A 72,089-nucleotide genomic window follows, 5' to 3' on the forward strand; every position below is an offset into this window, starting at 1 on the left:
TTGTGAAATGATTGACTTATTGATGTCTTTGGTCTGTTACTCCTTTCTTCCTCCCAATAGTCTAACTGTTGCAGGTCATCTGAAAGCTGCAGGTGGTGCCTTCAGGAGAAGTGCAGAAATGCCTTGCTCTTCTGTCCTCTGATGATAAGCACTGGGGAGCTAGACAGGTGCAGTCCCATTCCTAACTTTCCCTCATATATCGTATATGTTATTACTTTCAATGTCCATAATGTCATAGACCTAGCCAAACATTGCACATAATTTTCCGTCATGGGAAGAAGGGGATAGTGGTAAGGACTTCTATTAAATTAAATAAAGCCTTTTAATGACCTGTTTTCTTTGGCATGTGATGATGCAGTTAGCAAGGCTCCTGTGCAATAGCTGTCCTCTAAAGGCACATCTTGGTTCATCTGTGTGAAATGTAATTAGCAGGTGTCATCAGTAATCACAAAGTGAAGTGGCTCTCATTTATGTTAAACTTATGTACTCCAAAAGCAGGAAACATATTCTGTCTGCAACCTAGACCTTTACAAAGACATCCTCCAGTGCCTATTTCCTGACAATGATAAAACATTGTAAGTTGTTTATATGGATTTTGCCTTTTTTTGGTTTTTTTCCTTGCAATCTGAGAACAGCAAGAAGATGTCTGTAGAGAGAAACAAAAGCCCAACATGAGAAAAATTGCCAGAATTCCCATGAGAATGGTGGATAGCATAGATAATTAATGTTGGTTTAGGCTTTGGGGAAGTCAGACTTCCCAGTGGATATGAGGCAGTTTTTCAGCCAGTTAAAGCTCTTTTGGAAAAAGCTGTCATGGAAACTAGCATAATGGAGGAAGCAGGAGAAAAAAAAAATAGGTCTTGGTCGCTAGAAATGGGGTTTCACTGCAGTCCTTTTGAGTATAATAAGTCGCCTCTGAGGAGCTGCAGGGATCCACATCTCTGAGTAACTGGCAGGAATAGAATTTGCAGAGTAGATGATGCTGCAGTGTCTGAGAAGCAAGCCTGGACCAATGTGAAAAAAAAACCTACCTAAACTTGTGGAAGTTTTGCTTAAGCTTTGATGAAAACCTGATGTTTAGGAAAGCTCAGAATTGTCTATTATTGAGCAGAAAAATTGTGGGCCTTTGAGTTCATAGAATACAAAACTGCCTTAAAAACCTTTAAAAATACATGCATTTACTTCTTGCATGTCAATGAAGAAATAGCCAAAGAGCTTTGCCTGTCATCTTCTGGCTTTGAAGTGCAATGTCATTCTAAATAGAACATGTTTCCATTCATTAGCTAATTAAAATAAAAATTGAATAGGAGGTTGAGAAATTAATAAAAACAGGAATCAAATTGTAACAGTGGTTGCACAGGAAAAAGTTCAGAAGCAAATGTTTCTCATTCTCTAATTGTATTAGTTTTATCTGACCTATTTCTCAGCAAATACTTTACTTTTGAACAGTTTTGCTGCAGGAGATTGCTAAACTGCAAGAGGTATTTCTTAAATAAAACCCTGTTAAATGCACATTAATATAAGCCAGCCACCGGGAGCTGAAAGAGTAGGTTCATTTCTCTTTTTGTTATGATGTGTCAGACATACCTCAATACTTTTAAATCATATTCTAACCTGACAGGATAAGTAAACAGTATCAGAATTAGACCTATAAAGTCTAAACAAAAGCTCAACATTTCCAGCAGCTGGAGTACAACGGCCTCTGCTGCTTTTCCTTTTCTGTCACAGTTACTGCTATAATTTGCTGGCAAGGACCAAGGTAAGTACATTGCAGCCAACATCCTCCCTGTAGGCATTAAGCAGTGTACCTGAATGATGCACATCGCTTCAGCCAGCTTAAGGCCTTGAGCCTCAAAATATATTTTTTTTCCCTCTGTGTTTGGTCACTTGCAGGGAAGCGCGACGTGCACAGAGCTGCAGCAGCCGGCTGGCTCCTCCGCAGCTGGGGCCACGCAAGCACAGCTGTGCAAAGCGGCACATATCAACAATTAGGCAAGGGGATCACGGGGTTTTTACAGCCTTCATCCCCTCAGCTGCACAGCTGTCAGGGAATAATGAAATGCCTTCCTACCCAAGGGAGAGGCACCTGATCGAGCAGGTGAGTTGGTTTGGTAACAGGTTGCCACCAGGTTCACCTCCCTGGCACCAGAACCTGTAGGAAAGCTGTAAGCGTTTGAACCCTCCCTGATAGCTTGTTAGGCATGAGCCGGGGCGTGAGCTCCAGCTGCTGCTGAGACCAAAGCCACCTGCAAAACCCTCACTGGGATGGAGAAGAAACAAGGGAGAGGCTAAGTTGTTCTCATGACCTTTCCAACCCAAAGGCTAAGCCAGAGATGGTGTGTGTGGGGGTAAATATCTTCATAGCTCCCAATCTGTATGTGAACTGAAGGTATTTATTTTATTTTTTTTTTAAATATTATTGACAAGCTTTGAATAGTTCTTCTGCTTTTGAAACCTTCTACACCTAGGCTACCAGCTCAGCAGCTTCATCAACAATTGATTTAAATTAATAGAGAGAAGGATGCACATTATTGAATGGATATTCACTGCAAATATTCCATACTAGAATCTCATCAAATCATCAGATGTAGAGCTAGAAGGTCCTGTCCCAGAGGTCAGGCTCTCAGGAGAGGTCTGGAGGAAGGGGTCCTCCTGGTCACCTTGGTGAGGTACTCTGGCTGTGGAGGCAGAACTAATGGATGCGGAGCACAGCCAAGCTGACTGCAAACAGTTGCAGCAGTGGCAAAAATGTAAAATATACTTGAAAATGTCAGCTGCCATGTAATCACTGATGGCTATTTTCTAAACATATGTATTCTGGTCAGTTGGATGATTTGATTTGTACAACTGTATTTCAGCAAATAACAAAAGGAACCATCAGTTCAGAAAAGTATTTTTTTCATATTAATAGTTATCTGTGAAATTATTAATAGTGATAATGATAACAGTAGTAGTAAGGTGTGAAATACACTTGTGATTGTTAATATTGTATTCCAGCACAGCCAACCATTATAAATGGCAATTGTTAATAATGGGTAAAAAAACCATAAAACTTTGGAGAAGTAGGAAGCCTAAAGCAATGCATAGGTGGTTAGTGGGAGAGCTGTTATGCATGTACATTTTTCTCTAAATATATAGTTTTGAAAAACATTTGCTTATATCTTGGATTTTGTTATGCTTCACACCGGTCCCACTTAGCATTAGACACATGCTTCACATAAAGTATAGGGGTAGTCCTGCTGCAGGAGAGAGACTTTGTTCAACTGAAGGCGACACATACTTGAAAATATTTTTTCTAATTGTAGAAATGTCCAAGTATTTTCAGACATGAGTCGTTTTTTTAAATTAAATTACATGTTGCCACTTCCACTTAATGGTATACAACTATCATTGTAAATTGTTAGGAGAAGGAAGCAAATAATGATGAATTTTAAAACCTCAAAGGTACAAGGTGAAATTCTAGATGCAGGGAGGTGAATGCAAGGTTCTTCACCAGGTGGAACCAGATCTCTAACCCCTTCTGGTCTCTTTATCATGAAATGCAATCCACTGTCTGATAGAAAAAGCTTTGGATACCAGAGCTTTATTATGGTATTGCTTGTAAAGCAGGCTTATTTATTTATTTATTTAATCATTGTCTATGTTTATCAGAAACAATTGGGAATATTCTGATATGTAACCTTCCTTATAATATACTGTAGGCTTAAGAACAGAAACCTATAATTGTTCTTTTTTGCACTTATACTTTTTGCTTGTGAATTTTTTACATTATATGCTATACAGCACTCGATGGTTTTTCTGACAATGCATGCTGTCCTGCCTCTGGCATTACAAAATCAAAGAAGAATAAATTTATTCCTGTTTATTTTAGTAACAAAAAATTTTCCACTATGAGCTCTACATCTTTTACTTTTGAAGGTGATGTATGAAGCAGAAAAACAGTTTGACTTTCAGATACTCAACAGAGGTTATGCTGGCAGTAAACAAAATCCCTTTTTAAACCTCTGCAGGAAGGAAGCTTAATGCAGAATTCACTAAGGGAAGCAGAACCTGGAATATAGCTTGTTATCACAAATATCTTAAGGAAAGTAGATGAAAGATGATATGGAAATTTGGAATTGTAAATTGTTGTTTCTATGTGTTTTGCTATTCTACTGTTTGCAGTATGCATATAACTGTTCTGTAAACATTTACTCACCTGTTAAAAATGCAGTAATTAAAATGTTGCCAGTTTCAAAGAAGCATATGGTAGTTGTGTAGTTTTGTTTCTGCAAACTAAATATATTATAATTGTACATATTATTTGCCTGTATTGGTTTTTAAAACATATAAGCTTAATCTAGTATACTATTCAACAGGTTCTTATTTCTGAATTAAGAGGAAGAAAAAAAAATATTTCAACAAAAAAAGGACAGCAAGTAGCTGAAAAAATACCCATAAAAATGCTTCATAACTAAAAAATAAAACTGAGAGAAAGGCATAGTAACAATATTTGTAATAGGCAATAGGCATGGTAGTATATCCCTCAATGTGTGAATTGATTGAATAATTATGAGATAAATGCTCAATGAAGTATATAATGAAAATTGTATTTGTACTTGTAAAAATATTTGCTGTAGGCAAATAATTTCTTTTAGAAATCTTTCCAAAAATTACTGTGATGTAGTACAAGGTCACCCATGTGAGTATTTCTAGTGTAAGGGTTACATCTTCAAAAAGATGTGCTAGGTGTGGCTGTTATGAAATGTGAATCTTCCCCCATTACTACATTTTCAGAATACCTGAATATTTAATTTTTTTTACCTATATGTCACATTACAGTTTTTGAGCATTCATACTGATAAAGAATGAGACTTCTTGTTTTAACTGTGTACTATCATGCGTGCAGAGGTTTCCCATACAAAGCAGGCGGATTAAAGGATACAGTGTTATTGACTTAGAAACTGGATAACAGAAATGGTTCCCCCTTTTTCCCTGACTCGTATCTTCAACCTGACTTTCACAGACCCCCTGTATGATGTCAGACATATAAATATTTGTATGTGGACCAGAAGCACTGGGCTACTTTTGATCTTCTGTTCTCTGCTTCATTCCATGGGAAATATTTGATATTTACTATTTTAATATTTCTACATGTGTCAATGAGTGAATTTGCCTTTTCAAAAAGGAAATCTGGTGGCAGGGTCATGAGCTTATCCAGGATATGTGAACAAGAAACCGATTTCCTTCTAACACCTCCTTCGGGTGTAAGTGGTGAAAGAACCCAAAATCCAAGTCAAGCATTTAGAGAAAAGGCAAAACAACACAGGAGTTTCTAAAGCACAAAAGACTTTGATGTGAGGGATGTGTGTGATTAGTTTTTAAAAGCTGTACAGTAACACAAGTTTGTCTGACTTGATTGTTTATTTTTTTTTCATTGAGGCTGGTCATGCTCTTCGTGACAGGGAGCTCAGCCCTTATGACACCAGAATAGGACAGGTATAAAATTTCCTGGAGGCCGATACTCTGTTAGAGCTGTGTCTTTGCACAACAGCAGGAGGTGATTCACAGAGTTGTGCTCCTGAAGGACTTTCTTTCAATGTCACAAAAATATCGGTGTGGGCATAAGAAGTACTGCGGAAGGTGATATGAAACGAAAGAAAGGAAAAGACAAACCTGCTGAAGTCCAAAAAAACCTCCAAACAACACTGAATAATGGGAATGGAGATTACACAGTGTTCTTGAGGCCTGAGCATCCCCTGACTAGCCAAATGCCTATCCTGAGCAGTAAATAAATTTTCTAACAAAGCTGTTTGGAGGTTTCATAAGTGTGGTTTAAGTTCCTGAGTAGAAAAAAAAAGAAATAAATGCTTTCAAAATCTTTTGAAGAAAAATAAGTGGAAAACCCCCTCATTCATAATGAATCATCCAATAACTCAGCAATTAGGTCATCTACCTGGGACAGGTGAGGCTGGTTCAGACCAAAGATTTGGACTGCAGGTCCCCATACATGTCACAAGTACAGACTCTCATTCAATATTTCCACTGGACCCAGGAAATATTTTACACTGTTAGCTTTATTGCATGATCTTTTTAAAAATTTTACATAAATGCATTTTTAAGGGCTCTTTGTTTAGTCTTAATCAGCTGTAATTTTGACCTGAAGCAACTCCATTACCCTGTGCAGCATGAGTGCATGAAAAAATTGGTTTCTTTTTACCATTTTTCAGCTAAGCCTGTCTTCAAAGTGTCCTCATATCCAGGCAGAAGATATGTTTCATCTAATAAGCCCTTCTTTGACATCTCTGATCCTTTTTCTTCCTCTCCCCAAATTAGGATTCCTCTGCCAACACAGGCTGCTATGATTCTGGCTGGCCTTTTGCATTACATCCATTCTACCTGGCTGAGCAGAGCAAAGAGCAAGTTGCTCTTGAACTCACTACATCATTCTTATATACCCTTCTTATCAGCTTAATATTGCAATAATTGTTCTTTTTCCCTGTTTGTACCATGCCATTTCTCTGACTGCAGGACAATCCCCTTATTTGTCATTCCGTTTCACTGAAAATGTTACTGTTACAATATGAGTTATCTCTACTTTATAGCGTCTATCATTCAGAATGAAGTTCAGTATCTGAACTTTGCAGCCTCCAGCACGTTATCAGCTGCCATCCAGGTAGGTCAATCATTTATAACACGTTTAACTCCAATCCTTTATTTTCCTTCATAAGTTGCAAGGTCACCTTAAACCCTAGACGAGGCCCAAAGAGTGGTGGAAAGATGAATGAGCAAAGAAGCAGTGCATTCACTGTTGTTATAGGCTGGTTGTTTCCAAGCATAATGTTATCCAAAGTACCAATAATGTATAATAAAAAGACAGAGAAATTCAGCAAAATCCTGCACTGGTTAGTCAGACCCTTCTTTGCCAGGACTTTCACCTGTGGTCCCAGAAAATGCCATTGCAGCTGAGTACCATTTTGCCCTGGTCCCACCCAGACCCACAGCTAAGAAAGCAGCGCTCCACAGCTCTTCAGCCTCCTGCCTGCATTTCGGGGTAAAGCCAACAGGTTTATTATTTCTAATCTAATGACAAAGCCAAATGTTAATCTGTTATCACTGTAGTGAGGAAGTCATCACAAGTATGCTGCTTTTTGTTTGGGTTTCAGGGACCCACTATTAAGAAAAGCTGTGTTGATCAGTCAGGTATGTATATTTGTGACATTTTCAGATACAGCTCTCCTTTCTGTACTGGAGTTTGTGGGGGTTTTTGAGCACTTGTACCTGTTCTGGAAAGATGAGAGTTGTGAACCGGCAAATTTTCCATGAAACTATTTTCTCAAAACTATTGAGAGTAGGTTAATCTACAAAGGACAGAAGATCTTAACAAAGCATGGTATCTCAGCAGCACAATAGGGGATGAAATTCATTGTGACAGCTGCAAGGTAAGGCACACTGGAAGGAACAATTGATACATTGATGGGATCTAAATTAACTGTAAGTACTCAGGGAAAAGCGTCCCGGCTGTCACTGTGAACAGCTTGGTGAAAATCTCTGTCCAGTGTTCAGTAATGATTAAAACCCAAACAAGACGTTACAATGTGCTAAGGAGAGAATAGAGAATACTTCTGAAAACGCTGTAAGGCCATTCTGTAAATCAGTGTGTGAGCTCACCTTGAACCATGTGCTCAGTTTTATCACCCCATCTTGAAAAGAATGTATCAGAAATAAAGAATAGGAGCTCTGAAAGTCTGTCTGTTCAGGAGATTGTTGGGTCAAATTCATTCTTTGATTTATACCCTGTGCTGTCCCTTTGAAATCAAATGGTTCTCCAGGTTATAAATCACTATGCAGCATGACCTATTTAATTTAGTGAAGGGTTGCATGAGAACACTTATGATGAAAATACACAAACCAGTGAATAACAGACTGTAGACAGAGATGCTTTTATTTTCCTTGCTGAGCAACCTTTGCTCTGAAATTATCAGCAACACATAAAAGCGAATACAAGCATATAATTTTTACATATAAGTAGGCACCTGATACTTGTTCCATATGACATATATCATCCTTCCCCAGCTTTTCCCACTTAGAAAATTATTTGGGGGTGCAAAAGTAGAAGAGGAAGAGGATTTAAAGTTCCTAAGACAAGGTAAGGATTGAGAAACAGTATGACAAATTGGTTCTGGAAAAATATGCCTGAAAATGAAGGGCAACTCAGAATGGGGCACAGGGAACTGCAGAACAAGGGTATCGACATCATTGATACAGAAGGCAAAGGTGAGGTCAGGGAGCAATGCAAAAAAAAAAACAACCGAAAAAAAAAAACCCAAACAACCCAGGAGCTGATAAACAAGATAACATAGACTGGAGCACAATTTTGAGAAAGTTGATGAAGTCTTAGGCAGCATTATGGGCTAAACCAGGAAAAAGCTACCAGTTGTACCTGTACCCATGTTGTGGTAGCAACAAAACACCTGGTCACTGAACATATCGGTCAGTGTCTTTGATTGGGTTTTCAACAGCCTCTGCAGCTTGCATTTACACTAATTGGTAGCTAGTGCAAGATAGAATATTTAGGCACTAATTAGAAGTCTTTGTGTGCTCCTGTGTTTGAGGTGTCTGAACTGAGTCAGAAGCTCTTGCTCTAGCAAGGCAGAGTGAGCTGGTTATTAGTAATGAAAGCTGATCACAGAGGGAGATACTCAGGCTGTGAATCTAATTCATAACAGGCAGGAGAGCATGATTTCAGCAGGGCAGCAAAGGAACATTTCATTCTCTTGTTATGCGCCTTGGCAGGGGAGAAAGCCCAAATGGAGCATGTCACAGAGATTCTGAATCTCTGTGCTGGATTACATGAGTTACCAGAGGCGTGGGGGGCTGGAGGAAAGAAAAAAAAAAAAAAAGGCTCATTTCTCCTGGTAGTGGTTAATAGATGCCATGACCCATTTATAATGATAGTTCATGTTTCTGTCTCCACTGAACCAAGGCAGAAAGGGACAAGCCATGGTACAAGCTTTGTGATCCTTTGCCATCCCTTTTCTTTCCTGGGAGATCAGAACCTGAGGGATCCCCCCTCACAGGGGCTGTTCTGATTGCCTGTCAATGGGTGCATGCAAGATAAAGAAGTGTTTCCTATCTATGTTAAAGGATAAACCTCAATGGGTGTGATTAAATAGAATTTAATAAGGCTGTACGGTGTGGAGGGTTTTTTTTGCTTTTGGTTTTTTTTTTTTGTTGTTTTCTCTTTGGTTTACTGCTGGGCTAAATTGTTGGATTTAAAGAGCAAATAATTCTGTTTTGGGATTGGAATAAAGATAATGTATTTCCTCCTGCTTTCCCACTAGGTCTTGGCTCAACTATTTATTACAGTGACAGGTATATTCATCAACTGTGTGTGCGAAAAAATTTCATCCTGTGGGCTGTGCATGACAGTTGGTTATGGTCACTAGAGTCACACGAGCATGTGGCTCATGGTTTGGATGATATACCCCCTGTAACTGCAGCATGCCTGAACAATTCCCAGCAACTTTGGTTTGCTCAGCCGTCTTCAGGGAGCAGAAGGCAGTAGAATGGAAGCCGGCTTCCAGAATTTAATTAGGGATGTAGGAAAAAGTTTCCTTTTCTGTTGCAGGACTGTGATATTATGTCTGTGTAAATGGACTCAGTTGTCAAGTGAGGATTTGCATAGACATTATAGACATTAATGATGCAATCCCCTGAGAACTGCATCAGTTCAACAGTGTGTGCTCAAAAGGTGAAATAGCCCTTGTGGCGTTCTTAAACAGTGTCCCTTACCAAAAACAATCACATAAGTGCATCTACTGTGTATGCAGAAAGCTATAGTTAGATATCGCTTGATAACTCTTGGCAAATGGACAATTACGAACATTTCTCATGGTAATTGGTATCTTCCTCAGTAAGGTCACAGAAGGTTTTGCAAGCTGTCTGTTAATTGTGCATCTCAGCTCTTCTTACATAGTGTGAAGCACATTTTACATATACTTTCTCAATGTTTATGAAATGTTTTAACTTTTCAACAGTAGTTTTGGGAAGTCAACCAGAGAAGTTTTGTATGACAATAATAATTGCTCCGGTTCCTAAAACCAGGAGCGAGTCTGACAAAATATTAATAACATTAAAACCTCTAAAGCACTTCTGTTTTGCCTCTCCCCTTCTCCTTTCTTTGGAATATTTACAAAGAAAGTGTGACACCTTTGCATAAAGAAAGGATTTTCTTAAGCAGTATTCTACTGTCTTCAACATAAATGTAATTAGGGTAAGTACAAAAATTATTCATCAATGTTATTACAGTGAACAGAGCATTCAGACTGACAACTGAGCTCTTGTAGTGAAGCATCTAGATAACAAGCTGTAGCAGGTGCAGACAATAAACCCAGTTGGGTACACTGCACACTATTTAAAATTCTTTATAGAACTGCTTTGTGAGTAAGATTTCAGGACAAGCAAGCAAAAGGTGAAAAATCTCTGTTATAAAAGTTTCAACACAATTTCTAGAGAGGGCAAGCATAAAAGTTTACAGTTCCCATTATGGCTTTCTCTGAACCAGACAAACCCTTGAGATTACGGTAAGGCAGGCATGCCAGGGTTATAAATATATTTATAGGAAGCACTGGTGCAGTGAGTAAATGGGCTGTTGCTTCCAGCAAGCTCCCAGGAGTAATCACACACAGGCTCCTCAGCTTCTCCAAGGGCAGGAATCCTGACTGGTGTGTCCCACCACCAGCAGGTAGCAATGAACTTTCAGCAGTCTCCAAGAGTGCCCTGAAGCAGATATGTCATGCAGGCTCTTTCTTGCTGCAGCAAATAACTACTCTACCCAGCCAGATACGCTCTCTGTGCAAATATATAACCTGGACATGCACCTGTTGAGGTCCTCAGGTGCACCCAAGAAGCAATGAAGCCAAGAGCAAATGGGAAGAGATGAACTTTTATCTATTTTTGTGACTGTTATATAGGGATATGCCATGGGAAACTTAGTTAAGCAGACTAATAGTGACTGAGTCCGCTGTTTTCCCTGATATCCTTAAAATAGTATCTCTCCTGCCTATTAGTTTCCACATGGGTTGACATTTAGTTCAGACTAATCATTCTATTTTAAAGCTAGACTGGTTTGTGTGGTAAGGCTCCAGCTCCTTGCATTTTGGCTCCCTCTGAATCGCATTCGAGTGGTCAAGTGGATCTGAAACAGCAAGAAGAGGCCAGGTACCGCCCGTGCTCCACTGTGAAACTGTGGCTGTGTCCTATAGCATCTCAGCTTTGATTAAAAAGAAAGAAAAACTCATGCTTTTACAGCCCCAAAATAAATCTTTTTATACCATGAGTGGACAGAAACTGTCCCACAGCACTGGTTACTCTAACAGTTAACGGAGCGTTCTGCTGAGTGTTTACTCCAGCGTGCACTGTATCACTTACAGAAACATGCCCTTTTTAGCACTTCATGAGGTTTTGCTGCTTTGCTGGTTTTAGCCAGTCAGCATGCCATACTGGTGCCAGGCGTTTATTGCCACCATACATGTTGATTTGATGCCTTTGTTGCCCTTCTGTACTATCCCTTCTTGCACTCACTGTGTTACCTGAGGCTGCGTCCCTCGGAGATCAGGCGTGACAGCTCAGGACTTAAGCACCTTAGATAACTTCCTAAATCTCAAGTAGGCTGTGGGTGGAAGAGGAAAGAGCAAACTGCCTCTTTTCTGTAAGCCAGGGAAGACAGGGAATTAACCATTCCAACACAAACAATGTATTTCTTACTCTTACTTGCTCAGCCTTTTCTTTTCTGCTGTTGCTGCTAATAGAGAGGTGGCGTGCAAGGAGAGGTAACAACTCACTCACAGACTCCTACACCTTTTCTTTTCCCCCAGCTGTAGAACTAACTGTTCTGCTACAACAAAATATGATTTTGCTTATTTGCCTGAGAAAAACTGTGACTGCACAAGAGATATAATATCATGCTTTTCTACCACGCTAATACATCCAGACTGAGGCCTTTCATCATGCTCATAATAGGAATAAAAAAGAATAGTTCTATTACATAAGGGGAAAGCACTTTGTGTAATGGTGATGTTTTTCAGCTGTTACCATAAGCATCCAGGGTGAGTGGTACAGTGTGTTTGTACAGACAAGGAGAACTCTCGATGCTGCAGAAACCTTCTGGGAGCTAATGCACTGTAAGAATTTACTTCTGTCTCTATGAAAAAGATTTTGCCTGCTTGGAGTCAGAGTGAGTGCTGTCTTGTTCCAGACTGTGTTATTCTCCTTGGATATTTATTCCACTCAGGTAGTCTCTCAATATCAAAATTTCCAGAAAGCTACCTTATTATGATAAATTGCTTCACTTGCAGACAAATTTTTTGTGTCCATTTCACTTCTTGTTACAAGACGACTCAAGCAACAACTTAGTTATTAAAATAAATGTGGATTTATTATGGGAAAATGCTTATTTGATCCATTTATGTTAGGTCATGGTAAGGTATGCATTGCTGTAGGATTTGAACATCTCTTAATCTTGAAATTATTTGTTCTCCAACAAAACCTTTGAAATGCATTGATATCCCACACATTTTACAGGTAAGTAAAAGGTAGGATGAAGTACTTAGAATTAAATAAAAAAAAAAAAAGAAATTAGATACCATTAGGTCTTTGAAAATCAGAACGTACTGTTGCTCAAGATAAATTAGTCTCATTTAACAAGACTGTGATATTCACATGTCACATCTAGCATTTTTATGAAGAGTTTACTGCTGATAAAGAAGTCATTTTCAAAAACATTAGGTATATTAATGAGTTACTTTGAAGTGTTCCAGTGTTATTTGAATTAGAATAAAACTCAGTAGCTGGATGAAATATCATGGAAACTTCTGGTACACTATAGTTTGTTTTGAATTTTATTTTTTAAAACAAAATTAATGTTAATACATAAACTTTTCACTAAAAGTGTAGTATAGTGTGAGCTATGTATAGTTTCATCTGTCATCTTTTTTGTATTTTGAACGGGGTTGTTTACAATTAGCTATGCAAGTTACAGGCTGCTGCTGTTATTTCAGTGGTTTGGGGTGAGGGGCACAGGCTAAAAGGTGGCAACTACCGTGGTTTAATTTTAGCAGTTTAAAATGTAGTAGGTATGAATAACTTCCTCCATGCAATCTTTCCTATCTGGAAAACAAAATAAAACAAAACAAAACCTTCATGACAGGTTTCAGTAAGGAGGTCAGCAATAAAAAAAGAAAGAAAAAAAATCACATGGAGAGTCTTGTTTACCAAGTAAAAGCTGTGAGAAAGGAAAACACGGCAGAGACAGAGAGATTGCATGTAGAAAACTATGTAGTTTACAGATCCTCCAAATATCAATAAATCCTTATGAATCCAGTTTACAATGCATTGTGGTTGTGTGTAATCCTACCTCAGCAAAGGATTCTGGGACAATGTTGAGCCACTTCTCATCCCTGATTTTTTTTTTTTTCCCCCCAGTCTTGGCCAGTGGACCTTATGTTTTTCTTTTTTTTTTTTTTTTTTTTCTTTTTTTTCTTTTTTTTTTTTTTTCCCAGTGGTTGAAGACATCTAGTTCTTAATTAGTATATCAGTAGGGATTTTGCAGGTGAAACTTTTGCAATTCACACATTTGCAGTCTTCAGGAAGGTTATTAGACTACAGCACAGATCATTTGTCTCCTTTTGCAGGCTTCTGACAAACCGTTCTTCGTTCCCTATGGGAGTGTGGGAATTGTAATATAGGCAGAAAATTGACCCTGCGTGAGTGAGTCTGTGAGAGAAGGAATACATTTGCAAATGATTTTAAAACAACAAGGCAAGCTCCAATTTGCAACATTTAATAAAGCATGTGAAATTGTCAAGGAAAGAGAGAAAGGGAACTTTTCTTTACAGGTCATTAAAAAGAAAAAGCATGGCTTAATCTTGAAATAATTTACCCTTGGTGTAGACATTGCTGCATCCTTCCGGAAAAGAGAACATTTGGGTCTTTCTTTTATTCTGAAGCAGTGGAGGGTAAGCAACATTATTTTTTTTTTCTTTTACCTGGTCTTACTGCTAGAGAAATGTGGCAGCTTTATGCAGAAGGTCCTGCTCACAGGTACATTTTTCTTAAAAAAATCTCACTAAACCAATGAGACCTGATGCCTAAGTAAATTGTGCTCCTTGAATGCATCTTTTCTATTCTCAGTTTACTGGACCATGTCCTTTGATATCTCAGGCATGAGCAGCATCTACCAGCTATTGCAACAGCTTCTATAACCTGAGTCAAAGTTCTTGTTGCTGAAGTTTATGCAACTTGCTGCTCTGGATATGTCACCACAAAACTGCACGTGGGATCCATTAACAAACCTGCTTTTGAATACTTCAACATTACAAGTTCACTCAAGTACCTAGTTCCTAAGAAGGAATTGTCTCACTCTTGATGTATATGTTTTAAATCCACCCTGGCTCTGGGTTTTTTGAATGATTCTGCACCCCTACACCTGTAAATGTTAGCTGTCATAGTAAGATGAATTGTGGGATGATTGTTGTCCTATAGGAGCAGGGTCACATGACTCAGAGCCGAGTAGTGTTTAATGATCTTCCCCCTCCACCCCCCCCCCAATCTTGCTTTTGCCACAATGTCTACTCAATTTTAAGTAAATTCATTTATATTTTTATTAGTAATAACTTCACTTATGATCCCTAAAAAATGGGGTTTTCTTCTGCCTCCTAGCATTGCTATTCAGTCGGCTAGGCTGTATTTTTCCAGTACACCTTTCCTCCTTTCTCTGTCTGTTGATTCCTTACAGGGCATTCACTGTAAGATACTGTAGGGTAATTATTACAACAGTAGGGTCTGAAAATGATGTAATGGAAAACAGCTTTTTAGATGGCTCCGTTATTTCCACTATCAAACAAATGCCTATACCTGATATAATAATCAATAGGCAGGTATTTAAAGCAGTATGTTTTTCTGCTGGTTGAACATCTGGAAGGCAGTATCTTTTTGTTCATTAAATTATGCTGAAGGAACTTTTGGAGAGGCAGAAAGTTCATTGATGCTTGCCTGACCTATTCCATGGGGGCCCTTTATTTATTGCAGGTTGCCAGGTTACCTTCTGCTTGGTCATTGAAATCACTTGACATGAAGCTTTTTTCTGCTAGTGGAAGGTGTTGACCATGCCATTTATTTCAGTAAAGAGTTATTCTGTCACTTTTAAACATAGCTGCATAAATGTTGTGATGATAATAGCAGAAAACTTTATCTCTTAAAGTGCCAACTGTTATTTCATCCCCCTGGAGCAAACTGTCAGGATTCCTAAAGGTCTTATATTAAATTGCAAATCTAGCACCATTGTGTCTGAATTCTAATTTTAGTTGCTCATGTTAGAAACTGTAGGTCTGAGCAAGTGTGCACTCAATTAAGGCTGTGTTTTGGAATTTTTCATGTAAGGATATAAGGCTTTTCTGTTACTTCAAAATTAAATCAAGACATTTCCAATCCACTTTTTCTGAAATACAGTAATAATAATAATAATAATTATTATTATTATTAATGTCCCATATACTCCAGAGGCATTTTCTTTAATACTGAATTTTCTGTACACAGAAGGTAGAAGATTGTTTGCCTGCTAAGGAAAAAAAAGCAGCTGATGATCCGATAACTGAAGTTCACCATCCTTTCATTAGCAGCTGATCAGAAATGCCAGGACTCCTTAACATCAATCCCTAAAGCTATAACTTAACTGATACAAAGTCAAAATAGCTTTCAGCAAGCCCTAAATCAGCACTTTGTGGGCTATTCCACTAGAAATACCTCTTACATAGTATGTATTTATCACATGAGGAAACATGTTTTAAGTCTTCCTTCTACCTGCTCTGCAGCAGAATGATACGTAGGTTTGCTGACGAGCCATTCGATACTTAGTCCTGAATTTCCCAGTTTACTTTCTAATGCATTGACCGTGACCTCAGCTACCACAGAAGAACATGATAAGGTCTCATTTTAAGAGAAACTTCATTTTTGGAGATTCCATTTTTGAGATGTGGCAGAGGTTTATAAAATCTTAAGTGGCAAGGAAAGGGTGAATAAGGGTCAGATATTCTCTTTTAGTGCAAAATCTTGGGGGCATCAGTTGAAGCCAGATCACAGGAGATCGTGCTTTACACAGCATACACTTAAGCCATGTCGGAAATGTCAAACTTCATGTGAGTGCAGGGGGGGCTCATGGAAGAAACAATTATGGACAAAAATATAAAATGCTCAAGGAAAGTAGGAGTGTTCAGAAAGCTCTTTCCTGTATTGCAGACATTTCAGGTAAGAGAGAAGTCATAAATTGTGGGTTGGGGCTCTACTCTTTATCCTGGCGTGATACGTGATCCACTACTCACTGGAGTGCTCTCCCACCCTCTATCCCAGCTGCCAAAGGTAAACCTCAAGACATGATTTTTTTTTATTTCCTGGTCAGTAAGACATCTTTCTAGGTGTCTAAATAGGCACTGACTATGTTCAGATAGCAGGGAGACGTCCACATGGCGGACTGTTAAAGCACCCAAGATCATTCCTGTGAGAGCGTGGGACTGGAGGGAGCCAACTGTGTGTCCTTGTCTCTTCCCAGCAGTGAGCTGCTTCCATATGCCCTAGTTTAGCTACAGCAAAAGCCATAAAAATGCATTACTCTGAACTCAGATAAGTTATACAGTTGAATATTAAGTTGCAGAAACAACAAATTAGATGACTTATATATGTGGTAATAAATTCTTTTACAAGATTTTGAATTAACTATTACATGCTGTAGCTACTTCAGCAGCCTAAACTGGCTCTACTTGGTTCATAAAAGCACTATGGATACTCATTTATATAAATAACAAACAAAATAAATATACTTCTTTTAAAAATGAGAAACTGGTGGTTTAATACATGTGGGGGTTTTTTTCCAGGATATTGTAACTTCTTCCATAAAACTTCATTAAGATAACAAACCTAATATAAGTATATATACATGTACAGACAAAAAAAGATTAAATTAAGCTCCTTGGCAGTTTATTTGCACCAGTTTCAGCACAGGCTTATTCTCAGAATAATTCTTCTACACAGTAGCAAGAATGAGCTAAGCTCTCATGTTTGCATGGGGTTTTTAAGTTGCATGCCATAAAGAACAGGTGAAATCCCAGAATAAAGCTCAGATCTAATTAGTACACTGATTTTAGTGTAGAGTTCATTTTCCTGTAGCTTACAACTTCCTAAATGTTCCAAAGCAGATGTATCTCATGATTCCTCTTCCTTTTACTGTAATGCATACAGCACTTTACCACTCTCAATTGGCACTTTAAATCATTCTCCTCGCTGCCTTCTCATTACATGCGCACACACACACAAATCTAGTGTTGATCTGACCAGGAAAATAAAATTCATTCCTTTCTTCCTTCTGCCAAATATCTATTCCATTCCAGACAACACCGCTCCACATACTGCTGCAAAACGAAGCTCGGTTTCTACGTTCTTGACCAGCTGGTGCCTCGCAGAGCAACGGCTCTCGGTGCACACAGGGGTGTGCGCTAACCGAAACTGCACAGTCTGCACTGACAGAATTGTTACCAAAATGGCATGGTTTCCTTTACATTTGGGGGTGTATTTTGGTGCATGATAATATTACAGTAGGTGGAAATGAATAAATAGTTATACTCCCTCAGTACCTAGGGTTTGGGTTTGCTTTTTCTTGGGAAAATATTTAAAGATAACAGCTGCAGATATCCTTTTCTACATCCTGCTTCTAAAATACACATCTCCACCTAGCTCCTTCCAGGTGCCTCTTACTGCCCACCCAAGTAACTCACCAGAGATGTAGAATTATGACTTCTTAGGAGGAAGCCCATTATAAGCTTGCTGAATAGGGAAAAAAATGAATGTCCCTTGACAAATTGCTTATTAAAAGTGGTCATACAACAGGATCATTGCTCCTATCCTCTGATGACTCTCCAGCTGCCACTAGCTTTTCCTCCAAAATAAAATTCAAACTGCAGCAGCGAGTGTATTTCTAATCAGCATGGTAATTCAATATCCTCCCCATTTCCCCCAGGACCAATTAAGAAAAACATCAAAAAGTGTAGTGACTTTAATTAGCCAGTTATTCAGCGTGTTTTTATCATTAGCCTGCTCTGTAACCACCACCCTCATCAGAACTATAATGATGGTGTAAATTAAGCTATAGATATTGGCCATATTTAATAAGCAATTCCAGAGCAAACTGGATTTAACCAGAATCTAGTGGGTCAGTGGGTGCCACTTCAGCTCTGAATTTGAAGCTGTCTCTGTGAACTAGAACACTACAATGAACTCTCAGGGAGACAGTATAAAAATTAAGATTGATGTAAGAAAAATAAAATGCAAGATGAAAAAAGCTTCCTTTATGCAAAGAAGAATATGACTCATATGTGCATTAAACAGTAGGTTATTTTATTTCTTGATCTCTGTTTTGTCTAATATTAAAGCAATGTCATTGATTACTGGACATTATCAGAGAAGGAAGAAGAAATGGATTATCTCTGAGGAGTGTTAATGAGGTTTTAGAAAAAAAAAATTAAAATCCAGCAGCTACCAGAGTGTCACAAGGCATAAGCTTCTTTTAGGGGTTTTGGTTTTGTTTTCTTCTCTGTGATATACATGTAGGTGACAGAGTTCATATTCATCCGTTTCAGGTACCCAGATGACCTCTCTTATTGTAACCTCTGTACATCAGAAAAGCTTTTACACTTGTATCTTAAACTTATGGAAAACAGATGTGACTTGATCAGAGTCATAAAAACAGATCCCATGACTGACATCTTTCTCTAGAGTCCTAAGTTGACATTTTAACTTGTCTTTTACGTCCATACGTGTGTGAATGTGTACTGTATACACTCACAGATGTGAGTAAGTACAATAAACTACTTTCAGGACTAACTTAAACTTTGTGCTAAGTCTAATGTTGTTGAGCTGCAAGATGATTATTTGAACTCCCACATATCAAGCAGAGACAGTCCATCCTAGTCTCAGTGTCCAGGGGGTGTTGAGACCCTCAGGACTGACCCTTGCCTCCTGCCAAGGATACCTCTTTCATTGCAGGGCTCTAAAGCACGGTGAATGAATCCAACCACCTCTGGTCACGCAAAGATGTTCACCTCCAGCTCATGAGACCAGGGACTGACCACTCCTCTGGTGCCAAATTCATGCTAAAGAGCATTAACACTTTGGGATTTCAGGAGATATCTCAGAGCTTCAAGCCAAATTTTACCAAATCCTGTGTAAAGCCAGTGAAGTCTAGAGTCAGTGCTGAGACATTGTAACTACTGCTGCTAACACCGATGGGACCTTTTATCCTGAGTCCTTTAAGGCAGAGAGAAGTGTCAGTTTCTGCTGGTTTTGACTGGGGTAGCGTTATTTTTCTTCATAATTGTTTGTGCTGCAAACAAGTGTTGATACCACAGTGTTTTCATTAGTGCTGAGCAGGGCTCATGCAGTGCCAAGGTCTTCTCTGCCCCTCATCCCACCCCACCAGCGAGGAGGTTGGGAGGGCACAAGGAGCTGGGAGGGGACACAGCCGGGACAGCTGCCCCCAGCTGCCCCACAGGATATCCCCTACCACATGGCATCATGCTTAACAATAAAAGCTGGGAGAAGATGAAAGAACAGGGGGACGTTCAGAGTGATGGCATTTGTCTTCCCAAGCAACCTTAGAACATGGTTTCATTGTGTAGATCTCAACAGTAGATGGTAGGCCTGTAAATGAAGAAAACAAAACATAATTTTATAAAGGAGAATTTCTACTCCTCCAAGAGGCTAGAAATACTATAGTCCTAGCTTTTATGGATTATATTTTTGAGAGGAAAACCACAGCAAAAAGTAAACACTCAGTGGTCCCCCTGACATGCTGAAATACAAATGAAGTGATGCTAGAAATCCATTATGGTCCAGATGGTGTTCTTGTACTTCAGAAATCTGAGACTCTGACAAAGAGAGAAACTGGGGAATGGAGAAAGGCCTGCACTCCAACTAATAAGGAACACTAACTTATTTAAAATGCTTTTCCCTCTGCTTCATTAGTTTATTTGCCCTTGCACCAGCAAAGAATGAGGGGTAACTGACTTTTCCCTTTGTAAAAAAGCATCTGAGGTATCTAAAGACCAGTGATTATCACTATAGCAAATACTTCAGATAAAGCTTTTCCCATGAAGTTTACTAGGGTGGCATCTACCCACCCCAAATCTACCTCAATTTTTTCATTGCTTTTTACATAAACATGCTTGCATGTCAAAATTATAAGCTGACATCTAAATGTGTGTTTCTGTAGGCTGGCCTTATAAAATGACAATGGGTTTATTAATGTGCTTTACATTTCTATTCAAGCACAAAAATAATAAAAAAATATTCTCCATACAACATATTTCACTACAGTTGACTACAGGCTAAAGTTACGCACAAAATGCATTGCTAGAAAGGACATTCAGGTGGCACTAGAATTTGCCATTGAGAGTTATACTTTACTTTGTTTTTTTTTTAAGTGAAAGCATACTATTATGGTATGAATAACTATTATTAGCAAATGCGTGTACATGACGCCCTGAAGATCTTACATCCTTAATCACGTTGCCACAAAGAAATTTTTCTCTTACAGAGTTGTAGTTTCTCTGATTCCAGACAACATTCAATAAATTTGAATAGGAATCTTTTATCAAAACCCATATACATTCATGTTTGTATGTGCAGATTGTACAGCCAACACTGAGCTGTACTAATCAGCCAGTAGTAATTTACATGCAACCACAATACTGACAAATATTGAACAAAGTCACAAAGGTTCACATGCAAATGCACATTTCTTCTCAGACACTGATAAGCATTTAAAAAGAAATTAAATAGTGGATCTCATCTTTCAGCAAATATGAAAATGTAAACTGATGCAAATTTTTTGCTCCTGACCTAGGAACATGATGGCCAATTGCCTAACCTGTATTCAGAAGACAATTCTTAATTTTATATGCTTTTCACAAGGAACGCATTTGAAATTTCTATCGCATCAGTATAAAAATCAGAATGAACATATGTTTTTCAACACCTTCAATTATTTCTGATTTCCTAGGCTAGCATCTCTGTCTATCAAAGCATGAAGCCCAGAATATATTAACAAAGTATTAATTATGGTTGAAATCCTCAAACATATTTCAATACCTAGCTAGCACCAAAGTGGTAATAAGTGTCATCCTCTAGCAAAAATCATTGTGTAGCAATGCTTGAGGCATAAACGTGATAACATTATTCTATTATTTCTTAAGGAAAAATATTAAAATTAATTATATAAATCATGTTATATATAAACCAGTACAGCACAATATACTAATAGATCAATCCTCTAGAGCTAATTGGGAGAGTGACCAAGTAGCTGATATGAACTTCAATTTTTCCTTTCCAGCAAAGAGCTGTTAAAAATACTTTATTAAGCGTGTTTGCATGGTGTAGTGTAACAATCTCCCACAGCCACTGCACATTATCCTCTCTATTCCCCATTGCCTTAAAACAGCAATTAGAAGTTGATGAGAAATGTCCAGGAAAAATAATAGTTAAAGATCGATTAGGAATCCACGCAGCTAGAAAGATAAAATATTTACTAAAATAACAACAACCTTTCAAATAATAGTTCAAACTTCATTACTCTAATACATTCTTGAACTTCTATTTTCTGCCTCACTTCACTGTAATTGCAAGCTGCAATAGTGACAGTGAATGTTTCAGACTAACGTACATAAAAACATAGAGGTTTTACATTACAGTGGCAGTGGCTGAGTTTTTGTAAACAATTTGAACAGTGTTATTTTTTATTTGCCTGCACGTTTCTAAAGTTCTTTTCTATTCTACAATGACAGAGAACTCCCATTTAGCTAAATTTAAATGGAGCTTATAGCATGCAACCACAATCTTCCTCTGGCAATCAGATGGACAAGTGGCCATAGGCATCATGTTCCTCTCCAGTAGCAGCCCTGGAGGAGAAGAGAAATTGGGAAGCTGGGTGTGAGGTAAGAAATGTTTTTGCAGCAAGAATGGGGCTTCTTTTTTGTAATTCAGTGCAAAAAGTTAAGGGTTTTGTAAGTAAATGTGGCCACTACAGGTCAAGGTCTAAGTGCTGTGTGATAATAGCGTGGCAGCTATGGTTTCTCTCAATGTCTGCTTTGGTGACAAGCAAAAATTGTGCAACCCAGTATTGCTCAAATACGTAGCCCAAAGGTCTACCCTGACTCATTGAAAATGGTATTTTAAACCAAAACCTGATGGAATTAGGAGCCAACAGATATTTTGGCATCTATAAACAAACAGAGTGAAAACATTACTTATTAGAATAGCATCAAAAGGAAAAAAAGGGGGACAATTTTAGTTGGAATGTCATACATAAGGTGTTCAGAAACTGCACAGCTCATGACATTTAAAATAAAACAAGAAAATGTTCTTCACTGGGGGAAAAGCTACAGCCACTCGGTTTAGGCTAAGGTGGTTACCTTGTGCACGGACTGCTCAGCTGGATGAAATGGCTTGCTGAAGGGCACACAAAGGGTCTGCGCCTCCGTCACACTGTACGGACTGGGAGAAGCCTTCAGCATGCACCAAAGGAGCACCTCAGACTGACGGCCCTGGAGCTGTAGTGACGGACTCTGGGGCTGGGTCAACAAGCTGTGTGGAGGCCACAGATTCTTCTCCATGTACATCTAATATGGGCTTGGCGTGTTGACATGGATACACAAAGTGGCATTTTTTTTTCTTGACATTTTTCTCTTTATACACTTTATTAAGGAGTGTTAAGATCAGTCACTTCCTCCAGCCACTCTGGCCCAGGGCCCCTCCTGGAGTCCAGTATAGACCAGTACCAGCCAGTACAGTCCACACATAGGACTCGAACCACAGAGCAGCACTGACAGCCGTGTCCTGCCCTCCTCGGGGCACTAGTGCAGCACACACACCACGCTCAGGGTTCCCACACACACTCACATGTTTCCTGAGCCCAGACCCATCACCAGAAAGCCTCAGAAGACTTTGTTCAAGCATTAATTCTGAACTTCCCAGGAAAACAACAGCCTTTTTTGGAGGGATACTTTTGGACTATTTGAGAGGAACGTTCACACCAATGCCCAGAGACACAGCTTTGCTCAGTCTATCAATCCCTTCTGTCTTGCTGCCTGGAGTGGGGCATCTTTCTATAAAGTACACGGCTAAAGGAATCTTTCTTTTACAACAATTTATTTAAAACATAAATGAGATTAAGGTATTGATGCTTATTTTATTGAAGAAATGTCGTGTTAAAATATGACTTGAAATTTTAACAGAAAAAAAAAATCAATGTATTTTATTTTAAATGGTGGGGGAAAAGACACTTGGCTTTTCTGTTTCTCCTTAGTCCTTCATTCTTCCCCTTTGGGAGGGGGGAAGAATGATACGGAGGAGCTGAACACACTAAAAATGGTTATGCCACCAAAAAATAGTTTATTTTGTTTAATAAAAAACAAGTAAAACTGCTGTTTAAGCTAATCATTGAAAGAAGTAGGCAATAATTCTAAATGCTTTTAACATTTCAAAATGCACAGCTGTTCAAAACATTATTCTAATTTTAAGTTGCATAACACTCCCCTAGAAAGGTTTCTTATAAACTGCTAACAATGGGAGCACCACCAGAGCTATGATCTACATAAGCCACATGGCAGGGCAAGCCTGTGGTAGTATTTATTTTGACAGCAGTTACTGATGGGAAAGCCGCAAGATATAATTCAGATGATACCCACACCTCAAAACCAAGAATAAATAGGAACACTGTCGTCAACAGATAGCCTTTCCAGGCTTTATGCATACCCCATGTGCAGAAATGTCAAATAAAAGCTTTTCAGCAACCTTCCAGAAAGTTTCTAAGGGAAGCTTTCATCCTGATAAAAGAAGATTCTGCAGTGACGATTTGCCCTAATCATTGTGTCACTGATCCCATAAGGCAAGCTTGTCCCACCAGATACACAAGAGACAGTACTAGGAGAGTAGTCAGCCTGTTTTCTGGAATGTATGGAAGCTGAATGGAAACTGCTACTTTATTCTTCCACCTAATAAAAATGCTCCCACTGCTTGTAAAGGGCATTAACAGAGGGCAATAAGTGGTGCCGGTACAGCAGGTGATCAGCAACATGCATAGACATACTCACCTCTGTTGATTTTCATTGTTCAGTTCTTCATTGCAGTATTTCTTCTCCACCACCACCACTCCCAAATAAAAAAGCAAGGGATGCTGATTTTTAGTATAGTAGCAATATAATGTTATAAAATGACTAAATTAAGAAGCATTTGAAGGCAACTTATTCAATTTGAGTCTTTTATGACAAACAAACAATACTTAGAGAAGTACATTTAGAAAATGTGGAACTATTTTATGTAAGTATAAAGATGTCTAATGGATTCGGTTTAAACAAGTTTCATATTGGAAATCTTTTTTCTCTTCATGCCCAACAATTCTATCTAATGTTTAAAACCTACTGTGTTTCTCTTGCTGGATCTATACCTTAGGGAAAACATGCTAATCATCATGCTCATGCTTCCTCATGTTCTGAACTTATTTCCCACTGTTGGTTCCATGCATGATTATAATTTGACGATAAGAGAAACAATTTAAAACTTCAATTATGAAAGCATTTCTTTGCTAATTCCCTCCCGGCTAAATGACTTCCTCTCACACTAGGAAGTTAAACATCTGACAGCATGACTGAGCTTCAGGAACTTCAATTTCCATTCACAAAAGCCTGCATTTCTAGCTGCTTTTTGCAATCTTGTTGGATTTTATACTGATTTGCTCCCTCGTTTACTTATAGATTCAAGGATCCCTGAGAGACTCAACCTGGAGCCAGTATTGCATCTAGGCTGGACCTCTGACTGTTCTAGCTGACGTTATATTGTAAGCATTTCATTAACTGGGTAGATGAAGAATATAAATGGGGGCTGTTCCTTTGGGCATCGTCTACCTAGCTCAGCTGGCGAGACAGATCAGAGCAGTATAGCACAGTGCTACCGAAAGGATTAGGCAATAACAGCAGGTTACACGTTGAGAAATAAAATATTACAAACCAGCTCAGAATTTTTCCTTATCGATATGGCAATATTGCAGTGAGAAAATCAGAAGGTAGAACGCATGGCAGAATGAAATATTATGTAATTGTTACCTTTATGTAGGTAAAACAATGTGCCATGATGATGGTACTGTAGTCCAAATACAGGACAAAAAGTGCAGGGAATTGACTGAGTTACTTTTTCTCCTTCTTTTTCCTCTAAGATCATACCCAAATTAGCCATAAAAGGGAATAGAGAACAATAAAATGCAAACGTGAGTGCTAACATCATAGGAAATAAAAATTATCCCCATTTACCTACTCATTTTTATTTCACTGTTGCGAGTGCATACTAGTGTATGATTTGCAACAAATATAAAATGTGTATGTTCTCTGCTAAAAATATGTAACTTTGATGCAAGGTAATTTGTTTAAAAGCCTAACGAGGTTGACATTTGAAGCAGGTTCCTGCCTTTTCTGTTGCTTCTGGCTGCACTGAGATAAAATATAATTGTGGCAGGTGACTCATAAAATGAGTTGACCTGCCAGGGCAGAACAGGTACTCTGCAATGTCCGTGTGGAATGATGTTATTTTTGAGCTTTATTGGATATGGTAGCAAGTGTTTCAGTACTGCTCAATGTGGGCCAAGGACAAGACAACCTGGAAGGACATGGATTGAGGGTCCTGTGCAGAGACGATGGAGTACAGGGGCATAAGGAGAGACATTGCAGGAGTGGCAGAAAGGCGAGCAGTGGTGAGGAATTGGGTACGGCACCGCGTTCCTGCAGGCAGAGGACACAGAAGTAGTCAAAAGCAGAACACACTGGAAGAAGATTGTAGAAATCAGTTGGGAAGCAGTTTTGATTTGCACAGTTGACCAAACCACACCAGGTAAGAGCACCTCCAACATCAGCTTGTAGGATAGGAAGCTTCTACTGACCTGCAGTAGAATATCAGTTGAGGAAAATTACATTAAACTCAGCAGTATTGCTTCCTGGGACATAATTTTTGTCCTTCTAAGATTCAGCTTAGCATCTTTATTACAGTCAAGGGGAGAAATACCTGTCTTCATTTTTTTATTTTCTCTTGGGCACCATGGTGAGAAGTAAATGAGTGTCTGCATGGTACACTGATCCTACTTATTCTTGGCACTAATGAATACCAATGCTATATATAGCAATTAAAATAAACCATTATCCATGGCTTTACATGCTTAGTTATTATCTCTAGATTTAAACTTTTTCACATTGAAAAGCAGTGAGCAAAACCAGAGGGAAATATATCACCAACGGACTCAGATGGGAAGGTGTTACGGCAGTGGCAGACCATTTTATCAGTACCAGTTATCACAATTTGGTAAGTCTTGAAAAGCGTTCACCCTAGAAGAGAATATAATGGCTCTCAAACATTACCCTATCATCTTCCTAAAAACCAGAATGTCTTATTTTAGGAATTGAGATAATGGTGGATGAATATCAAACACTTTAGATCTGGATTGTCAAAAAATATCTGTAGATTAAGAGATACAAATTCTCCCAATCAGAAATTGTAAGGGCAGGCCTGAATAAAGACAAAGGGGATGATATCAGCCAATGAAGAGAGAAGTAAAAGAGAAACCTAAGGAAATTAATAGGAAAATGTGAGCAAAAAAATTTCATGCTATAGAAGGATCTGCAACTTTGAAGGAATTTTTGTTAATAGTATTTATTTTATTTGGGGCTAAAATATTTTGCTTTGAATCTGTATTTCATTTTGTTTCGAGTGCCCTTTGATTTATATGATAAAGGTATATTATTGAACATGCTATGAAGTGTAAACCACTGATGTAGAAGAGTCTATGGACAAAGTCCGTGCTAGCAGGAAATGACAGAAGGCAGCCGAGGAAGTGCTGCGAAAGGTTAGATCAGGTGGTTTCAAAGGTTTTATGAGAAACAGGATAAGAGCAGAGAAGTAAGAAAAGCCTAACCTTTCTTTTGGAAAGAGAGCAACAGAGAAATTTTATGTATTCTGTGCTAGTCCTCAGTTAGGCTTGGGTTAACATTAAGAGCAATCATATGCAGTTGTCCTGGTTTTGGCTGGGACAGGGTTAATTTTCTGCCTAGCAGCTGGCTTGGTGCTGTGTTGGGATTCGGTGTGAGAGCCCTGCTGATAGCACACCGGTGTGTTTGGTTGTTGCCGTGTCAGTCGAGGACTTTTCAGTTCCTCTGGCCCTGCCAGCGAGGGGGCTGGGAGGGGGCACAGCCAGGAGAGCTGACCCGAGCTAGCCAGAGGGTGCTCCATACCATGGGACGTCATGCTGAGTATAAAAACTGGGTGGAGATGGCCAGAGCCTGGCGATCACCGCTCAGGAGCTGGCTGGGTATAGGTTAGCGGCTGGTAAGCAGTTGTGCTGTGCATCACTTGGGGTTTTTTCCCTTTTGGATTTTACTGTACTCACTCTCTCTCTCCTTTTCATAACAAGTGTTATTAACATTATATTATATTTTATTGTAAGCATTAATTCTTATCTCAGTCCACGAGTTTTACCTTTTGCTGATTCTCCTGCCCATCCTGCTGTGGCAGACAGGGGGGTGAGTGAATGGCTGCATGGTACTTAGCTACTGGCTGGGGTTAAACCACAACAGCAGTGTAATATCTTATGTCACTTTTTCTTGGTATGACTCATGACTATAAGCCTTAAAGGTAAAGAGATCTGAGATAAGGTCTTTTTTGCTCGTATCTGTCTCTTCTCATCTTAAATGGTCCTGCTCAGAAAGTCACAATATAGACAGTAGTCTTTGCCATAAGACCTAAACAGTTCATTTGGGCTCTTCTTATTTTTTGCCCTGCTGACATCTTTAACTATTTACAATGTGCTTTGCAAGCAATGCCCTTCTCGAATCAGCAAAGAGCACATATTCAGGTAAGAATTGTTTTTTCCCTATCTAAAGACGCTGTGTTCCAGTTCTGATTTTGGTTTAAATTCATATTCAGACTGTGTATACTTTTTGGATTTGTTTTTTACATGAATAGTGTCTGGGTCACTAGTTTGCACAAAAATCACACTTTTAAAAAGGAGATAATGCAAAAAGAAACTCAGTGGGCTGCTCCAGAATCACCTTTTTTGCAGCGAAAAATAATCAGGGAAAAGCAGCTTTTAAAACACCTGATTTTTTTTCTACCAGTGTTAAAATTAACTAAATTGATTAACACAATGATTTCACTTGACAAAAGTGTGTTGGGAAAGTCTTGGTTACAAAAGCACCTTGATCCATCTCAGCATGATAACTGCTAAGATGAATGAATTAAACAGAGGTGTGCTGAAAGCAAACAAAATTGCAAAATAAATAAATCCTTTGTCAGAGTTTACAAGCTCTGAGCCACATTAAGCTTTGTATACAGTTTGGCCCAATGCTTAAATACCTGTATGATGACATATTGAGGTTAGAGTTCCCAGTGAAGCGATGTTGTGTATCTGACAACATTTATATTGATTTTATCACCAGATAGCTGCAATGTGACAACTGATGGATTATAGGGAACACACTTCGTTAACTCTGTATGCCTGTATCTTGCAAGCAGTCTTTTTAATCTGCTCACTTTTTAACACCCCACTCAATAATTTCTCTCAAGAGCATGTGTGTCTGGATTGTCCTTTAATGATTTTTCCAAATGGGGAAATCAATGGTATTAAATACTCAAGGAATGGGATGTAAATAAGCAGCTATAAATTTAAGTATATCATTTTTATGCTATTTTTGATCCAATGATACAGTATAGAAGCCTGCATATTTTTATATCGATGACTGTTCTTCCCATTTTTATAATAACTCTTTTGAAAATTTTATTATTTTCTTCACTATTTCAGTAATATATTTAATTGCAGTTTGCTTGAAGAGAAGAACAACAATGAACAGAAAAAAAGGATTTACATTTAAGGAACTCGAAATTACATTCTGTGCTTAACTGTATTTTGTTAGATGACTTGTAACCAAACTTGAAACCAAGGAAATGAGCATCAGGGATAACAAATTAATAATCCAACTAATTGGCAACATCATCATGTTTTGCTAGGCATTGTCATCACGTTGGGAAAATTTTCAAACTAGAGGCACCTGGTGATAAAACAGACCTGTGTCGTTTTCTATTTCTGGTTTATATGTTTTTGCTACTTGAAACACATGCATTTAATTGCTTCAAACAGTGGGACTCCAACATTATTCTGATGACTACTGAACTGTTAAATTGATCAGAGCACTGAGAATATGTATATGTTTTTAAATCAACCTACTGGCAAATTTCCTTTGCTTTAATGCTTCCTCATTACCCTTAATTAAATCCTTTTCTTATTCATTGCCTCCCAAATTGTATCAGTAACCCCTCTCTTTCTCATCTTGGTAGTGCCTCCAAAATTTACAAAAATTAATGGCTCTTCAAGCTTTTAAACACTTTGGGCAAAATTCACCACATGTAATTTCATTGGGAACAGATGGAGCTGCACCAGGAATGAATTTGGCTGTTAGGAGTTACTGGGTGACCTGAGGACTAAGCTATTTATGCATTCTTGTTTTGCAAATCTGATTTCTCCAGCAATGTAGAGAAAGATAAAGAAGCAAACCCAAAATGCTTAAGATGTTATGATCTCTGCAAGTTGTAGCCTACCCTCAATTCACACGTTCACAACGCCCAGTGACGGTGATGAGAAGTCTGCCATGGATCAGGGATACTCATAAACCTGTGTGTGTTGCTTGGTTGAAGCATCTATTTATCTAAATATATTTAAAGCTCTTTCCCTACAGACATTTTTACTACCTGGTATGTGTGTTGGAATTGAATCACTACTACCTTATTTTAGTTTTATGCCTTCGTAATGACATTAAAAGTAACACTTACTCAACATAAAACTAGAGAAAAGTGATGGTGAATCAGGTCCAATTCACGGGGGTTTTTTTGCTCATGAAAAAGGTGGGAAGTATCCGAGCACGAAAGAACCAAACAATTGCAAAAAGTAGTAGCTTTCCCTACATGTAGCTCTCCTTTACATTTTCTCTTCTTTTGCTTTTGGCTTGTCTTTTGGGTGTTTTTTTGTTTGTTTGTTTTACTCCATAACATCTTGGAAAAATATTGACTTGGAAACATAAAAAACAATCTTATTGAAAGCTTTACTTTGACAATAAAATATATGCATAGCACAATTCCTGGAAAAGCAAAATGACAGAGAAGCAATATGCCTGATTAATTTTGAAACATTTAAAACAATCAATTGAAAACCTTTTAAAGCAACACCTTCTGATGAAACATAGCACTTTACAACATCAAAATAGCTTGTAGATACATTTTTGAACTGGAAAACCTGGAAATGTTCTTGGTAAACTGCAAACAAATTGCTCTGAGGTTCTGGAAATACAGAATGACACTCATTATAGAAAAGACTACATATTACTCAATCTGGTCCAGGAGAAGGGGAAAAGTATGACAGCTGGCTTTGTGGGCACTTGGGCACATTTCCATCCAGAAGGCTGTCAGGCAAACCCAACTTCCTTGTTATAATTAAATTACGTGATATATTTTGTTGAAGAGTCACCTCTATTGGTTTTTAAACATAATGAATTGTTTTGAGGGCCCAAAATGCTGTCAGTTTAGAAAATTACATGTTTTCCACTTTGTACTTCACTGTTATTTGAAAAAATTAATCATAGGGAAGATTCTAGCTTTACTCTGTTAAACAAAGAAACCCGTCATTTAAGCAAATGGCTTGCTAGGATTGATTTATAGATATTATAAAATATAACATAACGACATGTAACAAAATTTTATTACACAGTAAGGTTAATTTAAATTATGATTTGTTCTCCCTGATAGACAATGGGAGATACTTGCATTCAGTAACTGCTGCAGTGTCTGACACCAGCACTTCAATGAACTGTAGCATTCTGAAAATGAAACAATTAGCTACCCTAAAGATAGAAAGTCTAAGTGATTTACTAGGTTTTAGAGGTATGTGTTGTTCAAATGCAATTACTACAATATATACTGAAAATCTGCTACCTCACAGCAGACAAAAAGTTAGTAGTGCACAGAAGAGGAATTGAAGAAAAAAGCATATGAAACAATGTTTGGTATTTGGCAGGTTATTTCACCATGTGGAAGAGCAAGTGGTGGCAAGACGACTGCTCTAATACAGATGGGCAACATCCCAGACGAGACCCAGATTTCTTCCTGCAGACGAGAGCCAGAGATAGCTCTTTTGGCTTTGAACAGACTCAGAAGCTTGCAACTGAGCCAGGGGGGTCTCTTGCTCTGCCTCCTTCCCTTACCTTTAAAGGGGATGAACTGGTTTGGGGCTTCCACAAGAGCATTCCTGGAAAACTCCCAGCACTCACTGTCTCCTTTATCCTCCACGGAAGCTTCCCATAGAATCCCTCCCAGCCGAGCTCTGAGCAAGCTGAAGTTTGCTCTTCTAAACTCTAACCCCTTTGTCTTAGTAGCAACCTTCAGCATGCGCGGCAGGAGCCCAGACTCCACGACCCCGTCACCGCTGCAGCCAAGGCTGTCACTAACGGGGCACTACAAAGCGGGTTCTCCTGGTTTGCGAGCAGCGGTTCCAGCAGTGCCTCATTCCTGGCTGGCACAGCCAACAGCCCTGTGAGGGAGCAGTCCTCTGCGCCTCCCAGGAACCTGATGGATGACGTGCCAGCTGCTGCGCTCTTCTTCCAGCAAACGTCTGTGTGGCTGAAGTCACCCATAAGAACCAGGTTCCGGTGACCCGAAGCTCCCTTAAGTGACCCAGGTATTGTCTTGTTGGCCTTGTTGTCTTGGTTTGGAGGTCAGCAGCAGATACCTACTGTAAGAACCCCCTTGGAAACAACTCTCTGGTCTTGACCCAGAGGCATTTGATAGGGCTTCCACAATCACTGTAGCTGACTTTTATACATCCAAGGTTCCCCTTAACATAGAGCATGACTCCTCTTCCTCTTCTTCCCTACCTGTCTTTACAAAACAGCCTATACCCATCCATCGCAAGCCTCCAGTCACATGAGTTGTCCCACCATGTTTCAGTTATTCCTATGATATAGCTTTCTGACTGGGCATGGAGCTCCAGTTCCTCCTGTTCTTTTCCCAGGCTGCATGCATTGGTGTACATACACTTGAGGTGGTTGGTCTTCTGGCTCTCATCTTGGGAGGCAGCTAAGGAACATGTCTCACTGCTCTGCCTGGCCTGGCTTATTCCCCAGTTGGTTGCAATGGCATGAACGTTGCCGCTTTGGACCCTGCCCCTCAAGTTCTTCAGTTTAAAGCCTGTTTCACCAAGTTGCCTAGCCTGCTGCCAAAGATTCCCTTGCCTTTCCTAAAAAGGTGGATCCTCTCCCTCCCTAACAAGCCACAATCAGTGAAGAATGTCCTGTTGTCATAAAACCCAAAAACCTCATGACGGCACCAGTCACAAAGTCAGAGGCTTATTTGCATTATATGCTTATTTCTGGCTGCACCCTTTCCTCTATCTGGTAAAATGATAACTTGGCCACCAACACTTTTTGCTTACTTGCACACCCAGGACTTTGTGGTCTTCCTTGGTTTTGTCCAGGTTCTGGCTTGCGGTGTCATTCATGTCCACATGAAAGAATATCAATGACTAGTAGTCTGTGCTCTTGACAAGTTGTGGCATCCTCTCTGCAATATCTTGGACCTTAGCTCCTGGAAGGCAGCATACCTCTCGTGACCCCCTGTCAGGCGAGCAGACAGCTGCCTCAGAGCTCCTTATCAAGGAGTCACCCACTATGAGCACTTATTTCTTTTTGTGGTATCCACTGTGAGCTGCTGGTACAGTTTCTCCCTGAAGACCTTGCTCGTGGGTGTCTACAGCTGTTAAAGCTTTAACTGATTTTCGTTGTAATGTTGGAGGGTGGGGACTGAAGCAGAGTCCTGCTTTTGTGGGTCACCAGGGTCCAAGGTGCCTCATTCTCTGTGGTGTCCACCACAGGAGCATGGTTCTGAAACCACTTATCTATCTTAATCTCAGTCCCTCTAATAATTTGCAGTCTTTAAACTGTTTGCATCAACTCAGCCACCTGATACAACGGATCATCAACCTGTGCACATCTTTTTCAGGTACTTACCTTTTCTCCAGGAGAAGGCTCTGGGCATTCATTGCAACACACCATCTATCTGTACTGCAGTCTCCTTCCTTACCAGTTCCATCTGGGTGGAAGCATCAGACATCTCAGGGGCTTTCTCTGTAGAAACACTGGTTTTAATTTGGAGGCAAGTGTCCATGCACCATTATGGCAGAGACCTTGAGTACTTGGAAGGACAAATATAAGAGCTGCCTTTCAAACACGGTTTGCTCTCACCTTTTTCTGTTTTTAACTGCCTTCTGCACACAAAAATGGTAACTGTGAGCAAATAGCAAGCATTTCTACACTTACATCTAATTATTTGTCAGTTATGTCATTCCAGCAATATCTGTGACCTAACAGATTCTGTAATAAAGTATTTAATGATAATACACAGCCACAAGCAATTGGGGTATATTTAATTCTTAAAAAAAGAAATTTTGGGTAGATCATAGAATGATGCACGAATTATGATTCAGAAAAGTAATTAAATAAGCCTTTATAGAAAGAAAAAAAAAAAAAGAAAAGAAAGAAAATTAACCCAACAAAAAACAAACAAACAAACCAACACAGGTTTTATTGAAAATGGAAGGTTTATAGGGATCAAACTCAAAAATCAAACCACATATTTTCATTATTTACAGGAATGTAATACTGCAGAAAAATTATTTCTGTGGGGAAAAAAATTAGCAGCAAAACTTTCAATAAAGGATTTGGAAATCAAAGTGTATTTGAGCTAACAAAATTCTACAGTTAATTGTGAATTGAGCACTTGTTTGGGAAATATCTCAGCACTGTGAAATCCTCCCCAAGCTGATGTACAGTAGATTGCAAGTCTGTATTAGAGCTGGGGAACATTGATAGGGTGTCTACCATGAGGGTCTGCACAGAATTTTTTCAAGAAATTACAATTCAGATTGTCTACTATATTTTAAAACTAGATGTAAGAAATACCTACTTGCTGGAACGCAGTAGACTTCCATGATCATAAAACTGGTGCTACAAACAGAAGCAGACCTTCAGTACCTCTTCCTGAATATAATAAAAGTGGCAAGAACTTTGAGATCTGAAAAAAACATTGAACTCGTCTTCTTCAATATTTCATTTTCCCTGTAACAGTTTACAAAATGATCCAAACTTTACATTTTGTTGTCGCTATCATTTAAAGACTTTGCAAGATGAGATGAAATCTCTGTCTGCATTAAATGAGACATTTCTGAAAACACTGCCACACATCACATGGGAAGGTGAAAGCCAAGACAAAATGTGAGGTCTGAAAGACAGACTCACCCATTGGCAAGTTTTCTCGTTTGCTTTTTTCCTTCTTAAGAAAGCACTAACCTTTCTAAATGTGAAATATATGAAGACTTCATGCCCTTAACAAATGAATGAGTATGAGAGAGAGAAATGGAAACCAGGCCTGGGGGAAAGTTTGATCCCTGGTTCTTAATAGATACACAGAATGCGGTGCCAGTATAATCAGACTGAGTCTGTTGGAGAAGAGAGATGTGTGGCACACCAATTACCGACAGCAGAGAAAATTGAAAGAAATTACATTCAGGGGAGTGTGAAATGTGAAAGTCAAGGAAATAAATTAGATGTTGTATGACCTCTAGTGTAATATGTGGAGAACTAATACATTTAACCTAGTTGTAATCATGTCATAGCTAGACTGCATTAGGAACTTTTTCATTTAAATTTTCCTCTCTACGGCTCTGTGTTCAACTTTTCGGAATAGAAAAATAACACAGCCACACAGGTAGCTCCAGCGTTAGTTCTGGACAGTGAAGCTACACAAAGTTTGCGCTGTGCAAAGGAACCAAGCTCAGAATTTGTTAATCATGCACCACTCAAATTTTCTGACATTAAAAATTAGGATCATCGGAGGTTTCCCTGAAGAAAATAAAAGATAATATATCTGCTGCAAACTATGATACGTTGTAACAGCCAGTAGACAAAAGTATCTACACAGTAAAAATTACCTATGTGGAAATACCTTTACTAGTATCAGAAAAGGGGCAGGAGTGGTTTACATTGCTTGAAGATGTGATTGGGGAGCCTTAAGTATTATGAGACTTCTTTAATGAAAGCATGGATGTTGGTTGTCGTCTGTCTGACGGAAGGTTCTAAAATGGTAAAAACTCTGACTAGAGAGAAGCAAAAGACTTTGGGAAGCATCTGATGATGTAATCATATTGAAGCTCCAAATGCCTCAAAGGCTGCCTGATACCTGATTGAAGTATTTCAAGACAGTTTATATCCATTACATTTTGTCCTAAGCATCGCAGGCTTGGAAAATAGTGTCTTCCTCTTTGCAAAAACCTTTTAGTTCTTCTTGTCTTCAGGATAAACAACTGCTATTCTTTCATTTCTTCCTTGTGATTTCTGCAAATTGCTCTGCTTATGCCCCATTTCATCCATGTTGCTAATATCGTTAAGATGATGCAAAACAGCTTTCAGTAGATATGAAAACCATTTCTTAAATTCCCATCATGAATTCACCTCAAGCAGAATTGGGACTAATCTGCCTGCCTGAAAAAAAAAAAAAAAAACAACCACCAAAAACACAACAAACAACCCAAAAAACCCACCATCAGAAGAACATTAATTTCTAAAGCTACCTGTTGGAGGTGGTTCGTATGGGGGGGGGGGGGGGGGGGGGGGGAAGGAGGGGAAGGACTATTAAAAGACACTACCCTGTGATGCTGTGACAATGCACAAGAATGTGTCTTTTGTCCACAGAGAGCTCCATCCCAAACAGAAGCAAAGGCTTTGCTCCTGCAGGACAGTTGTGCAGATGGGTGGGAGAGCTCAGTTGTCTCAAACTTATTTCTGTGCCACTAATTAACTCCTTAACAGACTGACTTCAATCTACTTAACAGACTGGACGCAGTCACTTCAAAAGTTTTACTACGATAATGGTAGTTGTTATTTTTAATGGATATGTCTGGCTCAAAGATGAAATTTTGAGGACCTGTACCTTTCAGAAAGGCTGGAACAAATGATTGCTATGCACAGTAGTAGTGATTAATTAGAGCTCCAGCACTGCTAGACCAGACCTCACTAGAAGGCTTTCTTGGCCCTGAGTGAGTGAGCAGCCTGGCTCTAGTCGCCTGTTGTATTTAACTAAGCTTTTCTTGATCACGCTTAAACTGGGTAAAACCTCAGTGTTTCATGTCTTTATAATTCTTGCATCAGAATATATTTTCTGACATAGGAAATATAATTTTACTAAGCACATTCTGATAAATTTGAAATGTTTTTTATCAAAAATATGCCACAAACCTGCACACAATATTCAAAGGATTTCCAATTACTTTTTTTCTGAAAGTCTGCTTATATTGTTTGGATGAAGCATGCATATAAAGTTAATACATCTTTGCCAACTGTCTTTTCACAGATAAAAAAGTAATTTTGTCTTGAATTTGAAAATTATGCAGATTGCCTGTTTCTGTCCCTTTCCTTGAACCATGCTGTTTTTTCAATGAAAAAAATTCAAGTTTCACAGTTGGAAAACAGACCAATCCACTAAGCCAATCCATCCATTCTTCCATGGCTCACAGCCCAGTTTTCACACCAAACCATTCTGCTCTCAAAGTTACACGGGTTCTCATGTCCTTTCTGGAGATTTACAGAGTGGTGCTGGGTTTTATGATGAGGTGGGGCGGGACTGCTTCTCCCAGCTCCCGGCAGTGGCTGTTGTACTGGGGCAGGTTGCCATCCTCTGCTGACCTCCAAGGGCAAAGGACAGCCAAACTGTTCCCCTGCCCCGCATCCTGCCCATCACTATGGGTCCTCCTGTGTGTCTTGGGCAGAGGTACAAGAATCCTGAATTCTGAAAATATGGGAAATACATATGACCTGTTAAGCACATCTCACTGAAATGATAGAACAAAGTCTAATAACCATTCTCAGATCTATTTATTTTTATAGTATTTGTGTTCATGCCATATAGTGACTGAACTTTTTCTCTGTGTGCTCTTTTGTACAAACTTATCCTGGTTTGCAGCAAACCACAATTTAACAACTGAAAAATCCAAAATCTAGTATATCTGTATTTCTATGTAACTACTGACCTCGTTTGGAGTAGTTCAGCTGTCTATAATCTTGAATACTGATGTACAAACTTCATCCACTCGGCTGCTAAATTCTTTTCTTCAGCTTTCAAAAGAGCTATGGATAAAATAAAAAGATTTTTCTTGCAAAGACCATAACAACACTGTTTTCGATAAGGTAAAGGCAGCATCACAGTAAAGTAAATCAACCAGAGAAAATAAAAAAAAGCTGGCACAGAGAAAAGAAAGAAAAGAAAGCAAGCAAAAAATACAGAATTACATTGAAAGAGGGCTGTAATATAAGATATGGCTGGGTCATGGGAGACTCTAATTTCACTGCAGCCTACAAATGGAAAAAGACATTGAGCTTCAGTGGTAAGAAGCCCTTGAAAAGAACACAGAAGAAGCTAGAAGCACACTTAGCTCACAGCAGGATAATTTTCCTTTTTAGGTCATTGTTTCTGGTCATTTAAATCTAATTCTGGTGACCGCTAAGCTGTCTCAGAAAGACAGTCTGAGAGCCTGAAATTGTTTCCAGAATTCATGATTAAACTGTCGTCTGGATCCAGGTTTATGTGGAAGTAGCCTTGTATAAAACCTGGAATAGGGGATTTGGCTCCTTCTTTTTCAGTTCTGCAGAAGGTAAGATTTCAGGCATTCTGTGAGATTCAGGTAATTCCTGGATATAATCATGTTTTCAGAAGTAAACATGCTTATTAAACTGTTACTGCTACTGTCTACTAACTCATTCTAACAACGGCAGTTTCTAACTTCTGTCATGTAATTTGGAAAAAATGCCTTTCCATAGAATCCTAGAATGGTTTTCAAACAGTACTTTAGCGCTGCTAAGAAGTAACTTTTTTTCATCCTGTACAAAAAAAGAGGATGTTTAGAAGTGGCTTCCATGATCCCCAAAACTGTTGGTTGGAAATGCTCCATGCTGCATGAGGCTTATTGTAGTGACTCTAGGAGGAGACACTGGAAAAGAAATAGCCTTCCAAGGGAACGATAATTAATCTGACAAGGCACTTGGTATCCAGTGGTGAAAGCAAACTTCACCAATTAATCAGTGTGACATCCAGAGGTCATTCACCAGCTCTTCATATGTCTTTGCAATTCTGGACAAGAAGGTGAGAAAACGCATGGATCCTAGATTCCCATAGAGCAATTTGGGTTGGAAGGGATCTTAAAGATCATCTATTTCCAACCCTGCTGCCATGGGCAGGGACACCTTCTGCTAGACCAAATTGCACAAAGCCCCATCCAACCTGGCCTTGAACACACCCAGGCATGGGGCATCCACAGCTGCTCTGAGCAACTTGTTCCTGTCTCTCCCCACCCTCACAGTAAAGAATTTCTTCCTAATAGTTAATTGAAACCAGTTCTTAGTTTAAAACTATTACCCCTTGCCCTATGCCTGTGGAGTTGAATACCATTACTTCCTCCTTAGCACTGACCTCCCCTGACACGTGCTATGAGAAGGCTGTCACTTGTTTCAGTGACCTGAAGAACACACAGTAGGTGATGCTGTCTGTGCTGGTGCATTCCTGCCAACGGACTCTGTCTCTTACCAGAGGCAATGTCTGTTCTCAGTAGATCAGCATTTCATCAGAAAGTACAGCCTTCTTCAGACAGTGTCATGGAGCGAAGTGTCTAAGAGATAGAAGTGAAACATCACAAAGAAAGTATGAAAGCCTGAGAGACATTTGCATGGATATTTGGAAAACTCATACAAACTTGTAGTTCTCCTTTTTAGTTCAAGATTTTCCAGCATCTACCTGGAACCTAGTGCCAGACCATGTGCATTTCCCCCCGGCCAGGCAGACTCAGCCCTCGCAGGAGGCTGGTTCATTCCAGCTGTGGGACTTTGCCTTTGTCCCTGTTGAATTTGCTGAGATCCCTTTCAGTCCCTTTTTCCAGCCTCTCCAACTACATATAATAACCAAGGGAATGGCTTTTGCGGGTTTGGTGCTGCTGCCCTGAGCTCCTTAGATAATATTGATCCAAAGATGATTCTGATGAGTTGCAGGCAAGAATTTTCCAAAGTTTATCAGCAGAGAAACTGTATTGTTACTTCAAGAAAGAGTCAGCAATTTGCTCTTAGATATGTGTGAAACTATTAGAAATGTAGCTCTTTAAGCTCATTATTATCCCTGTCACACACAGACGGGATGACAATGTGTAGCTATTTAATGCTATGTTAGAAGGCAACACTAGGGAGAGCCTTTTTTATGACATTTTATAACATTTTTCAGTATGAGATGTAGTAGAGCAGCACTATCTCCACTGAAAGGTCTAGATGCCACTATGACTACTTGGCTCATAGCTACATGTAAAGCTACAAGGCAAATGAAAGAGCTGTAGCCACACTTTGGAACCACTGCCCTCTACCTTGTCCACAATAATGTTGAGTGGATATAACCATATTGAAAACCCTAAAAAAAAATTGTGAACAACTATTTTTGCGAACTGTAGTGAGAACAGATAGTGACATTAAGATGACAAAGGATCCACACTAAAACATTCAAACTGCAGAAATATTAAAAATATGTAAAATATTTTTACATTCACCGTGCACGTATGTCAGTCCTTCCTTTCCCTAACTAAGGAACCTGAGTTTGAAGTCAGAGGTTGTGAAGCTGTCACTTAAAGACAGAAGTTGTTAAGCAAATTAGAAGGTTTGGGAAGGGCTTTCCATGGGCATGTTGTCTTCAGAAGGACTGAAATGTGTTGGCTGATCTTTTTAGCTGAGTTGCACGTGTCCTTTCAAAGGGACTGGTGTGAAGAAAAAAATATAATTATAGACTGTTAGAGATATTTATCTGAATTTTGTTAATTTACCAAGTACCAGTGAAAATACAAGCCTGTTTCGCTAATTTGAACTTTCTTGCCTTTTGGAAGTCAGAAAACAGGAACCGTTCCCTGTATACAGATGAGGGAAAAAGAAAAAAAGAAATAAATATAGTTTGGACATGTCTATTTTCCTTTACGTTAAGCTACAGGATGCTAAACGGCTTCACTTATAAGGGTATGAAGAAGCTGTGGAAAGCAGTGAGTAGGGAAGAGAAAGAACATACTATGGGGAGCCCTGAGGGGTTAGGAATTTTCAATTAAGGGAGGATGCAAAAGATAATTTGAAGGAAATAAGGCATTCTGAGTTTGAAGGAAGGGTGTGCAATTCCCTCATGTGAAAGAGCCCCCAAGCAGAGACTTATCCCTTAAGGATTATCTAACCACAGGTTCGCTGCCATGTGAAACAGCTATAGGGGAACTAATGGGATATTGTATTAGGGGAGCTACTCTCCTTGTGTCAAGTTTTTGTAAAGCTCCATCTTTTCTCTTCCATCAACATATAGGCAATCTAGAGACCCTTCTCCACCATTTTTCTTTCCCCCAGGGAGGCTGAATATTGATGAGCAGTAATTGTGGGGTTTTTTTATTGTATGAGTAATAATAAACATAACTGCCACATTAACAAAAAGTTGCTTTGTTTGCTTATTACTGTGCTGACATATAATTACAATAATGTGGCATAATAACAAAGACTTGACTTCCATATGGCCATTTTAATCTCTTATTAAACACTCTGATATAACCATCAGAAACAACTTCTGGAATGGATTTGATTTATTTTTTTTTTTCAGTACTGTCCTTCATATATGTTCTTGTATATGTGGTAGGACTGAATGTAGCTAAAATTTCATAGTGAACTGGGACTACACTATGAAACATATTCCAGACTTTCTGAAATTATATTCTCTAATCAATTTTATGTAAGCTAGATAGTCTATAAAGTAATTCCAAACTTTACAGTCCTCTTCAGTTATGACTGTCTTCTGAATATTTCAGGACTTATTTGCTGTTGCAGCCAACCACTTTGACCTGCAGTAGGATTTAACTGATGCATAAAACACAGACTGAAACCTGGGAAATTCCTTAAAGATAAAAATTCTATACTGTGAGAGTGAACAGATGGTGGAACAGGCTGGCCAGAGGGATTATGGAGTCTCCATCCTTGGGCATCCCAAGCTGGACACAGTCCTGGGCAACTTGCTCCAGCTGACCCTGTCTGAGCAGAACAATTGGACTAGATGATCTTCAGAGGTACCTTCCAGCCTCCATTATTCTGTTATTTTGTTAGAAATATCAGATCTTGGAAGATGTCAATACTGTTTCTCCAAGAAATCCCAAGGTCCACATTCATCCCACATAGTTTCAGTCAGTTCAGATAAAAATCTAGATGCTGCTGCAGTTTTTACCAATACAGAGAGAAGCACATCCAGAAGAAAGCTGAAATCTGCTTTAGCATAAACACTCCAAAACAAGGGCAGGTACAGCAAAAGCACTAATATTATGTTCCAGTTTTGGAATAGCTATTGCTTTTGAAAGAATATCTAGAAAAGTTACTTCTCACAAGATTAGAGACTAAGGTTTTCATCTCATATTCCTAGTTCAAAGCAAGACAGATAAATCTATATTTCCATCTGCTCTGAATACTTTCTTGTCAAGGCTGTAGAGTTGTCTTTGATGGGTACATGAATGCAAGCTATGTATCAAGGCAACATCATGAACAATATATATCACTTCCAAATGCTTCTCTGCATTTCAAATTATGCCAATTAATTGACAATTCATACAAAAAAATCATGTCAGACACAGATTTCCCAACTAATTCAAGTCCATGTGCAAGTTTTATTATGCATAAATCCTATAAGGGTAACCGTTGGCTTATACAAACTTGTATCTTGACAAAAGGTTAAAATACAGCTTTTTGAAATATTTTCAGAAAGTCCTTAAGGAGAGAGACATAGGATTGATAGAGGAGATAAATATCAACTTTTTTTAGATTATTGTGATGCCACCAGGTTTTATACAACAGGTGTGAAGGATAAAATTAGTCAATTACTGAAAAATAATGAGCAATGCAAAGATGACTTGTCAGTGTTATAGCCCACAGCTGCTGTTGCACATCATGGAATATAACTATCTCAATTATCAACTTGGCACAAAGAATAATGTTTGTGAGTTGCAATTAAAGCAAGTTTTTTGTACTGATTTTGCTGTGCTTTATGACCAGTAACCTGCAGGTGAACAAAAAGTTTCACTTTTGAGACCTGCTTCATAATTTAAACCAGATTAACATTTAACATACTCCTTATGCTTCTTTGTGTATTTAGCAAAGACCTGGCTGCCTTGTTCCAATAAGCAGGGAAAATGCAGAAAAAAAAGAAACCTCCAATTTGAAAGGGATATTTTTAGAGGCCCCTCGTTCTGCCATATTTATTCATGTTGCTTTTTTACTACAGTAACAACTTTTAAAAGTCTTTTGAGCTACTTCACTGTATTTGTCTAATTACCTGCCTTTCTCTCCTGGAACTAATAATATAAAACATACTCCAAGCACTGAAATTAAATCATTAATCAAATTGCAAATTTAAATGTCACAGGGAGCAAAAAATATTGGCAGGAATAGATGGTGGGTGGCATGAAAGTATTTCTGGCAAAACTTGACTTGTGATGTTTTGCAAACAAGTCATTACTTCATGCAATTATTGTTAGCATTCCTCAGCTCTCAGGTATCTGGGTAGGAACAAATAGGAGAAGATTCGGTCAACTGCCCAGTCATGGGAAGCTTGTTCAGGACTGGCAGTGTTGCTCCTGCCACCCCACATGATGCTGGCAGAAGCTCAGGACTCACTTTTAAAACTACAACAGAGCCCTTCCCTTTCCAAAACAATTCTCCCATCTACAATGACATGGCCTAGCAGCGATGCTCACCAGACTGAGAACCACAGCTCCATTTTTTACTTTTCTGATGCTGCACAGAGCTCTGCAAGAGTGACTCTACAGTGTCTAACAGCTCATTTTAGAAAAAAGCTTATGATGTCGTTAACTTTGGATATACACACAGTTCTGCTTCCTTCAGGTTACTAAAGATTCAGGGCCCCACATGTAAGTGAAAGTAGTTCCTGAGCCACAGAGCCAGCAAAATCTATAGAATCCCCTGGCATTGTGCAGATTATATGCTGCGTCTTGTGGTTTGAGACAATAGAGAGGTGTTTCTGTCAGTGAGAAATATTAACATATTTTTTCTTCTCTTCATTTATATATATTTACATAAGCTTTCTATTAATTTAAAATGACTTTGAGGTATTTGTCTTTCTGCCAAAGTTGAGTGAAAACGGCCAGTAAGGTTAAGAGTTTTAGGGAAGTGAGAGAACCAAATAAATGTAAACATTCCATTTTCTTAGAAAATTAGGTTAAAATTTACCAGTGTGATTCCACATGTTTCATATAACCAACCACCGCAAATATTGTTAATTTTTATTGTGTTCTTCTTAGTTCAAAGACATTCTCACTCTTCCACCCTTGTGCTGTGTAACATCTCCTTCTCCCATAACTAAAACCTGTGAACTGGAAGTCTGCATATAGTTTAGCTTTCTGGTGGCAAGCTATCTTTAAGAAGAAAACAATCTTTTTCATACAGTACTGGGGAAATTAATCCTTAATATTTAGTCACTTTCCAGTCCACTTTCAGATATCTTAGTAACCCACTCAGATAAAACATGCATTGTAATTTAAAAGGAAATGTATTTCAAGGGAGTTTTCATTAACACACACACTTCTCTCAATTAACAGTGTTCTGAAAACAATATGTTGAGTAATATATGCCTATTCAGTGGTAGTGTGTTAATACTTTGGGAATGACACATTAGCAGTCTTGTTTAGATTGAATAGTCTTTGCATGAACATTATTCATTCAAAGCATGTCATTCACAATTCATGTCAGATATCTGGTAGCATCAATTAACTGATATGAATTTGTTTAAAACAGAAGAGCTGGGTATAGCATTGGTCGTTTTCCATCTACTAAGGAAATGAAAATGATAGGATAGTATGTGACTCCTCTAATGATTTTTAATCTAGTTTAGGCTTAACTGAATCTAACCAAATTTTCAGAAGATAAAGGTCTAGCAGAGTTCTGGATTCAGACTACTACAACTTGGGAAGCAGGCTGATGGAAGATCCAGGCTTTACATTTTGTTTTAATCAAAATATTTGTTGCTGAAAAAATGGCAAAGAGTGATATATTTCCCAAAATAAACCCTGGCTCTCCAGCAAGACTGAATCACTGAGGGCTTGGGTTGCTGGTAGGAGGGTGGGCAAGACAAAAGGGTGGAAGAGAAAAAGACCTTTCCACTTGGAAGGCACCCCTTCAAAATATACACATTTATTGTCCAAATGATTGAACTGCAGGCTGATCCTTGGCAATATCATGACACTTTTATGCATCAGTGTTATGAAAGATTCAAGTTACATTGCCTGTCACTATTTTTCAGTGTCTAAAGCAAGCTGGCTTGCTTTAAAGTAAAAGAAAAAGTAACAGACAGGGACTCAAAGGCCTGTTGTCTGTATCAAGACCTGTTTTCAAGCTGAAGCAGCACTAACAGATGTGTGGCTTGATTCCCCTTTTGAGCCAAGGCAAGCAGGAGTACCATTTTGAAGCTATATCCAGTGCTTGTTTCTCCTGAACAGCATCATAATTTTAGTTGCTCAGAGTGCAACCTGAATCACATTTAAATAAGGCAAAAAGTGGTGCTATGTAATAGGAAGATGGTGGAATGAGTGCATACAGAGAAGCACCGATTAAAGATAACATCAGACAAGTACTGGTGGTGATAAAACGGTAAAAAGATCTGCAAAATATGATGGCAAAATAGAATTAGGATGAAGTGGCTAGTGTGATCTACAGCAGGTATTATCTATATAATAACGTATCCCAGGGTAGTAGGACTTGCTTATGTTTTAGAACTGGGAGCCAGTCCTCCATTTGGCAGTGCTGGTTGGTTATGCCATGATTGTGCAGGAATTAGGACCACCCACATATGAATTAAGGGTGGTACACGAGGGAGCTTTACAACAGGTGGTTGCACTGGGGTGATGCACTGCTTATGCATCTGGTGCCTGGTGGGATGCTGTCCCCATTACATTCCATGGATGCTTGTGGCTTCTGTCATTAGGGGTGGATTAGGTTCCTCCACTGCCTTAGGTGCTGCCTGCACGGAAGGAAGAGTTCATGGCTGGAAATAAAGGTTGCAAGAAAATTAAGATCTGCGCACATGGAGGGTAAGAATGAGACCAAAAAGGGCAGAACTCAAACTTACAGACTTGCTAAAGGACAAGTGAAGTGGGGACAATGGCTTGCATGCAGTAACTAGTCTGGCACAAACTCTGCCAGAACTCTGCAACTTCAAATCCACTTCAGGATGCCTTTTTTAGGATCGTTTGGAAATGTTTGATCCAACAAAACATTTTCACGGTGGAGCATTTCTTTGTGCTGATCCATTGTTGTGGTTTTAATTCAACAGCAGGCACCCAGAAACCAGATTTACTGTCATGAGGAATGATCTGTTATGGGCACCCCCAAAAGAGCATGGAAATGTAAATGAGCAGTTAAATTGCAGCTGTATCCCTCTAAAAAAAAAGTATCCAAAATATTGTACTGAAAGAGTAACTAAAAAAATCCTCGACATAAACCTTTTTAATAAAAATCCTACGAAGGGCAGATTGTATTACGTTACTGGCTAAATTACATGTGGAGAAATATATTTTAATGTGCCCAATATCCCAAAATGTTCAACTTTTACTGTAAATAAGCAAATTTAAATACAAAGCAATTATTTTGATTTTTAATTGAGAAACAAAAATTACAAAATATTTCTGAACAAAGCATAACAACTTTGTATTACAGCCCCTGTAATAACAAGTTTCTCCCATTTTGTTATGAGGAAATGGCAACACTTTAGTCAGATCTATCTATTCTTTGTAAATAGCAAGTTCCTAATATCAATAATGTAATCAATAAGCTCTTCAGTTAAAGTGGTGGATTCACATTTTAAGGCCTGGGTTGGAACTCAAACTGCCACTTCCCACAAAGGAACTGATGATCATGGAACATTGTTCTCCTATGTAAAAAGTAAGATTTACCTTAATCCCCCTCCCCCACATTACACACTGGGTATAAATAAAAAAAATCTTCTGAAAGTTTTTGCAAACTCAAAAGTTGCATTGATATATTTGTGTTCTTATTCAAGTCTGATTTTTTTTTTTCCAATCACTTGCTTATTTTCTGGTCAAAAGTAACATATTTGCTCATTATCCAGGCTAATTAAGCCAGTACATAGCTATGGTGCTGATCTGTTGGTGCAAATTTACTGCTGCCTAGAAGCAAGGAGGAGAATTACAATTGCAAGATGTGTCCAATTTGTGCTAAATCCAGTCATGCAGATTAATTATTATGGCTTGCTCTGGGATGTGTCTTAAACCTCACTCAAGTCCATTAAGGTGTAGTTGGAAATAAAATGTTAGATTTAGCATCAAGGCCATAATTTTTTCCCCTGGTTTTTAACTAAAGCTACCTGGCCATATGTTGAATTTCATAGCTATAGAGAATATTGGGGATAGAAACCCTAGACTGTGTAAATAGAGGAAACAAAATGGCTCCCATTACAGATAATGGATGAACATTTATTTGAATTAAACATTTAAATGTGGCTAATTAACTCATTAACCTTTACATCAACAATTATATTTCACACTGTTCACTACGCTGCTCTCTGCTCTGTGGTTCATGGGATTCTTAATTAAATCTAAGTCCAGTGGTCTTTCAAAGGTTTCCCATTAATTCCACTATTATCATGCACAAACCGAGGGAAAATATTCCTCAAGACTTTGTCTTCTGATAGGCTTGTGGTTACTCTCATCCTTGCAAGAGCAGTGGCAAGAGCCTTTAGTCATTCTGTTAGAACCGCAGAATCCTGTGGTATTTAATTAGTAAGTCTATTTGAAGAGTTTATGAAGCAAAAGGCATAGGAAGAGTTTTGTGACAGTGATTAAGGTTTGCACTAGCTCAAGGTGCCTGGCTTTCCAGAGAGTTGTATCTCCTTTGCCGTCTCAGAACGACTCTTCTGGGTCCTGTTCAGGGTTCTGCAGTGCTCAGTTGCTATTAAAATTCCTGTCGCAACTCCTAACTTCTCTGTGCTTGTCTGCCTTTCTTTTCTGAGTTAACTTCTAGATGAGGATCAGGATACTACTTCAGTATCTGGAAATCTTGCATTGAAAACCTCTTTTGGTTAAAAAAAAAAAAGAAAAATAAATGCAGCTGCAATTATTTCAGCTTAAACCTGGCCAGTGCTGTATGCATTAAAACTGTCGAATGCTTTGGCCTCAGGTCATTACACAGTACCTGTTAGTAAATCATATACCTGCCGTGGCTGAACTAGTGTAAATACCAGGTAGCTCAGCTGACTGACCGCAGCACCGACCAGCTTCTCCTGTGGGACATAACCCCCAGCAAGGTCTGCAGCATGTTAAAGCACAAGGATTTCCACAGGAACGTAAGCCAGCTTTATAATACCAACATATCACACTGTTCCTCAGATGTGAATGTTGTCAGCTAGAGTCTCTAAGAGACAAAACCTCTTAAATAATCTTTTCCTGGAATCATAAAAAAAAAGAAAAGTTAATTACTGAAGCTCAAGATATATGATAGCTTTTTAAGTGTAACTATTCTATGACAGAAACAATTTAAGAAGTTATTGCAAAAATGATGACATTAGATTTATGTCTTCTCAGATTTTGCTCTTTTTCTTTTGGCTTTCATCCAGTTCATCAGGTACAGTTTACTGCCAGACTATCAGTCTGTTTCATTAAAATAGCTTCTATGTCTCTTTTTTTTTCTGTGTACAAGATGAACTATAACATTTCAAGATTTGCTATTTGTTGATCTGATTGAAAATATTGGACTCTGCTCCATAAAACACCACAAGCTTCCTGTTTCTGCCATTTAATACTCTTCCCACTTTCAACAGCTATCCAGTGATGCTTATTCTACCAGTTTATGAAGCTTCACATTCATCTCAGAGTACATTGTAAACAGTTCCTGAATTCAGGAGAGAGGAGTGCTGACATTTTTACCTTGCTTTTTATCATTTCTAGACTTAATAAATAAATAAATAAAAAATAAATAAAAAATATTTAGAGTTCTATTTTGTTAGCCTAACCCAGAATTGCAAGTAGAAAGAATATAATTTGCTATAAAGAAACTGGCAATAACATCAAAATAAAACAATGCACTAAATAGTTCACAGAAAAACATAGACATGGGCTCAATTTAATATTTTGTAAGAAGAATGGCAAGTGCCTTAACGCCAGCTTTAGATATTGTCCTGGAGTAGGCTCCAAAGGAAACAAAATATCCCCTAGGAACACTACTGATTATTCAGGAATGTTAAGCGCCATCCCTTGTTTCCTAGAACACAGCTGCTGATGTTGCCTTGACCTAGCATGACTCACCCAAGCAGAGTTACAGTACAGAAATACTGAAAAATAGAGATTGTGTGAACAGGACAGTGTAAACCAGTGTTTCCAAAGGGAATTTCAATTTTCTGTAAAAAGGCCTTTCTGTTGTCCATTACAATGATCTTGCTCTGTTTGAATTTTGCATCAAGCTACTCCCAGTATAAATGTAATTTCACTTCTGTGCCTTTGCTTACTGCTAGAGGCCCTTCACGTGTTCCTATTTTTCCTCCAGGTGACACCAAGCAGAGTGTAGCAGAACGGCAGAGCACGGCTACAGTCTTGTTTTGCAAAGCTTCTGTAAGTGACCCACTTGTAGTTTTGCTAATCAACATGCTCCCATGCTTACCTACCTCATTTTACCGACATTTATAGCCACAAATTGCTGTCCATCTTGTACATTGCTAACAAGTTACCGAGCAGTGAATCACGTCTCTGTGACAGACTAACGAACTAAAGCCAAGTAGAAATACTTATGTTTATTCATACAGTATTGTCCCTTTTAAGGGTCTCATTCACTTTGTGTTACAGTGATGAATTCATTCTGCATATAGAACCATTGCCACAACTTTTTCTTTATGAGGATTTTATTTTTATTTTCAAGAGGTTGGAGAAAAGCTGCCTGGCTTGCTTTCAATTGGGGATTCTTTTTTTTTTTTTTTTAAATCCAAGTTTCATTTTGTCACTGAACGTCAGCGCTGAAGCACTGATAAGGAAGAAGGTGTGTTTTGCGACTGTTAGAAAGATTGACCTCTCTTTCTTGTAGAGAAAAAGAACTTTACTTTGAAACTGTGATAAACTGTTGCCAGGAAAGACCACGGTGGAACTGACTTTGCGAGCCCACTGGAAGCTGACTCCACACTGGTCATTATTCCAAAAGAGACAGATAACCTTCTGGTACATGACCCCCGATCTCCTATCCTTCCTGAGGAAACATTATTTACGTTTTGGGGGTAAGATCTAATGACAAAAATTCCACCAAGTTACAAGACTGTTGTAGTATTTCATCACCCAAGTCCACTCTTTCCATACCCAAAGAAAGTTCGAAAGTTAAGAAAACTACGAAGAAGCAGGTCTGGAAGGTCGAAAAAAAAAACCACTTTGTTGTGATTTACTTACGCAAAGGTGTAATCCAAACCTGTATTTCATTTACTAGGAAAATATATCTCTATGTTTTAGGTATTATAAGTTATTCTATCTACTGAATGTCTGTAAATGCACATAAACTTGTCCTTCTGCTGCTTTGATATGATTCTCAACTGCAAGGAATGTCACAGGATAAACATCTTTGGTTTGTCTTCTGCTTCCAGGGAGAGGTGCCAGGTGACAACAGCGACGCTGCCAACATCCGGGAGTTGTTCACCCACCGTACACCAGGAGAGGTTTCTCGATGCTGTGTTGGTCACTAATTAGGGCTTTGTGCCTGGGTAGTTTTACTGCTCAAGAAATTATCGACTCTACTAACCATATTTGTTGCACATTCAGATGACTTGTTGCAAAACAAATGAATGGAAATGTTTTCTTTAATCAGATTATTTTTTTATTTTTTTATTTTTTTTATATTCAAGAGAAGGGAAGAATTAAAAAAACCCCAAAAACCAATAACCAACAACCAAACACAAATAAACTCCAGGAAAGTCAGAGACATAGTTAGTGGAACAAAATGTTTCTCTAAACTCAGTCGGGCTGGTTTTATATTCCAAACAAACAAAACTGATATTTTTTTGTTTTCATTGGGTTTTCTTTTTAATGAAAAGCCCCTGTTCATTATGCAAAGCTGAAAATAACAATGCTATGCCTAGCTGAATCGCAAAGCTCATTAAAAATAACATTTTGGGGGGATGTAAGGACCCAAGAGTGAAAAGAAATGCAAATCTTATGTCTGTATCGAGTTGTCTAGCAACTGGATATAAAAGAATCTTTTTGAGTACGTTCTGCGAATCCGCTAGGTTTTACATGGGTCTGTTCAGGCACCATTACCCAGCTCATCAGAACCTTCGCAAGCAGGATATGTACAACTTCACACTCCAACTAGCCTCCCCGTTTGTTCCCATCGGTGTTTTATACCTTTCCACACATTGGGAATTTTCTTCTTGAAGCCTTGAGCTTCTAACATGTCCCATCTTGACAGTCCAGCCTGTCTCTGCAGTTTCACCTTTCTCATTTTCCTACTGACTTTTTTCACAGCAGTATGATCCAGCGCTATATAGTTGTACCATACCAGAGCTGCGACCTGAACCCTTGCTAAACACAGGGCTAAAACTGTTGTGGGGTTTGGGGTCAGGGATTGGAGGGAGGGTGTTTAGTTGGGGTTTTGGTTTTTTTTTTCTCTGGGTGGTTTGTATTTTTTTTTTTTTTTTAAAGATCCCAGGGGCACAGAAAAGGAGGCTCACATAATAGTTTGGCTCCCGTGTTTTCCAAGGCAATTGTATTTCTTTCATTCTGGTCAACGCATTTTCCCCTTTAAACTCCGTAGTAAATAGTTTTCCTTCTTTCCTCCCCACATCTTAATCAGTAAAGGTAGCCTTCCTCCCGAGCCTGCGCATAGAAAATTTCCTGACATTCAAACATGTGCTGTAGTACCAAAAGAAAGGAAGAAACCCAAACTGAAACAAAAGAATCAACACATTGTATAGCTAAATCTGAACTAAATCCATGTTTAGAGCACATTCATTCCTCTGTCTGAGGACAGCAGGCCAGGACCTCAGCCTCAGCTCCCCAGGTAGGGGCAGGTCCCCTCCTTGGCTGCCCTCAGCCCCTGCCTCTCAATTCAGGTTATTGTCACCTGCTGCTTTTCATTCTTCTGCCTCAGGGGAAAAAAAACGCACAGCTGCACTCATTGAGGATAGGAATTCTCTCAAGAAACACTCCTTGCAGGCTTTCCAATTCTTCTCAAGATTGTAATGACTTGGGTAAACAGCTAAAGAACTGGTTTTTTTCCCTGTACTCCCTTCACATCCTATTTTCAAATAAGCACTGCTTAGTTTGAGAGCTTTCAGCTCCCTTGCTCTAACCTAATGGCTGAGCTTGCACACGCCAGGGCATTAGCTGGAGGTATCAATCTGAATCTCACTGTCTTAAAAAGGCAGGGCACATTTTTTATGACTCCTTCTAGACTGTATGTCTGCTTTATACCAGATATGATTTAATAGACTTTTTAAAGCGAGCCTGTCATCTGCCTTCCATGAATATGAAAAGAAGCGTATTTACAAGCTAGGCACCTTAGAATGCCTTTCATTGTCCCAGAAATCTCTTATTGAAGCATCTATTCAAACATACATGCTTTTTGGAAATCTTAAAAACAATTTCCCTTGCACAGATATCTTAAAGTTTGTTTGCTGTTTTCTGCTTTACTTCTTATCAGGTCTGAGAATGGTGTATTACGCAGGCATCCTGCAGTATGGGAGGATTTCAGAAATATATTGGTCTGCTCCAGAATCCATCATTTATTAATCACTGCGCCTGGTGCTGTTCCTGCCATCTATCCTCAGTCACAGCCTGAGTCTCTTCAGAAGCAGATTTTTATTTTTTCTTTAATATTTTGTATCCTGCAGCAGGAGTGAAGTCAATCAGCTTCAATCAATGCTGACACTATGGAACACAAAAGCAGTACATCAAAATAGGAAGATTTGAGGGCAAGGTTGTGTTATGAATACACGAATAATAAACTCCAGCTGTGTCCTGCCAGTGGCTACATCAGCTACACAATTTGTTTTATTGGTTTGTTTGTTCATTCAGGGCCTTTCTGTGTTCGTGTGTATCTGAATTCAGTCTTACACAGCTAAATAGAAGAGTTTGCCTATAGAAAGAGTTCTGTCTTCAAGATGGAAGATCTATAAACATAAATGAGTTTCTTTCAATAGCTAAGTGAGTAGCAGATATATATTTCTTAGGAACAAACTTCACAAACAAGCCTCTACAAATCTCCATTGAGGAAAACAGAGGCTTTGCAAAAGATCTAACAATCTGCTGCTTCTGGACATAAACTGGATTGGAATTCCATCAGCATTTTCCTTTTTTAAAAATTTTGTCTAGAATATGGATAAATAGTGGTTTGCAAACCGTGGCTTCTTGCGTACCAAAGTCTCAGGGGCTACAACTGGTGTCCTGGTTTGCCTACAGAGCTATATTCCTTCTCTAGGAAAGTCTGTGTGTTGTTCTGAGTGTCCACTGTCTGAAAGGTGGATGACTGATGTCACATACAGTTCTCTGCTAACCCCTGATGATCACAGAATCATAGAATGGTTTAGGTTGGACAGGACTTTAAAGATCATCTTAGTTCCAAACCCCTGTCGTGGGCAGGGACACCTTCCACCAGACCAGGTTGCTCAAAGCCCCATCCAACCTGGCCTTCAACACACCCAGGGATGGGGCATCCACAGCTTCACTGGGCAACCTGTTCCCGTGTCTCACCAACCTCACAGTAAAGAATTTCTTCTTAATACCTCATCTGAATCTACTGTCTTTTAGTTTAAAGCCATTAATCCTTGTCCTATCATTACACGTCCTTGTCACTGAAATCAGGAATAAGAAAACTCCTTCACACCAATGCAGCGTTAGGAAGCAGGCATTCCTTTATCGCAGCACTGGATGCACAGGGGATCGTTCCACTTAACCATGCCATATGTTACATTTAGGAAAGATTATATAGACCATACCTATGTTTATGTATTACATTTCTCAGAAGAGCCATACATATTCATTCATTTCCCAAAAATAGGTGTTGCTATGTTAATTAAGCATTGTGCATGCTCCTTACAGGTATTTAAGAAAACTTCTGGTGGTCTCAAACAACAGTTGACCTCTGCTTACAGCTGACGGAGAACTGAACCTCAGTTATCTTTCCCTACATGGACTTCTCTTGACCACAGTTCAATTTCTTTTAGGCAAGCTTGGTTTCAGATCCAGCTTTGCAAGAAGATCTTTCGTTTTAGATCCTTCTTAGAATTATTGATTAACCTTCCCTTAACAATATAAAGCTGCACAGCTGTAAGGGCCCGTTCTGAGAAAAGGCTTTGCTCATCGTCTGGGTGCCAGGCTGCGGGGTGCTTGTGCCTTAAGGTGCAGTGAGGAAGCCGCTAGCACTAACTCTGGCTCTCTGAGCTCACCTGCAGATTAATTGTGCACACCTGTCTGCAGTGAGGGGCTGCCCCAAGCCTCCCAATGAGGGACATGCCCAAAGCTTAAGTACTGGGGAAGGAGAGATCTCTTTGGATAAGCATGGAGGGAGTAAACAGCTTGGTAGGCTGTGAGATGGCTACAAATGTGCTTTGCTGCAGGTAGGCACATTCCAGGGTAGAACTTGGGTGGGTAAGGCATTGTATCTAACCAGTGCTTAAGTATGCTGTAAAGGGTTTCACTTGAGGCCTGTACCTTCATATGCCGCAAGTGGTGCCTGAACAGGGACTTGTGGAAAAAAAAAACAAACCAAAACTTCTGGTATAGCCCAGCTGAGCCAGGGAAGATGGACATGGGAAGATGGACATGTGAGCCCTCTGATTGCCATGCAGAATGGTAGGTGAACAGCTAGGAACCATGGGACAATCATTATTATGGGAATAGAAAAATCAGGGACAGAAAATTCAATAGAATGTTTTGGACCAAACCAGACAAAATTGCTACTATCAACAGACTCTGCATTTTGGGTAAAATTGGCTGAGTCATCATGTTCTGGTGAGTCATCTGAGATTATAGTCTTGTGAAACAAACTTTCCCTTGGTAATCATGTTTATCTTCTTGCAGTGGTAGGATATCATGTCCAGGAGAGACTGTATGAATTTCATTTATTTATTTGCAGCAAGGAGCAAGAAAAAAACCTGAATCTTTTCTGTTCTGTTTTGCAACTGTGACTAGGTGGTAGATTTAAATTGTACTATGTATTTTATTGACAAATAAATGTCTGAAGAGAGACCTGAGTTGAAGCAGCTCTGAAAGCAAGAGAAAGGGTATACTATGCTGCCTTAGATCAGTGCAGAAAGGAGGCTATGCCAAAGGGAGACATGAAATTGTTCAGTGCGTTCCCCATCCGATACCAGGTAGTGACCAGCGGTGTGAGAACTCCCATACAAAGCTGTAAAGGAACTCAGATGCTCAGTTAAAGATTTTGGACTCAGATCGGCATTTACCATGAACTTGTACGTTGCCGTTGCAGAAGGGTATGAAATGACCCTTTATGATGGAAAAGTGCTGTGTCATATGATGCTTACCTCTATGCAATATGCAGTTTGGATCATGGAGTACTGGAACCCAGTTACTGTGGAGACAATGGATAATTTAATGAACACAAGATATATAGATTGAGGGACTTGGTGGATCCCCATTTGGCTCGTTTGACCAGCTGATCATGGACCTCCGACTGATGATGAGCCAGAGAACAAGCCAGAACAATGTGGATTTTCCTGCTGCTTCTTTCCTTGTGGCTGGTGTTGCCATACAAGCTTTTTGAGTAAGTTAGGATGTGATATGAAACATACTGATGTGTGGGTTTGCTATATTGTTAGGGGATTTTGGCCATAATTATGTGTCTACAGTGTTTGATGAATCTGATGCGAGCTATGCACAGCCTTAACCTTATCCAATTTAAGAAACAAAAGGGGTAATCGTAAGGGCCCTTTCTGAGAAAAGGCTTCGTTCATTGTCTGGGTGCCAGGTGGCAGAGTGGTTATGCCACACCTGCCTGCAATGAGGGGCTGCCCAAAGCTTCTCATGTCATAAGTATTGTAGAAGAAAAGTCCCCCTCAGATGGACACGGAGGAAGCACAGCTCGGTGGAGTGTGAACTGGCTGAGAAGGTGCTTTGCTGCAGGTAGGCACATTCCAGGGAAGAACTTGGGTGGGTAAGGCATTGTATATAACTGGCACTTATGTACGCAATGGGGATCTCACCTGGGGTCCATGCCTTCATATGCCACACACAACTACTGTTTGATGGTAATTATCCATAATAATTAAGCAGTCCATAGTAATTATACTGAAACAGTGCACAGTGACACCCTTGTAAAAAGTCCCTCTCCAGTTTTCTTGTAGGTCCCCTTTAGGTACTAGAAGGCTGCTCTAATGTCTCCCCAGAGCCTTCTCTTCTCTGGGTCCAGGGTGAACAACCTCAATTCTCTCAGCCTGTCTTCATAGGAGAGGTGCTCCATCCCTCTGATCATCTTCATGTCCCTCCTCATGACTTGCTCTAACAGGTCCATGTCCTCCTTATGTTGGAGGCCAAGAGCTGCTTACAATACTCCAGGTGGGATCTCTTAGGAGAGTGCAGTGAAAGAGAAGAATCACCTCCCTCAAATTGCTGGCCACACTTCTTTTGATGCAGCCCAGAATATGGTTGGTTTTCTGGGCTGCAAGCACACATTGCCATCTCATATTGAGCTTCTCATCTGCCAGCACCCCCAAGTCTTTCTCCTCAGGGTGGCTCTCAATCTGTTCTCTGCCCAGGCTATATCTGTGCTTGGGATTGCTCTGACCCATGCACAGGACCTTACATCTGGCCTTGTAGAGTTCATGAGGTTCACACGGGCCCACCTCTCAAGCCTGTCAAGGTCCTACTGGATGGCATCCCTTGCCTCTAGCGGGTCCACCACACGACATATCTTGGTGGTGTCAGCAGACTTACTGGGGTGCACTCAATCCCATTGTTCATGTCGCAAACAAAGACTATAAACAGTGCTGGTCCCAATACAGACACATGAGGAATCGTCACAGGTCTCGCCTTGGACATCAAGGCATTGACCACAACTGAAGTGCAACCATCCAGCCAATTCCTTATCCTTATGGTGGCAGGTTTGATACGTAAAGTTAGAGCAGTGTTCTGGTTTTGGCTGAATACTTAATTTTCTTCTTAGTAGCTGGTGCAGTGCTGTGTTTTGGATTTGGTGTAAGAACCATGTTAACAGCACTGATGGTTTTAATTTTTGCTGGGTCATGTTTATACTAAGTCAAGGACTTTTCAGTTTCTCAGGCCCTGCCAGCGAGAGGGATGGATGGGCCCAAGGAATTGGGAGAGGACACAGCCAACAGCTGATCCGAGCTAGGCAAAGGGATATTCCATACCATAGGACGTCATGCTGAGTCCTATGCTAAGTCTCCTAAGCTGGGAGAAGAAGAAGGGATCGGGGGATGTTCAGAGTTATGCAGCCATTACGTGTGCTGGAGCCCTGCTTACCTGGAGATGGCAGGCAGGCGTTCAGCCAATGGGAAGTGGCGAATGAATTCCTTGTTCTGCTTTGCTTCCATGTGTGGCTTTTGCTTTACCTATCAATCTGTCTTTACCTCAACCCATGAGTTTTCTCCCTTTTCTGATTTTTCCCCCACCCTGACGCAGGGGGAGTGAGCGAGCGCTTGGGTGGTACTTAGTTGCTGTCTGGGGCTAAACCATGACAAATAGCCACTGAAATATTCGGGATGAAGATAAACGGGAGTTAGTTTGTGAATAAGAATTGTTTGGGTTGAAGATAAATTATTTGCGTAGCATATTACAGATAAAAGAACAAGAGACTGAAGAGGAAAAATCTCAATAAATTCTTAGCTGCTAATTAACTGTGAACATGATAGTTTTTTAAAACATCTTCATGAAGTTATTTGTGTGTCTGGGTTTGTCAAAGATCTTTTGCTTAAATAGATGGAAAAATCAAGCACCTGAAATATATATTGTGCACCTCAGGGATGTGATTGTACCTCTTTAACAATCGGTTATTTCTGTTGCCTGAAGGTCCTTTTTCTAGCTGTCTTTCTTCAGACCATAGGTTTTCCCTGTGCTGGCAGATGTTGAATTAGCTGTCACACTTTGCTTATGATAACTCAGTACTCAATGGAAAAAGAAATGAGGTGAGCGAAGTAAAAACTGCTCACCCATCCTTATTTTGACCCATTAAAATCACTTCTCTATCAAGAACTATTTCCATACCTTGAAAGTTTACAGGACACAGAAAGATGAGGATTACATTAAATTTCTTGCTACATGTACATTTTCTATAACATATTTCATCTTAGGGGAGATTTTAAAGGTATTTCAGGGAAATATCTGATAGTGAAAACTTCCCAATAACCTTGCTTAATTTAAACCTGTGGAAGTGTCTCTGATGTGATTTCCAGTGCTTTCAAGTAACCTTTTTTGGAGAAACTAGCCATTTTGAGGACTCTTCTATCAATTAAGAGACAAGAGCAATTGCATGGAGAACCCATGTGTAAGGGAACACAAAGTGTACTTGTCCTATGATACTTCAAAAGTTGTGTCTGATTTATATGAATGAGCACTACATTTTGGTATTTTCTTTGCCAAGTAATTTTACGAGAACACTTTCCAAAGCTAATACTTTTACTGACGTACTTTTCATGAACAGGAACTCTCAAAAACTGCTGTGCTATGGCATGAAAGAAACTACTATGATTTGCATACTCAGGAGTGAGGAAAACGATCAGGAAATACAACATTTTGATGGAAAGGCCTAGAACATGATAGCACCAGCTCACAGTTTATGTTTTTGTATATACATGAGTTTAGGTGCACTGCAGGTAAGGGAGCATCAACAGAGCCTGTAACATTTAATTAAGCTTCCTTATGCATGGAACATAGTATAGTGATTTTTAAATAAAACCTCAAAATTGTAATGGTTACATCACTCATAACATCATATCATCCACACTAAAATGTAGAATTTTAGCCCTTTTAGAAGATGTGGCTACTAGATGAGGGTTTGGTTTTTTTAAAGAAAAGGAATATGTGAGGGTTTTCCTTATTAAATTTGAAATATTTTTTGGATGAACAATCTTTTTGAGGCTGAGAAATTAAAAATGTAACATTATACTTTACCACAAAATAACCATTTTAGGCAAAAGTCTATTCACTGGCAGGAACTTGATTTGGCTCCTTTTGGTATGATAAAAGTTGTTCATAGTTTTAAGTGGTTTAGAATAGATCTTGGTACAAATTTATAATTGGCCTTTTGCTAGCTAGGCTAATTAAGACCTTTTGCTGCTACTATGTCTAAAATATAAGTTTAAGAACTCTATTTTCTTCCATTTAAGAAATGTATTTGCTACATTTACTCATAAACCCAAATCTATTTTGGAAAGAAGCTGTCCGAGAATTTTGCTGTCAATACTTTGGTAATACCACAACGTTGTGCTTTCATCAATACTGACAAAGACATTACTAAGCGTATTCTTCAGTCATAGGTCTTCCTTACAAGCACAACAATATATTGGTGGCTTTAGTTAATGGAATAAATTGTAGCCATTGAAAGTGAGACAACTTTTAATTTCCATCCCATGACTGGCTGGAACTGTAGATAGGAGACCTTTTCACCAAGTGTTTCAAAATTCAAGCTGCTTGACAGTTTGGTCAGCCTTGCTATTTGCGTGTAGCTGGAGATACAAATTCACTGCTGGTGCTATTTCTGTTTTGAAGATTTGTAGGTGCTGTTATGTTTCAATGTTTTGATATATTTTAAAAAATATTAGACTAAATGTTGGCTGAGGGTGTTCGTGCCTTTCACCATATAGCCTGTTGTAAGCTACTAGAATCCCACTCTTCAGTAGTTCCCAAATCTTGGGGTCAGGTGTTTAAGGAATGTGAATTTAAGCAAATTCTTTAATCTGAGACTTTGATTATTTTTTTTCAGTATGAAAACTTACAGGTGACTGCCTTCAGTTATGATGAAAATTATAATATTAGGCTTTATCACAACCTCCTGGGATGCCTTAAAGCTTAAATAACACATAAATTCAACTTGTCTTAAAACTGGTATGAATGGTAATTGCTCTTTTGTTCTATTTTGCCTAAAATAGCCATGTGATGATAACGGTGCAAATGCTGATAAATAAACACACCCATTTTTCCTTGTCTATCTATCAACATATTATTAATGCTAATACGTAAACAATCATCTCTTCCCCCCCCAACAGTATTTCAATCTGTAGTCAAACTCTGTACTAGTTTCTTTAGAGTAAAACAGACTCCCATACCAAACAACATGTAACATGAACAATTATCATCAGTGTTAACTTCATACACACATAGCAAAATCTGGCTTGAGATTTCACCACTGCTGAAAGAGAAAAACAATTACGATAATCCTTAGCTTTTACAGCATAGTTCATTCAGAAACTTCATAAAGGCTTACTATATGTTGAGACTCTCCACTTAACATTTGTTTTTTTTAAACTAAGCAATAGAGCTGGCTAAACATTTTTTAAAAAAATTCTTTAATAAAAAATGGTTAACATAAATGTTTGAGAATTTTTTATTTCCTTCTAAAATATTTTGTGATATTTTAGATGGTGTGTTCTGGAGGAAATGCCAAAAAATATGGGTTTCATACTGAATATTTTTGTTCCATGCCTAACAAATAGTAACTTAATTTTTATAGATAAGTGGAGAGGCAGAAATATGCTATCTTTGTCACATGTTTATGCATTGCCTTCCTTGCACACTGAGAATTTTTCATTGATGCATCATCCCATGGTTTTATGTTATAAAAGCAATTTACTCAGGGTTACTAGGAAACATTACCTCAGTCAGGAACAGGATCCAAAACAATTGCCATACTTTCCAGTAGAAAGCAGAATTACTGGCCATCTCTTTCCTGCACATCATATTAGCTGTGAAATATTCACTGTGATTACTATTAATGACGGGTGTTTCTTATTATAGCATGTGGTAGGGTTTTTGTTATATCCATTAGAAATTAAAAAGACATTATGTGAAAATAAAGAAAAAATTCTGAATAAGAGTTAAGGTTCATTGACATTAATTTTTGATCAGTTTCCTCTCCATAAACTTCCTAAAATAATTATCCACATGCTCCTATAAAACTCCATTTTATTTCAAAAAGAAAAAAGTCATTTGTAGAAAATAGTCAGCTGGGTAAAATTCTTCATTTATTCTAAATAACTAAACTCCACAGTTTCAGGATACAGGAAAAAGGTAAAAGCATCTCAGGAGTTTATTAGTTTATAATTTATTGAGTAAGTTTTATAATATTGTATTCAAACATGACATTTGTAAGGTGCATAGATCTGGGGTTGTGTGAAAATAAATAATAGGGAAAATAGTTGAATTAAGCCTCATCTCTTCCCTTGAAATATCTCAGAACCAAATTTTCAGACTTGCACAAATTACTTAATCTTACACAGAAAGGTCTAGGGCAGCAGAAAGTGTATGCAGTTAGTTATACACAGAATAATGCTCTGGCATCTGCTGCAGAAAGAAATGACCTAAAAGTATAGTTTTTGTAACTTTACCTGTGTTTTTATTCTTTGGCACAAACAATACCTTTCCAAATATATGCTGTGTGACAAGATTTATTAAGTGGGAAGCTCTTCTTGTGAGAGTAATATTGATATCTAATACAGTATAAAACAACATCTCTTTATTAAATGAAAGAATTAAATTTTAGTAATTGAGGTGTGCAGAGACTTCATGGTTCAGGTGTTCCGATTGGTAAGATTTCAGCCTGAATCTTAAATCATACACATGAGGTAAGAGTTGATATGCAGCAAAACGCTGGATTTCGGAATTTGAACAAAAGCCGAACAACCCTGGATGTTGGGAGACCTTAATACTGCTGACCTAAACTGAATGGGTTTTGTTTCTACTACATTTCTACAAACTTCTACAAAATTTCTACTGCTTATTCCTCAAAGTGCTCTTTTGAAGGTTTTTTTTTTTGTTTGTGGTTGGTTTGGTTGTTTTTTTGATGTTTATTGGTTTGGGGTTTTTGTGGGGAGAAATATTCTTAATCAAGTAAACAAGATTTCAGAGCCTCAAGCCTAAAATACTTTGTTTCATATCTTGATCCATGACAAAAGGTTTTCAAACTTTATTAGGGAATAGAAATTTGGGGTTTTAACCAGCCATAGTGAATAAACATTCCTGTAAACGCTCTAAAAGTGCTTTTGGAAACTGTGAATGTTCTTTATGATGGCTGAAGTTTAAAGTCTTGAAAGCTACTGAACACACTACTGCAGAGCATCTGGATGACTGTGAACCTTGAGATCTTCCACTATAAGCAATAAAATTGTGAGCACTAACATCCTATAAAATATAATTGATTTTAAATGCTAGTAACTATATAATAGTAGTGATAGTATTTTAAAGTCTACTATAGATACTCTTGTCTGCAGGCAGTGAAAAAGGCCTAATTAAAATGAACTGTAATGGTGTTTGACCAGCATGTGATTTGACATATTATACATTCATTCCCATATAACTTGAGAATACTTTTTTGTAGTCCATGGCTAATAACAAGAAAGAGGCAAAAAAGACATGAAGGTAATTTATTTTCTTTCTCCTGTACTGACATTTTTCACCTTAATGAGCACTTAAAATGTAAATTATACAGTCAGCTTGAAAAACAGAAAAAAGTGAGATTTGTTCTTATTTTTCAAATTAAAATTAGCTTCAATTATGATAAAAATTGTCCATTGTTCCACACCAGACTTTGCTCAAAAGTACTGAACATCATGAAATACCTTAATGTTCAGGGTTCTTGCTGATAGCTGCCTTGATTTAGACCTGAAAGTTAAGAACAAGATTTTTTTTTTTTTACTGTAACTGAAGACAGAAACTGAATCAAGAATACTTCAAAGTATTTCATTCAGTGTCTTGGGCTTTGGTTTTGGGTGAGTGATTGTTGTTTTTTCCTAAATACAAAGAAGTTATTGAACCTAGGTCTGGCATCTTCTATTACACTCTTGAAGAAAAGACCAGACCTCAGGGAAGTTGCTTAACCTCCCTGCTCAACCTGCCCAACTCCTTTTATTGACATCTAGTGTTTAATTACTTCATGGTTTCTAAAGTGCTTTCAGGTATTGAAGTGAAAGGCACTTTAGGAATGAGGTGGTATTGATAGTTATTATTAGACACATTTCATAAACCTCAGAAAGGAAAGATTTGTTTATAGTTTTAGCATTTTCACCAATCTGTACTTTAAATTAGACCTCAGAGCTCCATCGGCTGGCTTGCTCTCCTGGCTGCTAATTGATGCTGTTCTACTAGGTGGCTTATAAAAACTATGTCATCAAAGAAAACGTACCTTAAAGAAAATACATCCCAGTAGAAACATTTCAGTTATCTTGAACAGGTACCTCCAAAGAATGAAGACCAAGATTTGTTAATATTGTATATATTGTACATTCATTCTCCCAGTAATATGAAGGTTATGGATGCAGTTCTGTTTTGGAAGTTGTGATTCTCTTGAAATTCCTTGGAAGCCTAGATAAAGTTTATTAAAATTACAAAAGTAACCTTAAAAGTGAAAGGGAAAAATACAAATATCTGTGAAAGACTATATATTAAGAAAAAACAAGTAAAAGATTGCTTAAAGAACTCGAGCCTAGAAACTGGCTTGTTCTCTGTTCTCAGGATTTATAATATTTTCTAGAAAGCACACAGTCTATGGAAAAGTATTAGGGAAAAAAGTATTGTCAAGTTAATTTTATTTCTTTGATAAACAATTTTATTATTTTTACAAACTTATAGTATTATGAATACAACATCATAACTGTTATCTTATTCTCATCTTCTAAATTAATCTCCTGGGAAACTTCACATTCCTATACCACAAATATTTAGCACTGTATCTGTCAATTTCAGTAAAAGTGTTCAGGAGTACATCGTAACACACTGGAAGTGTTCTTTCTTAAAGAATGCACATAATACTGAAGGGATGCTCCTAGAGAAGAAGCCTGACCTTGTGATCAAAATAATTCAAAGATGTTTCAGTATTCTGTGTCCATTTCTTAATTTTTCTGCAGAAATTCCCTACAGTTTTGATAAATGGCACTTCTTCTCAGTGTGTGTGTGCTTCCTACCAGTGAAACTCATGTAATAAAATTTCCTCCCATCATTTTCCTTGTCTGTTTAGCTTGGAGGCAATGGATGTCTCTTATTATATGGTTATAAACTTAAATGATCCCCACCAGCGGCTAAAACATAAATCAAATGAAAATAACAAGCATAACCACATTGATATGACTAATAAAAATGGTTGCAGTAAGAAAACTGCACTATTTTCAAGCCAGTTTGATTGTATCAACAGACTTTTTTTTTTTTCCCCTGCTTTTTCCATGTTAGACATGATTCATCTCTTCTAACATCCTCTCCTTTAATGGCACAGTACTTCTAGGACTAGTGCACTCTATTGCGAAAATAAACCACTGATTTAAATGTAGCTAAAAAATGCACATCACAGTATATCTTCAGTTATTGAACTGAGTTGCTCACTTCTAAACTTTAGCTGGAGATACACTAGATAAGTGGGAAACTGTTCCCTCTTCTAATCCATGCCTTATAAATACAAGTGAAGCACAGAAGACGGCAATAGAACATGCATTGAATGTAAGTCATAAAAAATGATTATCAAAAAATGGAAAATTATTTTTGCTATAAATCTAAAAGTTTCATCTTTAAGTGTTTGAAACTAATCTGTATTTTTCTTGCAAATATTGGTATATTGTTTCATTGCTGTTTCATACTAAACATTTCTTGAAATATTTTCATTCACAAATTCATTATTTTTTATACCATTTTTTTATTTCCTGAATGAAATTTTTGAGAAATCCTGCATTTGTGTGATTTTCTGGACTAAGGCAAAATGTTAACATTTTTTGTTTATCAATACATAGCTATATTTTAAGTCAACTTAAAAATAAATAGTCTTTATCCTGCTCCCTCTCCCACACCCAACCCCACCCCTCCACCAAATTCTGCTTCACATTAAGTTATTGGTCTGTTAACAAATTGCTGCTGAATTAAAAATCTAGATGCAAATTCCATAGAAAAATTTGGACCTTTCCTTATCAAATGTCACACTTCTTCTCTTCCTTTCATGCTTTTGCTCTCTCATGTTGCAGTCATGTTTTTTTATGGATGAATTGATGTTTTGTGCAGCCATCTTAGGTGTAATTATTTTTTTTTTTTGTAGAGCAAACACCTAATCAGCACTTTCAGGGGCATCTGCAGCTCTGGGGTTAGCTAATTACCTGTCAACATTTTGATGGTGTCTGTGTCAGGTCATGTACTTTATTCCTAGCCTGTTCAAAGCAAAGAACTGAAAGGAAAATCAATCATGTTTTGTTTTCATAGTATCTTTCATTAAATGTACCAAAAGCTATATTTTTTCACTTATTTAGAACTCTACTTCAATTCCAATTTAAAAAATTATGTATACTAACTTATACATGAGTGCACATATGAACATATGTCTTTCCATATATAACTGTACAGACACACAGTCCTTCAGCCCTATGTTTCCAGATACCCTGGAGGATGTTTTGAATTTTGCAAGGTATTGCTAGAAAATATTTAATTGTTATAGATAAAGCATTTCCTTTCTTCAAAATTCAGGAATGCTTACAGCAAGTATTTGTAGAAAGGAGAAAATGGATAGAAAATCCCAGGACATGATCAATGTACTCATTTCCAGCATGAATGAACTCTTCAGAGTTCTTGAAACGTATACATATTATCACTAAATCGATATTTGTCCTATGAAAAATTATTGATAGTCTTGCGATTTTTATAATATAATTGTACAGCTTTCAATTACTTTTTGTTGGTTTCATGCTGAAAACAGAATATTTTTTTTCATTGTTGACTTAAACTATGAAACTCTAGCATTTAAAAAGTTGTGTTGTGTGACTCCAGTAATATGTAAGGTCCCAGAATATTTTGCAATGTTTTGCTAAATATTAGTTGTTAGGAATTCTGTGCCAATGCATTTTGCACAACACCTTACCATTGTTTACAAAAACTTTTCATTGCTACTTACCATTGTTTACAAAAACTTTTCATTGCTACTTACCATTGTTTACAAAAACTTTTCATTGCTACTTACCATTGTTTACAAAAACTTTTCATTGCTACTTACCATTGTTTACAAAAACTTTTCATTGCTACTTACCATTGTTTACAAAAACTTTTCATTGCTACTTACCATTGTTTACAAAAACTTTTCATTGCTACTTACCATTGTTTACAAAAACTTTTCATTGCTACTTACCATTGTTTACAAAAACTTTTCATTGCTACTTTTGTGCTTCTATCCATTCTACTGTTTTGATGAAACCTGGGAATTGAAACATGATATTTATTTTGGGGGATATTGATATGTTTGTACAGTTAATTCATGGGTGGCTAACTTCACTGCTGCTGCTATTTGATCAGTACACAAGGGCTGATCAAATTTCTCTCATGCTGTTTTCTCAGGTTGACTAGGAAGAAGTAACAAAACATCTCCTTTGATATACTTTTTCTCAGAAGGCTCAAAGTATAAACAGTGCCATAGCTTTGTGTTTCAAAAAATCATAAATCAAAATAAGCTCAGTTGCAACATCTTGAATACCAGAGTTTAAAATGTGGAGGGGGGGGGGGGGGGGGGAACAAAACAAACCCAAAACCAAAACTCACCACAACAGTAAATGTTGATTGTATGGGTTCATAACATTCTCAGTCTTCCTACAAAAATGTGTCTTTTCAGGCTTTTAGTATTACATGTACAAGGGGAATGGTTTGCATTCAACCTCATTGAACTTGTGTTCATGTTGTGTCACAAGTAACAAAGGTGAAGTGTCTGGAAGTTGAGGGCTGTCTGTGACTGATCGCAATGCAGGCAACTTCATCGTCACAACATACACAATGTAGAATAGGATAGAAAAGAACAGAATAGAATAAAACAATGTAGTTCAATTTGATTAGAAGGGACCTATGACAATCATCTAGTCCAACTATCTGACGACTTCAGGGCTGACCACATTATTTTTTTTATTATAAACTATATTAAAGCATGTTGCGAAGGGCATTGTTCAAATACCTCTTAAACCCTGACAGGCTCGGGTTGTTGACCACCTTTCTGAGAAGCCTGTTCCAGTGCCTGACAACCTACTCAGTAATTTTTCCTAATGTCAAGTCTGAACCTGAATTGCTTCCAAAATTTGTAATGGGACAAGTTCAAAGAGGGTCGTGACTCCAGCACCCCACTCTGAATTCAACTATACACCTAGAGAGGAACAACCAATCAAATCGAAAACTCTCTTAAAAGATTGCTGTCCACGGTCGTGCCAGAAATCAGGGATGACAAAACGAGCCTGACTGTGGAGCCGGAGTTTTCACACTCTTTCAGAGTGCCAGGGAGCTTTTATGGAATGTTTTTTTACCTGCATCGGTGGGTGCCTGCCCTCTCTCCTACCTGAGCACCCTATGGGAGGGTCATCCAAGCTGGGCCCGGGGATGCTCAGCACCACCAAAATGCAGGGGCTGTTTTCCAGTTTCAGAGTAGTGCTGGAGACCTCTGGGGGATTTTAGGGTGGAAATCTGAGGCACTTTTGGCAACAGCTTGGGGAAGGCAAGTGACAGTAAAACAAGCTAAGTTTGGTCTTCTCGGGCGTAGTGCTTGTAGCACTCAAGACTACCAGTACAGACTCTAAGGCTGGGAACTGCATCCACCCTGTAGGGATCAGCCTCTGCAGGGCATCAGTGGAAAACAGGAGCTGAGAAAGCTCTTAAGCCATAAAAGTGGGCAAATCTACCCTAGCAGGGACATACAGCCTGTGGGAGCTGGCATGCTGTGCCTTTGAATTCAGGCATCCACACTGAGCAACTGAATCACTTCCAACAGCTGTGACCTGAATCACAAAATTCTCTGGAATTGGCACCCTTGAATAAAATTTCTGATATTTCTTTTGCTTTTGTTACTGCCTGATCACCTCCACAGCATTCTTTATCCAGGAAGATGCTGCTTTGGCATTTTAGATTGGTTTTGCCCCTTGTCTCTATAGCACCTCACAGTCAAGCCAGACAGAAACTAAAATAGTAGCTATTTATTTGTTGGCAGAATTGATGGTGCTATTGCTGGTTATATCTCCACTTGCTGCATTGTCACAGTGGTTCCATTTCCACATTAACTATCATATATATGTATACATGTATAATTAGTTCAGTTTGTGGCAGTGTGCACCCTGCCCCCTCCATCCTGACCTTTATTTCTCTAACAATGAACCACCATCGAAGATGACAAGGAATGTCTCTGGTCGTGATGGCTGTATTCGACTCAAAGTGGCTTTTGGGGTTTGACTTGAGCATGTTTAGCTCAAAACAGGTAACAGATGTGGTCTAACAGCCAGCCCGATTAAGTGATGCTGGGGTGAGGGAGCCTCACAGCCTGCTGTGATCCAGTGAAAGCCAGGAAGACCCCCATCTGCACCAAATCCCTCACCCCGTGCTGAACCATCAGGCCCCACTGACCTTCCAGGACTGACAACCCTTGCTAAGGGCCAGTCGGCACACCAGAACTGACTTCGTCCCACCTTGTCATCAGGTACATCTGGCATTTAGAAACCTCTTTTTTGAGGACGACAACTGCAGCCACCGGACGGGTCAACGGGCCTGGAGCTCTCTCCTCCCCAGGCAGCGACGCCTCTTTGGTAAGACTCGCGCATCTGACTTGGTCAGGTGTTACCCGGGAAAGTACTGTCAACTAAAGCGCTGAGCTCTTAACTCCAGCTTGATTGTTGCACTAAGTGCATCTATCAACAGCAATTTGTTGCATCTGTCGCCTTCATAAATCATCCATTTTTTTTCCAACTTTGTGAAACTGTTTCAGTGAAAGCCCTTGAGAGGGCTCTGGCAGGCAGACGTTGCCTCTGTTGAGTAGCTGTGTCCTTTAGAGCTAAACCGTTGGCCACGTCTGAGAGTTGGGCTGGCCCCAGCCGCACCCAGCCTCCTCTCTGAGGAGGGGTTTAGAAAGCAAGGGAACCTTTTCCAAACCTCATGACTCAACGGGAGGGCTTTTCCCCCCACTGGCCATGAGTCAGACTAACTGTTATGTGACGCATTATGAATGGAATATGTCAGAGTAGGTCTTCTCTTCTGACTCCATCAAAGCTTGATTGTATATATAGGGGTTTTTTTATGTCTGTGCATATATATTTGAAATATTTATGAATATATGTACATATAATGCATAAAATCCTGAATGAGGTAATCTAGTATGCACTGGCATATTTTTGCTTTCCTTGTATATGGAACCTCAGCAGACTAATGAAACAAATCAAATGTTATAAGTTAAATAGCATGAAAATCTGTCAAAGGCTGGGCTTTTGGCTGCTAAACAACATTAAGGAATGTTATATATTTCCTGTTAATTTCTGATGTAAATGATCAGTGTAGTTGCCCTTGCATAGACATTTGTAACAGACTTTAAGGTTCATAGGAATGAAGAACTGATGGGAGAGTCTGGGTATGGAAGCACAAGAAAAAGCAGCCTAAAGTGAGAGTCATTAAATATCAGATTAAATCAAAGGACAAACCAGAGTCACTATGCGGTCCTAAATCATACAAAAAGGCACTTCCAAAAACCCGCGCACAGTTATTGTTCAAGGAGAGTGTAAGAGATGGGGTGATGACTCTATATTCAGCATCACCTGTCCCCTGTGCACCTGCAGTTAACCCTGGCCAAGTCACTCAGCCCCACACCTTGGTGCTTGTGGCTGTTGTAGCGTGGGATTGTTCTGGTGAGTGAGTGAAATCAGTTCTGTTTTAAAATAGAAATGCCTCTCTTGGTCTTCTACAGAGCCTTGTGACCTGACTGTTGCAATGCTGCAACACTAATTGCTGCAAAGCATGATCTATAAAAAAAAATCAGAACCATTGTTTTTAGCCAACAGACAATTATAACAGGATATTTTTGATAATTTAGCTCATGCAATTGAAGTTGTAAAGCCATTCAAGTTTGTGGGCAGTTATGGTTTCTCTGAGAATAAGGCTACAGATCCTGGTAAACACTAGAGTCATATTAAATCGCTATTGTTTTAAAAGTCCGTTCTAGGAGAGAAATAAATTGAGTTCAAAATGTTTCCTTGTCAGGACACTGCTTCAGAAATAACCTAATCTTGCAATTTCAGCTCTGTTCCAGCTTCTAAAACTTGTTATAGCAATGGAGTTCACCTAGTTCTGTCATTTCGATGTCATTAGGCTGTGATAGATGAGGAAAGATTCTTAATATGCCATTGCTCTTTTTATTTTGTTTATTTAAGCTCCATCCAGATCAAAATATTTCTCACTTCAGCTAATTTCTCATTACACATGAAAGGTTTTTGTGTATAATTATTGGCTAGTGAAGATAAGTGGCGTTTATTTATTATTTTTGTTCTGCAATTTGTTTACACTGTTTATCTCTCAGTCAAAAGAAATCAAGGCTAAAAATTTTAATGAATTGTGTATATATCATCTGTGGGTTTCAATTCCTGATAAAGGAGGTTTTGTTTATGTATCACTTATCTAACATGCACTTTAGCCAAAGTATCAAGAAAAACAGAGGCCTTAATTGAGGTTCCTCAGAGATAATTAACTGAAGGGCTTGTAAGAGATGAACATGGGTTTGTTATTAGGAATGGAAGAGAAAACTTTCATTCAGCTCAGGATCATTCTACAACAACTGCCCCTGGAGGAAAAGTAATTAAGAAAACCTGCGGTTTTGCAGTGGGTGCCTTTTCTAGTGACTGGAATTAACCTTTTTCCCTTTTTTGTTTTTTTTTTTTAACTCTTTAGTTAAAATTTTAAAAATTATTGCCATGATCTACTTACTAAAACATGGTTGTGCTGCATTTAAGGTTTGATGTAATATAATACATAAAAGATTTCCATCAAGTGAAAAATAGGAGTCACTACTTTGATAATACTTACTTTAGCCACTTTACTTACATTTAACCACTTTCTTCAAATGGCAGAGAAATCTCATCAGTTCAAAACAAGAACTTCTTTTGAGAGACCAATCTTTCTTGAAGTAGATGGAGACAAGTGGCGGTGCTCCTTAGCAATAAATTTATTTGTTCAGGGAACAATTCCTTTTCACAACATCTCTCCACCTAGGAAATTTATCCTCCAGGGAAGACAAGACTGTATATTTCATTAGGATTGCAATCCTTCTCCAGTCAGCCCTCATTCCTCCTAAGAAAAATACCAATGTTCACTTTTACCAAGGATAAGCATTTCACTTCTCCAGCACTTACTTCTCTTTAGTACGAGTTTTACATTTCAGCCTTTTTTTCAATTAACTGCAAAGTCTGATGGTTTCAAGGTGAGAGAGGGAAGAATCTTTTGGGGTTTTTTCCCAGTTAGACTCATGTTGATTGAAATGAAGAAATAGCAGCTGGCTTTTTAAAAATAAATAAATAAATAAAAGAGGAAGGAATTTTGTGTTTTGGACAAAAAAAAACCAATCCATGAGGTCAGTGCAAAAATATGTGAAACTTTTTAGAAAAATTTGTGCAATTTTCTGGGCTACTAATAATGACCAGTTCATAGCTGTGCCTGCAGAAAATCAGTGACGCTGAGTCACTCTTTACTTTAGGAGAATCACAAAATGTCCCCAAACACTTATTAGGAATTATATACAGCATGGTGTACTACCTACAATAACAAACATATGAGAAGCCCTTCATCAACAAATGAAGTGCAGATATCTCAAAAATGACAAACCTATAAGAACTAAGGGGCACACGTTTTCATAACGAATATAATAAGAAATTACAAATGATCCATGCATCAAGATTTTCCATTACTATAGATGTAAAGTAGGGAAAAAGGCTCAAGGAATCCATAGGCAGGAGAATAAGTGCTTTTTGCCATGATGACCCAGATTTTTCCCTCATTAAAGTGCATGCCCGTACCAGCAATGTGCATGGTCTGTAACTGGTATTATGTGACAGTGACAGCCATGCATAGCTTAAACCTCTCTGGTCACTTCAGTGTTTTGGCAAATTATGTGAGTGTTGATTCCTAACAGAATGGGTAGACAGTTGTTTCAGGGCTGCTGGATCATGCTTCTAGTTAGTTCACTCTTTGAATTCAAGACCTTCTTTCACACTGGGTGAGACTGAGCTGGGCATCAGTGTAAAAATCCAGAAATTCCTCTTTTAATTATAATTAAGTAATCTTTAGGAACTCTTAGATTGAGAAAAGTGTAACCCTTAGCACTCCCTTCTTGAAGCATAGTGTCAAAATAAATGAAAGTAGAGTCATGCAGAAATTTTACCTGAGTTTAGCATATGTGAAACATGTGGAAGCTGCTGGGTAACATTATTAAATGCTATCCAAACCGCTCTATACACACACTGCTGTTTTCATATCTGCCCCAGAACAGCACCAGAATACGGGATTCAAAGAACGGCACAGTGACCTTGCCGTGCACTGCTGCTAGTGGCTTGCTACTGCTATTGGTGATGGGTAGAGTCAGAGAATCATACAGTGCCCTGAGCTGGAGGGGACCCATGGCGATCATCAAGTCCACCTCCTGACTCCATACAGGGCAACCTAAAAGTTAAATACCTTATGAGTGTTGTCCAAATGCTTCTTGACACCAGTTCCCTGGGGAGATGTTCCAGTGCTTGACCACCTTTTCCTAATGTCCAGCCTGAACTTCCCTTGATACAGCTGTAAAGCCGCTCCCTCGCATCCTTATCACAGGACACAGAGAGAAGATATCAGCACCACCATCCCCACTCACTGCCTCTCATGA

At 38.6% G+C, this 72,089-nt stretch overlaps 1 long non-coding RNA gene across 1 annotated transcript; it reads left to right on the forward strand.

The window, feature by feature from the left end:
• The first annotated feature begins 27,799 nt into the window (after nucleotides 1–27,799).
• Nucleotides 27,800–52,212, forward strand: LOC129785264 (uncharacterized). The gene is made up of 4 exons (XR_008749044.1): nucleotides 27,800–27,970; nucleotides 48,810–48,874; nucleotides 49,341–49,527; nucleotides 49,885–52,212. It is a non-coding gene; the product is annotated as an uncharacterized LOC129785264 (long non-coding RNA).
• The last annotated feature ends 19,877 nt before the right edge of the window (nucleotides 52,213–72,089 follow it).

The sequence above is a fragment of the Falco peregrinus genome, chromosome 10, assembly GCF_023634155.1.
Source record: "Falco peregrinus isolate bFalPer1 chromosome 10, bFalPer1.pri, whole genome shotgun sequence".
NCBI lineage: Eukaryota > Metazoa > Chordata > Aves > Falconiformes > Falconidae > Falco > Falco peregrinus.